We start from the raw sequence: 72,089 nt of genomic DNA on the forward strand, positions 1-72,089 counted from the left end.
TGTCAATGTAGAATTGGTGTTGAAAGTGCATGCCAAGGAGAAAGAATTGACTAGGTGATACAGGTAGAAGCCGAAAGGCTGATTTTATGTCAAATTTGGCCATGTATGCATTTTTACCTAAGGCTTGTACCATGGCGACTGCCTGGTCGAAGCTGTTATACTGTACTGTGCAGAATTCTTGTGGAATGAAATCATTGACTGACTGGCCTGATGGATAAGATAGGTGATGAATGAGGCGGAAGGCAGCCTCTGTGTTTGATGTGGATTGTGTTTTCTTGGGAACCAGGCCAAGTGGGGAAACTATAAGGGTCTGCAGAGGGGGTGACGAGAATGGTCCAGCAATACGACCTGCTTCTATTTCCTTTGTCAGCTTATGCAAGATGATATGAGGATTAGCGTTAGCAGAAGATAAATTTCTTGCATCCCGTGGACCGGGTGGGCCTGTATATTGTAAACTGAAGCCTTGGTTAAAACCTTCCTGAAGTATAGTACTGTCATTTGAATTAATGTGTTGATAAGAAATTAGCCATGGGGTGAGGTTGCAGACTTTGATTGCTGAGGGTGCTAGTTCAAGATTGGCGTGTGTTGCTGATGGGGTTATTGTTAGCATGCGCTGGAAATGTGCCATGTTTGGGCCTAGAGCCTTTATGCTGAAAGCAGCTACTAGCTCCGTGTCTCCTGCTGTCGCATGACTGGCACTTGTGCACATAGTTGCAGTTCTGCCTTCGGCAACCCTGCTTGTTGAAATCCCAACATACGGGTGCAGCAGTGTAGGCACGCTGGTTATGGTTATGATTATTGCTAGGGGGTCTGTTGGCAGATTGCGGGGTTGACGCTGGTTGGGGAGCATTAACTCAAGCCACAGCTGGCCGTCAATGGTGCCCCAAGGCCGTGTAGGGTTACGCTCCATGCGTTGTCTGAATTGAATGTCGTACTGTGCCCAACAATCCCCGAAGCGTGCCGCTGCCCCCGCACTGTCTCCATGTATGCAAGCAAATGCTGCACAGTGTTCGTATCCTGGTGCTTTTCAATATAAATACTTGTAAAGGTATTGAAAGCTGACGTCCACTGGCCTATTCATTTTGACTTGTCTTTGTCTGAGATTCGTATTTAAGTATTGATTATCAAACATGTCAATTTTGAAATCTTTCCGACAATTATTATGTTATTTACATGTGTTTGAATTAAAATGATTACCAATTTCCAAAAGGGAGTGACGTTTTTTTGGCGGTTCAGTACTATGTTTACAAATACCCTATTCAAACGTTCACTATCAGCAAATGTCCATGACTAGTTGACGTCTTGATTGTTTACGAGTCTGTGCTTATCGATGCCACGTTATTACACTGGCTAATACATAAAGCATATTTTCCAGTACGTGACAGTAGCAGCTGCTGTCCTGTTGTAAAATGCTGATTAATATATAATTTATACAGCAATGTTGCTCGCACTGGACACACTTTGAACTCGTTTGTTTGGGGTATTTGGCTGTGTTCCAAGGGAGATAGAGGGCTATTCTATAGGAATTAGTGCGTTGGGCTGTTCTATAGGGATAATTATGCTGGGCTATTCTATAGAGATAATTACGTTGTGCGACGACAAAAGGGCTGCGCAACCTATCAATCCCACGAAACGAGCACCTCGCAATATTTGCCAACAGTGCGCACAAGGCGTAACCGATACTGGTAGCAGGACAGAATACGTGTTAGCTTGCATAATACTGCTTTCTTGCGCCAGACTCCCCAGGTAATAATATTAATAAGGTCACATGATCGATTTCAAACGTATTGAAATATGTGAAAATGAAATAACATGAACCTAGTATTTCACGCGATGAAAACATGTGATCATTTGGTTTGCTCACCGGTAACATGGAAGTTTAAAATGCGTTCATATACATACCCTCGATATCCGGCACGATACATACATTTCTAAGATGTGTAAACATTTGAAACTTTGAAAATTTACATATGTTTCCCCACCAAAGGAAATTTCCTTCTTTCCAACCCAAGTAATCTTAGAACGACATCGGAAATTCCAGCACCTATTGCAATTAAGAAATGCATTGGAAATACTCTATGATCACGTGTTTCCTGAGGTATCTGTTTTGGAATGCATGATTGGAAACACGTGAAAATCTGGTCATAGCATACATGAAAGAGGTACTTGTGCATACGACAATATGCGATGAGCGTATGTTTCAAAGGAAAAGTGGCTCACTAGGGGAGGTAACCGCATTCAGCCTGAATAGGCTACAACGCTCATTTATTATCAGACAAGGTTTGTAATGGTGTAAACGCATAGTGATAAAAGGGTGTATGTGTTAACGAGGGAATGAATGGAAGCCAGCAGAATTGATCACATTTTCTTAAACATGCCTGTGCTGATAAAACATCGCAGGGAAGTTGTACATGCACTGTACATGTGTTTGCTATTGTTACGAAAATACTGAGTTTCCGCCGTGTGGATGTCTCGCATGTGTCTTGTATAATTCATGAAATATTGCAGAAATTGGTAACGTGTAACAAATCGAAAAGTAAAAACTACCTGCTAAGGGAAATAACTCACTTCCCTCTAGGGACGGTGGGTAGCCTAGTGGTTAAAGCGTCCGCTCGTCACGACGAAGACCCGGGTACATTTCCCCACATGGGTACAATGTGTGAAGCCCATGACTGGTGTCCCCCACCGTGATATTGTTGGAATGTTGCTGAGAATCGACGTAAAACCATACTCACTCACTCCTATAGTGTGAAACCGAAAGCAGGTGTGCGATGTGGCCTGCACATTGAACTAATAGAATAACGAACATTGTAAACCAAAAGTAACTGTGTTCTTTAATCTGACTGGTTGAAAACGTGATCAAATGGTATTCGATTCCCGGAAATTCGCTGCGTATTAATACATACAAACATCGCTCACACCATTGTATTGTTACGTCGTCAGCTGTGATGACGTCATTCAAATCATATTGTGCCGTAAAGTCCGAATGACGTCACAAGTGAGCAGTTCCAGATGCTACCATGGGAGGCAGCCGAAACGGCCGGCTGATGACATTTCACTGCTGTACCCGTACTCGATGTCAAAGAGAGCAGACACAAAAACGTGTGTGGACATTTTGGTTTACTTTTGTGTTTACAATGTCGATAAACATCATGTGTTGGCCAATTTCCGGGTGTTATTGAGTATTTGAAGCACGGGAATTCATTTGAATGACGCCGTCGGTTCCAAATGAATTCCCGTGCTTCAAATACTCAATAACACCCGGAAATTGGCCAACATAATATATGATGTTTATCTCCTAAGTAAACACTTTACTAACAAAAGGAAAATCGAATATAATTGGATGTTTGACATGTACATTTATCTGCCACAAGGCCCACTCGCACAAAGCGACCTCAGCGTTAAGGCCGTCTTCAGCCTGTGGGAGTATCGTCACGCAAAGATGTGGGTCCAGATGCACAGTTAGGGCATTTATCCACATGAGAATCAGTTCACCCTAATGAACAACATCACATTATGTGACTTGTGGACAGTTAAAGAGAGGTTACCGCTCTAATCCCGCAACGTTATATGCTTGAACGTTATGCGACTCTTGATCAAAAGGTGTTTCTTGAAGGTAACCACATCCAAAGCCTCAGTGAAACCTTTAAAAATCTTTATGATGGACATGTAGAGGAAAGTACCACATTAATGACAAATACGATGTCTGAGGCAGTTACTTATTTTGCCTCGTACCATATGATCATATGTTGTCAGGTGAACAGTTCACTTGCCATTGTACGTGTCTACTACAGTTGTCACCAGAGGGGCAGGGTTATTCTCTATAAGCGGTGTCCGTTATCATGCGTCGTTCCATTTCAATCTGCAAGCCAAATCACCCTCGGTCATGAGAAATATGGTTGAGTATGTTAAATCAGAATAAGCCTAATTTCGAATATTTTACCTGAATCATCATTGTAGAATACGTTTGACTGACTGCTGCGCGGTCGTCATTGAGAGTGAGGGTTGAATAGACATAATCAAAATTTAACAATAAATCTTTCAATTAATAGTCAAATTAAATAACAAACTCGGTATACTTTGCACCTTTATTTTCATTCCAGTGTGTGATACCATTGTGTTGCTGGTATGATAACAGACCCTTGTATTCCTGAACATATTTGTAGTTACGGATGAAGTTCTGTCTCAGTACATTACAGCACTGACATATCAACGCATTGAGAAAGTAACCTTTCAATACCTGCCTACTGCATGACAGACAGTTACATTTACAGTCTTCAATACTGTTTTGCATTGCCTTACTATTAGGTATCTATATTCTGGTAAGGACAACAGTTTGAGTAAATATTTAACGCATTTCTAATGATTTCTAATACATGTATAGATATATGCCATATTACCACAACACAGTAACATTTGTGAAAAGATTCCCAATTCCTAACCCAATTTAATTTGCTTTATGTACGTCCACCCGTGCACTCCGACCATATAAAACATATTTATTTAATCTACATTGCATTTTGTTAAAGCGGCAGTATTGCCTAATAATACATACCAACTGTCTGACAAACGGAGGAATACAGCCCATGTCTCCATTAACCGCAACATTTGGAGCGTATTTACCCACCCCTAAACAAAAACTCAAGGCAAGATGGTGGACGGAATTTACACATGAAATATCTCGATGACCCCACATGGAAGCTCCATAACTCAGAACCGACCAGACCATCGTATCGTACAATTTTGTATAAGTAGAGTACTGCATACCTCCGACTGCCTTATATTTGCAAATAAAAAGTTCTAATGCCCTACTAGCAGACTTAGCCGCTGCCTTCGCCATAGCGTTATAATCTAAATGTTCAGTGAGCAATAGGCCCAAATAATTATAACAATCCTCAACATCTCAAAAGGAACTACCGACATTAAAAACAGCACACGTTCTGTTGACACTTACGTTCGTAAAATGTACAATTTTAGAATTTTCATTATTTATACAAATGCCACTATCATTACACCGGACATTTAAAACCTCTAATAGACTGTTCAGATCATCTGTAGAATCTGCAAGTAAAACTAAATCATCAGCATACGCTAAAGCTGCAATCACTGTGTCCTTGACATGAATACCAATCCCCACTTCTCCAAGTTTATCAAGTAGATCATTAATGAAAAAGTTAAACAGAATTGGAGAAAGTAAACAACCTTGCTTCAGGCCCCGAATTACACCGAACCACGGGGTTAAAATACTATTAATACGAACACTACATTTTACATTCGTATACAAAGATTGAAGAGCTAAACACATTTTACCATTTACACCAATATGTCTCACTTTGTCCCATAGCACACCTCTATTAATACAATCATACGCCTTCTTAAAATCTATAAAAGCAGCAAAAGTTTCCTTTTTATTACATTTCTTGTTTCGATGATGAAACAAATAGAATGAATATGATCTGTAGTAGATCTCTGTTTACGAAACCCGTTTTGCATATCGTTAATAACACCAGTTGCATCAGCTCATGACTGCAATCGCTTATTTAACACATTGCAATATAGTTTATACATGGAATTGGTAATAGTTAACCCTCTATATGACATAGGATCCATAGGATCTAGAGTGGAACATTTGGGTATGGGGTAAATAATGCCCTTAGACCATGTTGCAGGGATGGTCCCTGTATTAAAACAAACATTGAAAATATAATGCATAGCAGTGACAATGCTTTTTGATTTAAGACATTCAACGGGAATGCCATCAAAACCCGAAGCCTTACCAACGTGGCTTCTATCCAGAGCTGCGGTTATTCCCAAAAGAGTAATGTTTGCGTCAAACAACACATGTACGTCACCAGGCATGTTCCCCCCTTCAACACACTCACTCTCCACAGTGACGTCACCATTCAGCAGTTCACAGTAATCAGTCTTCCATTTCTCTAACACATCACTCCAGTTATCAGACACACTTCCATCCATTAAGATCACTTTCATAGGAATCTGTTTTCGTCTGTCTCCCCCCACACCAATCTTACCGATCTTTTTCCAAAAGTCTGTGTCATTACTTTCACACATTTCATCCAAACGCTTACTTTCTTCTCGCACATACGCACGTTTAGCCATTTGCACAGCTTTATCAAACATCTTGCGCTTTCGCACAAAACAATGTTTTAGTATCACTCTCTCAGTACCCCGACGCTTACATTTACACCACTCTCTCTCAGCATCACATGTTTCATTCCACAACACACGCAATTCATCATTCCACCAAGGCTTACACACACGACGCTTTTTATTACTGTTACCACCACACACAGTATATGATCGAGTTTTCAACATAGCACGCATCTCCTGCTGAACTAGCTCCGTAAGATTGTCTGCGCACATATCTAGGTCACTGTACGACTTTTTTAACTGTGCAATAATGTCATTAATTCTGGAGATAAAAAGTCACATGGTATATCGGCGGTAGAGAAATGGGTAGCATACACGTCTAACTTTAAGGAGGAATCCACCTAAAGTATATTTCGTACCCAAAGATAACAACGAGTCACCGACATCATAAAGCTCTTGTTTGCATAGCTGGCGCCCCTCTAACCACTAAAGTAATGACGTCAATGGGAAACACCCAGCGATTCCGCCTCAATCACAGCGACAATGGTTGTCAGGTCACAATAACCGTAATCTCTCCCTGAAGACAAACTGAAATGTTTAGGAGCAAAATTCGTGCAGTGTCGTTGTTTAGTGGATTTCTTCATACGCTATACACTGCTGAACATATCAAACATGTTTAGGGTCTCAAACATGTTTAGGGTTCTTTGTACTGACTGAAAATTGTTACCATGAATGTTTGTTCTATAAATGTGTGTGTGTGTGTGTGTGTGTGTGTGTGTGTGTGCGTCTGCACATGAACCTGACCTGCAAATCATGTGGTGTATAAAATACGTTGTATGTGTTTTATTCATGTGCACAGCTATATTGTCTGAAAGATGCTATAAATTATTTCGGTGTGATGGGATGAGAGGAAATATCCTTCAGTGTTGTAATGTTGCGTTAAACTAAACACTAACTAAACACTAAAATACGCATGAAAAATGTTGCGTTTATAACAGTTAAAATGTCATCCGCGCAGTAATTATAGTTTGACATCAGTCACATATTCCCATATGACGTATACACGCCTACACGACCCAACCCACGCGAGATGTGTATTGACGAGATGTGTGAATATATGCACATCAACGGCCCCTTTAGAGCCTATGGACAAATCTGAGCGACGTGTCAAAGGGCAAGTCTTTTCGGACCCATTTAACAGCCCACAGTAACTCCCTGGGATACTTTCAAGGCCATCTGCACATCCGGAGTAGAAAAATATAATGTATTTCCAGACTGCCAATATAATTATTACATAGATATATAATATGTTGTTTACAGTATTTCACGTTTTTAACAAAACTTCACATGTAAAAGAAAAATTAAAATAACAATTGAAGTTACAAGTTTTGAGATACTGAGTTTGTAAAATGCATCAGTCGGTTTGTCTGAATCCCAGTATAAGCAGTGAAATCACACGTCTAAAACATTGGACAGTTACTACAGTTCACGAGTATGCTTATCAGCGATGTTCATACCGTAATGACATGAATGTCAACGAACTGATATTTTAGACAAATCTGTTGTATTACGATACCATGGGACGGAACCTGAGACGGCTCTACTCTCAGCCTTGATGTATTCTCAAAGTTGACGTAATAGCAATGACGTAACAACTACCAACAGTAACACTGACATTCTTAAAGCACTATTATAGCACTGCAAAACAGGAAAGGACACGAGAGTTGAAATCTAAAGTCATAAGTAATAAAATAGCTGCCTGGTTAAATGGGAGGTGTATGCCCTGATAAATTTTCCCTCCGACCTTGATATATTACGGTGCAACGGAATTACCAGATTCAGGTTGCTACGCTTCGGTACGTCATAATCCTGGTTCGAATCCATAAAGATGTCGGATTACTAACCTTGGTTTATCTGCAGCATCCATGTGCTACTGGGTTTTGGGTTTCAACACAGTTTAGGGTCGGCGGTTAGCCTAATGGTTAAAGCATTCGTTCGTCACGCAGAAGACCCGGGTTCGATTCCCCACATGGACGCAATGTGTAAAGCTCATTTCTGGTGTCCCCAGCCGCGTTATAGCTGGAATATTGCTCAAAACGGCGTAAAAACAAACACTCAACACAGTTATACATTTGCGGCATACTTCGGACATTTCACCAACATATACGCTGACTTGTGGGTATATGAACTGCTGCTCAAAGTCAAACACACTCACTCACACATAGCGATGGTCTAAACTACATAGCGGTAAACACCTGTTATTTAAAACCCAAGCATATTTAATCAAATTTAGCATAATGGGGGTCAGGATAGTTCTCTGTAACATGAAAACCCCAAATAGAACCAGCAATCACCGGCCGTGTTAGCTGAGTATTGCTGTATTGGTACCCGTCTTCTTACATAAGGCTTTTCTTTGATTGTGTTCATCGAGTAAATCACTTGTTGATCTGTGTTACTAAGAGACATATTCAGGTAATGTTCAACTGCGTGTCGATAGTCGGCTATGAATGTCGGGAGAGTGTACTTTGACCCAAAAAACATCCCTCCGCCAAGCCACACCCGATTCCCCTTAAAGATGCTCTCCACCTTCACGTCCATATTCACATTGTACACTTTGTTCATTGCGATTTGAGATTCGTTGAAATCAGTTGGTTTTACTATCACAAACTCCTTCTTCCGTCCAACGATGTATCTAAAATATCCCAAATCTATCCAGGCAAAATAGGTTGTGTTGAAGTAATTTTTCTCTACGGTTTCTTCAACAGTTGCATATTTAGCATGCTGGGCACATGAATACTCCGGTACAACTGTGTTAGGGTGGTGCTTTGGGTAACCCGGGATTGAATATATTTCTTTAATCCGTTCTACATAATTAAAGGCCCACACTGACTTTCTATCCACCAATAAAATCTTTGTAATGTTTTCATATCCTGCTCTCATCTTTCTGAATGTTTCAGCAGTATCCGATGAATCTGTATAAAACACAAAAGGACTTCTAATATATTGGTATACGTTCGCCCACTTCATGTAAAGATTTTTGTCAAAAAAGTTGCCAGATCCTTTTTGGAATCGTCCAAGGTTGAAATAAGCTGTGACAACTGTAACTTCCAGCGGCTGGGATGTGTTGTATAGTTCAAATTTATCTTTGGGAATTCTTCCTCCATAGCAAGGTGGCCGCTGAAATGAGAGAAAAGATGGATAATCTAAATAATATCTAAAATTATATATCTAAAAATCTAAAAAAAGAATAGTCACGAACTAAATTAAAGACATATCAAATTTATGTATTACGTTGACTGAAACAGGAGACATACAGCTTTATGTATTACGTTGAGTGAAACAAGAGACATGCAGCTTTATGTATTACGTTGACTGAAACAGGAGACATACAGCTTTATGTATTACGTTGACTGAAACAGGAGACATACGTCTTTATGTATTACGTTGACTGAAACAGGAAACATACAGCTTTATGTATTACGTTGACTGAAACAGGAGACATACAGCTTTATGTATTACGTTGACTGAAACAGGAGACATACAGCTTTATGTATTATGTTGACTGAAACAGGAGACATACAGCTTTATGTATTACGTTGACTGAAACAGGAGACATACAGCTTTATGTATTACATTGACTGAACAAGGTAACATACAGCTTTATGTATTACGTTGACTGAAACAGGAGACATACAGCTTTATGTATTACGTTGACTGAAACAGGAGACATACAGCTTTATGTATTACGTTGACTGAAACAGGAGACATACAGCTTTATGTATTACGTTGACTGAATCAGGAAACATCTTTATGTATTACGTTGACTGAACGAGAAAATATATAGCTTCATGTCGTACATTGATGGAACAAGGTAACATACAGCTTCATGTATTACATTGACTGAACAAGGAAACATACATGTTAATGTATTACTTTGACTGAATAAGGAAACATGTATTACGTTGACTGAACAAGGAAACATACAGCTTTATATCTTACGTTGACTGAACACAGAAACATACAGCTTTATGTATTGCATATGTACGTGCTGTGTTATCACTTATCAGGCTTCAGGCTTTAAGTACAGATTAACACCTTTGTTAGAAGGAAGGTCACGGTATATGTTTCATTAGGAAAACAAATATTGTTTGTATTTGGGACTTATTATAGCTGTGATAGCGATATCTGGAAACATAATTATTGATTTTCCATGAGTTACAATTCAATGTGCCATCCTAATAGACTTGCTGAATGAAACGCTCAACAGATAATTCGGAAAACATACATGTTTACAACTCATTCGTGAAACCTATAGAGTTATCGCCTTTTGAAAAGATGCTTTATGAAATGACTGACAACTTTTGAGATGCTTTTAGTGTCTGCCACCAAGAAAATTACATTTCCATTTTTCATCACCGAATGAGAAGCATATGAATGACTAAATAAACTGCTGGAGATTTAGTAGATAAACATACCCTATTTCCATATACACCCAGGGAGATTGATCAGATTCTTAAGAAAGGTAAGATACTTTAAGGATGCCAACTTCTCTATTATATTATGACGTTTCGGTATAGGTTCTTATCCCGTTGTCAAGCATAACAAAGAAGTTGGCATCCATAAAGTATCTTACCTTCCTTATTATTCATCATCTTCTAAAACGCCTATCAAACAGATGATCAGATTCTTTTTATTGTCTATGCATTTAATTGCTTTCACTCGAACGTGGAACGAATAAACAGCGTAAGGTTTCAAACGTTATATGTATTAGCGGGATTTTGTTTTAATTTTTTAATTTTTTTTATTGGTTCCCAAGATTACAATATTGCAGATATACCAAGCCGTGATACGTACGGCTTAAAGTAATATGGCTACATGATGTACAGGTGAGATATTTTTGTATTAATATATTTATAAACATGCATAATTCATTAAATTGATAATGTACAGATGTACAGGTGAGATATTTTTGTATTAATATATTTATAAACATGCATAATTCATTAAATAGATAATTTACAGATAATGTAAGGTACAAGTCAATACAGTTTGAGTCATCTAAGTACTGGGGAGAGAAGGCTCCATTTATGTTGGAAATTATATATTTTATTATTTTTTGCTGATATATGTTTTTCCACAAAGAATATGTCTTTTAGAGTTTTTATATAGAAAGTTAGATTTGGAAGCATATTTTAAAAACTGCATAAGTGAATATGTCTCTTTGCAGCAATGATGATGTGATTTACTAATCTATTTTCATGTTGAGTACCAAACCAAATAATGTTTTTTGATAATTTCAATGGATGTGGATAATAATTGTTAAGCCAAATTTGTAGGTTTATCCAAAATGTTTGAGTCTCCTGACATTCCCAGTACACATGACACACACTCTCATTTAAATCTTTGCAAAAACAACACAAACTGTTGTCAATTTTTTTCATTTTGACCAATTCCTTTTTGTGTAAATAATACCTTATAGAAATCTATATTGAAAGTCTATAAGCTTTGTATCTTGCAATCCCTTTCTATATACTGTAAATATATTTTTCCAATCAAAGTCAGTTTCAGGAAATAAAAGCTGCCATTTATTACAAATGTTTGGATATTTATCATTACAAATAAGTTTATCGTAAAAAGTTCTGCAGCCTTTGGATGTTTTTACTAAATGTATCTGGCATTGGTTAACATTCAAATTACTGATTGGAATAGAGGAACAGTGCTTTAAAGTATATTTCCAAGATTCAGGTAATATGTTCAGTAAATATCTGAAATCTAAAAAAGTGCCTTTGATATGATAGTTTTCTTTTAAAGATTCTATTGATAGTAATCCATTCTCATCACATATTTCCCTAATATTCATAATCCCTTTCTCTGCCCAATTCTTTATAAAATATGTAGAGTTTTTGAAGTTGTGATTGAACCATAGTGGTTGGGATAGAATTTCATTAATGTTATTTGGGTCAACATAATGTTGTTTGTGAAATAGTTTCCATGCTTTTAGCACCTCATGCCAAAAAGGGTTTTCAATTTCAAGAAAAGTTTCAAAATTAGCTCCAAAGTTAAATATGCCTTTGAAAGGTATATTGCATGGATTTTTATTTTCGCTTTTTTAAATATAATCTTAAGGTTGATAATTTCAAAGCATCAATAAATCTACTTGTATCAATCATTCTCAATCCTCCATCTTCATATCTACTTCATTACTTTATTAGCGGGATAAGTGGTTAGTTTCTGAGCAGCGTATTTGTGAATAAAGGTCAACAGAAGCTCAGTTTTGGAAGCTAAGAGATCTTTTGATTGCCCACGAACTTTCAGAAATTATTGCAAGTCGCTTATTTTGACCACTGACCCTTCAAGAGTAAGTGCCAGTGTCCCCAGCTGACTTCCGTCAAGTTTACAAATAATGATTTTTGACCTCGTAGTATGCAGTGCGAACATGTGTGTTGTCTGACCTTTGGAGGTTTAGGCACTGGCTTGGGCAGGGTAGGCTTTGGGGTTGTGAGGGTTACATTGGGCTTTGCTGACGAAGGCTTAGTAGGTTGAAGAGTTGTGGACGGAAGTTGAGTAGTGATGTTGACCTTGGCCTCTGATACTATTTTATTGGTAATCAGGTGTAGGGATGTATTCGCCAATGGTGATACAGCTCTGTTGGCATTCTGAAAATAAACACAGGAGCATTAATCAAAACATGTTAGACATCATCTCAATTTGAAATCGCCACAGAATATTTTATGGGACGCGAGAAAGAATTAATTCAGGACTGAAAGTACAAGTTCGAATGAATGAATTAGTGAATGGATGGATAGATGGAATGGCGAGTCCATGAAAACATGGCGTAGTAAACGAATAAATAGATATATACAAATCTGACTCATTACAGAAAGAAAAATCTCATTACTTTTGTCTATGAATCTGACAAGAATGTGTCCCTAACGAAAAAGAAAACGGTGTCCTTTTCCCTCCAAGGCTCACAAGTGATTGAAGAAATTACACCGTATGCTGATTATTGTATATCCTCCATATGCCTACAGTTTGTCCAGCTTGACCTGAGCAACTCTACATATGCATGACCCAGGAGGTCAAATGGCACAAACGGCAGGTCGAGTTATCCTCATTAAATAGGGGAGCAGAGAATGTTAAACGGCGACCTTGTCTCGGCTTTTCGGACATGTTGACAATCAACTGACAGAGGTGCACCCCTTCACAATAATAGACCCAACCAGTTTTGACATTGTCACGCAAAGCATTAGTATTCACTTGATCAGGTCAAGCTGAACAAGCTGTAAATTATGGATGTCTAGTCAATATTCATAGCAAAAAGGTACAAAAATATTTTAATTTGTTGTGAATGGTATAGGATGATATGATAATGCGTGTAGTGGTCATTGATGAAATAAGCCTCTTTTTGATCTATCAATATGAAACATTCTGCATCAAAGGAGACGTTCTGTTTCGTAGTCAGCAGTACCATTCTTACTCTTCTATAGTGGCTACAGAAAGGGGACACGTTCATGCTTCTAAACATGTTTGAATGTGGGAAAGTTAAATGACATGCACACGAAGAATAACTTGGAATCTGGTTTTAGACGTTAGGGCACCTTTTTGTTATATGCTCCACGTAGCCACCAAATTCTGAACATGGGTCGGTCGGTCGGGAAAAAAATTAATAAAGACAAAATTATCTGAATAATGTTCTTGGTTCTCATTTATTGTAATTCTTATTACAATTTCTCTCGTTCTTGGCCTTGTGGCAGCGACTTATTATAAGATAAAAACATTATATGACGAAGCGGTACGTTATAGGTTCGAGTCGGCGGGGTTTGAATGAAAACAAAAGAAGATTTGGGGGGGGGGGGGGTCGGCAATAAAATTAGAAATTACACTTTCTTAGCAAAGTACAGATTCTAGTACTTTCGCGGTGAAAGTCGCGGTGACTGAGCGGGTTAGGTGGCTGACTCAGAGGGTGTGGGTTCAAATCCTGCATGGGACTCAACCCAACAAAAGTACTAGAATCTGTACTTTACTGAAAAAGTGTAATCCCAAATATGACATATGTTAGAAATAGCTTAGACTTCACATATTGTACCCATGTGGGGAACCCTGGTCTTCGACGTGACGAGCAAACGCTTTAACCACTACTGGACAGTTTACCTCTTCAAATATACTGCCTCCGTGGTGTAGTGGTTACAGCGTCCGCCCGGAGAGCGGAAAGTCGCGGGTTCGATCCCCGACCGCGTCATACCAAAACACGTTAAAATGTGGTACTTGTTGGTCCCTGCCTGGCGCTCGGCATTAATGGGTACAACAAGGACTGGTCGGCTCGGAGTCAGTATAATGTGTCTGAGTGGGGTAATCATGCTTCACTGCGACATGGTATCTCAGTGGGCTAGCACTATAAAACCAGCTTAAGTCTGGGCTTGTACAAGCAGCCACACATACACGCACGCACGTTGTCATATGAGCGAAATATTCTCAAGCACGACGTTAAACCCAATTTCACCTCACTTCACCTCACCTCTTCAAATATAATCACCTTCAGGTCATGTCAATGAAAATGCAAAGATACACAGTAAATAGGTTTGACTAAACAGTTTGAAGTGTTTTTGTTAATCTTGGTTGATACAACTTACATATGTAGACGGATTAACAAAGAAGAGACACATGTACACAAACACACAGGCCACGACGATTCCGAGAAAATAGCGACTGTATTGCCTCATTGTCCTGAAGGGTAGCACCAACACCTGCAAAAAAAGCAAAATCAAATATACCGTATCCCATAAAAAGCGATTGTCCCTCGCTTACAAAGACATGTATATCAATCCCATAAAAATATAATTAACACTAGATTTAGGCAGAAAAAGTGGAGGCACATTAGTTCCATTTCTATTTATGGGAAGGACAACAGATCCACTACTGGTTGACTGGTTGACTGGTTGACTGGTTTGCGCTAAGAGATAAAAATCAGCATAACAGTTAAAAAGATTGTTTTTCAATATGTGTTTCCAATCAAGTCAGGTTTTACGCTTGCAGATTCCGAATAAACTTTATAGATGAAAACTGTATGGAAGAATTATATACTTGGTAGCCTTGTAATATAATGTTGCAATTGCAAGTGAAATACACGATGTCAATATGCCCAGCCACGTAGTGGTTGGATGTACGGAAACAAGGGCTGAGGTGAAATCGTGACTCTTGAACAACCATTACCCCAGATTATATCACAGAATTATACAAAGGAATAGATTTGTAAAGTTCATATAGTTTAAGTACATTTATTTCACGTTGTGTTCCTGGCAGCGTTTCCGGGTACTCTCGACGTGTCAGTCAAGACACTGGAAGGTGCCAAACCACAGACACCAAGAACAATATGAGTCGCAAAACTTTTAACATTTCGTAAGCGAGGTCCGCATATTTGCGATGGTTTTCCTGAATCTTGTCAATTACATTTGTGCCAAAAGACACAGAAAATAAATTCAATGACAGTTTCATTCATTCATAAACAAGACAAGGTCTGGTTTGTTGGCTTGGATACATCCGATGAAAGTGAACATATGGCATTGTAAATATATCGACAGTGGCAATTGTACATATCCAGGGTTCTGCCTGTCGATCAGCACTGATGACTGGTGATCTCACAGCGAGTAGTCTGAGTATGAGTAAAGTATCCATTATCTCAGGGTGATAGCAATCTAAAACTGGCAAAGTTCCTCACAGGTAGACTCAGACCCCCCTGCCGCATCGCCTCCCCACTCCACTCCCCGCTGATAAATATTACGTTTACAATGGAATTCCCGATAAGCGACCGGGAGAGCTACTAACTACTAACAGTTCAGGAAAAGACTTCAACTTAATTAAATCTCATCTTAGCCTATTTCGCGTAACTGCTTATGACGTAAACAAGTATTTGTGATCGATTGTCGTTTGTCGAGCAGATGTATTAAACAAAGTCCCATTTATACAAGCAGCTGAAACGATTGAATGTTGTTCTATACCAAGGCTTACAGAGTTTTATCTATTGCGTACCGGAATTTTCCATATTTAAGCCCACTCGTAATTACGCCCATGGGCTTAAAAACGGGATATTTTCCCGTTATTAAGTCCATGGGCCTAAATTAAGATTTCAAATGTTATTGTTTAGAGTGACGTCCCTTTGTAAATGCACATGGCAAACTTCAGCATATATAACGTTTGTCGTGCACGTTTGTGATGCAGTTACTGCATGAGTAGAGGTTTTCATTGTTACATAACCTTTTTCGAGCCACAAAAGAGGTCAGGTACTCTATACCCAATCTCAATCCATATGACTCACACGCAGTCGCAATAAAATATGATAATAACATATAGGACACGTTCCCAAAGAACAGTAAAGTATGTCAATATTTCATCCAAAGGGGGGCGTCATTCAAGTTCAGGTTTATGACAGTTCTTTAATGATTGTCTAAGGTTCAGGTTTCTGTATCATTCCGCTTATATTAAAGTTCATTCCATTTTATCGTGTCTTAGAATCATTGTCTTCAGTTACAAGCATTTCCCGAATTTAAGTCCTGGGCTTAATTATGGGCATATTATTTGTGAACGAGAAGGGTCATTTTCCGTTAATAAGCCGATTATAGGAAAAAAAGTCCTCGGTAAAAATGTCCCGGAAAAAAAGTCCTCCGGAAAAAAGTCCTATTATTGTGAAAACAGATTAAATGGATGTTGACAGCAAAGTTATTGTTGAGAAAAGTGATTGTGTATTAAAGACAAGAATTAAATAACCAAGAACAATGATATTTTAACTGGGCTTTCAAATCCAGGATTTAGCTTGAGTTCTGTTTGTCAAAATTTTAGATTTTAGCTGCTTGAATCAAAGAATACTTAGTGTTCACACCAAGACTGTTTTAATAAACTTTCTTGTGGAGTACTGTTTGAGTTCTGTTTGTCAAATAAAATGTGATTTTAGCTGCTTTCAGGGAGGAAATCAATCCCAGAGTTTCTCCATAGTGTGGCCACCAATATTAGACAGCGAAAAACTCAGTAAATGTCAGCAAAGTCTTGCAAATTGGGGACTTTTTTCCGAACACCAATAAGCCCAGGGCTTAAATACGGGAAATCCGGTATAGCGTCTTGCAGGCTATACCACCTCCCAAGTAGCTCCTCGAGCTCCGCACCCCAAGATACACCGATAAGCGCTGTTTGTTTAGGACACAAAAAGCAGTGACCTAACATTTGATAATGTCCGGAGTGGCTAGCCTTGCTACAGACTGACTGTTATAATGCTGAGAATAATTACTGTATACAGGTTCTAACAACGTTGAAACTTAACTTGATTGATGATGTAATGCATAAGGTAATAAAATATATTCTGAAACTGATAAAACCCTTGGAGCTTTTGACCACAAAAGCTTACAATTTTTTTTATTTTACTGTAAAGACAAACGTAACTTAAGTACAAATGCATACAATTAAATGCATAAAATGCCTTTAACAGAATGCATAAACAATATAATAATATGACAAAGGGTATGAACTGTTCAGACAGTCCACTTAAAATTCTTTTAACATGGAGGAATGATTAATAATTATGTATCTACCAGCATGAACCATTAGGATGTAGGAAGCAAAAGGCTTACGGAAAGTGCAAAAAGGAATTCGGGTCAGAGTGAGACGTTTTGGTCAACTGATTTGTCACCGTGAATACGGACCAGCTGACAGTAAGGGTAGGAAAGAAATATCCTGACTCAAAGCTGTTAAACCTTGTAAGGACATTTATTGTGACATTAGGTAGGACAGAAACTGAGAGTTAGAGCTGGAACAGTGACACATTCTGGACCAGTGGTGAGCTTAAGAAGAAGACCGTTGTGAGTCCGAGAATTGCGTTGGTAGATGAGAAGGAGAAGAGTGCACGAAAAAAACCCATCCAAATGAACAAAATAATGGTGAGAACTGAAGTAACCCAAGCAGCGATGACAATCATTAGTATCAGATCAAGAGCTTGGTAAAGTGATCTGACCGTCAAGCAGGGGTTGAAATACATTGAAATACAGTAATACGCTTTAGACTGAGATAAGAGTATTTTTTATCATTTGCCAAAACATTCACAATGTCATGACCATAGATACTGAACTTTTGAATGGTAACAGCTTTCCTGAAAGTTGTATCGCCAGCAATACTAGAGAGAGTAAAGTCATCAAAGAAGTACTGCAGAAGAGCAAGATTGACTGGGAGAAGGTGTGTGTGCCTTGGGCAGTGTCAGCATCAGTCGAAATGATTGCACATACTTGTATCAACTGGTGTCATTGTCTCCACTTGTTCCACCTTATTTGGAACAGTGTTCAGCCACCAGTAAGACCACAGGTTTCTCATGCCTGATCCCAGAGGTCTGAGAATCAGGTGCAAGTCCCTCCCTATTGCCTTGGGTATTCATTGTAGAATGGTGACCTGCTTTATGGCAGAAAGTACATTGTGTACTAAAGTGTGGGTAGTATGATCTGTCTAATACCACACAATGCATGTTTGCTGCAGAAAGGGGGCACTGGGGGTGGAGGTATGTGATGACTCTTGGTCTATGCAAATGATGCTTTTTAGCTGGGATTCTCAGTCATGCGTAACCTTATTTAGTATATGTTTTACCTATATGAAATTAACATAAGATAAGTGCCGTGTGTTTTGGATACAAGGAGCAGTGACCTAACATTAAATGATCTCCCACAGTTGCGTGCCCGGTTGCGACAGCGTGGATGTTAGAACGCCTGAGAATAAGTATGCAGGTTACAACAACGATGTAGCTGAACTGGATTGAGGATGTAAAAGTATAAGGTTATAGAATATATTTTAAAATTGATAAAACCTCAGGAGAAGTAAAATTAATCCTATCACTGTTATATAAACATCCATCCAACATTTTATAAGTTTTACATCTTATCAGATATGCACATATTCAGATACATGAAATGGAGGTCGTACAACAAGTTCATTATACTTAATCTATGACTACATACTCCTAGGCCAAATGTAGAGATAACATCATTATCAGGTAATGTGATACACCAGGCCTTATCACCCATACTGCATATCCTGATCATGTTGAACATCAGTGCTTGTCACCGTCCATTAAACCATGCGGTTCATGCTCATGCAGTTGGTCTATGAACATGTGGACACTGTTTCAACAACGGGGTAATCCTTGTTTGTTTTCAGCAACCTGATACATTCTGTGTCTAGTTCCACATTGACAAGAATCTCTGGAGGGTGGGAGTTGTCATACCAATTACTGGATAATGCTTTACTGCTGCTGAGAGATCCTAAAAGATAGGGACTTTTCTAACATTTGGCCTAGGACACTACACATTATCATGGCACTGATGTGCAAACATCTGTGCATAAACTGCATTAGTGTACAGCAAAATACACACACTGCCGATCTTTTTGATTTTTCGACAACATCATCTGTTGTTACACAATATGGAAGAGACTATAGTCTGTTTGCAGTGAAAACGTACCGATGAATTTCACTTTAAACAAAAAAGTAAATAAAATAAGTGAAATGGAGATTGCGAATCCTCATAATTTTACCTTGCCAATTGCACATTTAAATCTCAGAATTCTATTCAACTTATGATAACAGTTGTTTAACAAACGATCATAAATTCAAATCACTATTATTGGTTTGTATTACAAGGGGGTAAGCGCAGTAGTTGGAACAGTGAAACAAATGCACGTGCGGTATGTGATGAGCGTTAACATAGACCAACCCTACTTGTTCTCGGTGTTTCATTTAATATGCATACCCCTTTGTAATACAAACCAATAATAGCGATTTGAAACTATAATCGTTTGTTAACCAACTTTTATCCTAGGTTGAATAAAATTCTGAGATTTAAATGTTCAATTGGCAAGGTAAAATTATGAGGATTCGCAATCTCCATTTCACTTTATTCGAGTTTCTCTTTTGTTTAAAGTGAAATTCATCGGTACGTTTTCACTGCAAACAGACTATAAACGACTTTTGCCCGTTTAATACCATTTTTATTAAACGAGTTAATGATTTGGTATCAAACGAACGACAGGGAGTATGATACTAAATCTTTCACGAGTTTAATAAAAATGGTTTTTCACGGACGCGAGTTTAGTTTTCTGTTTATTACTCTCCAACATAAATTGATAGAAATTGTCTCAGGGTGATGACTCTCAGCTTTCCGCGAGTCAAGCAAGGTCTAATACCATGGTGACAGAGGTATTAGCATTGTGACGCCCGGGTGCTCAACCCAGTCACGTGAGGGCGTGTCTTGTGAACCGACATCGTGAAGCGATGTTTAAATCATCACGCACAAAGAACCATGTCTTGCCCTGACTCGATCATTCAATACACCCGTGGTGTATTGGCGGTATTGCAAATAAACACAGCTCTATGTAGGACACATCTCACAACAATACTCCTGAATAACCAGATTGAGAAATGAGGTGAGCTTGTCGTATGCGATAGTTCATAGTGATGTTTTGAGAGGTCAAAGTTAAATTAGTCAAAGAGTTTATGAGCTAATGTCGTGCCTGTACATCTATATACCGTGTGGTTTAGAATACGTGTAGTACTTTGTAGCACGAAACACGTTGTTCCACCTCGTCGTGGACACAGACCTTTAGCTATTTACAGTTTACTGAATTTCGCAATATAAACCCGAGCCGAAACGTTGCAATGTCGCCATACGACTGAAGGTATTCAGCACGATCGAACGTTGGTTTTCAAGAGCGGTTGAACTAGTCTTCAGCAACAAATCGTAAAAGACGACTGACGGGATCGGGTGGTCAGTCTCGCTGACACATGTCAATACAATTGGATAGATTGATGTGCATGATGCTATTGACTGGTGCAGCACGATTATCTTCAGACGGCTGTCATATAGCGGAACTATTGTGTTTGTTAAAAAAACCAAAACACTCGCTCGCTATATTCAAGCACAATGAACAAGGTTTGAACATGGAAACACCCTGCTCAACATGTCTATGGAAATACGTTTACCTTTTAGTAAAGTTATCGATCCAAATAGGCGGTTAATATTGTCAGGTATATCCACTTGGGAAGGTAGATATTGTTGTTCATCCAAATGGACAGGTAATACTGTTGTTCATCCGGTAACACTGTTGTTCATCCACTTGGACAGGTAACACTGTTGTTCATCCCCATGGACAGGTAACACTGTTGTTCATCCCCATCGACAGGTAACACTGTTGTTCATCCACTTGGACAGGTAACACTGTTGTTCATCCACTTGGACAGGTAACACTGTTGTTCATCTACTTGGACAGGTAACACTGTTGTTCATCCCCATGGACAGGTAACACTGTTGTTCATCCCCATCGACAGGTAACACTGTTGTTCATCCACTTGGACAGGTAACACTGTTGTTCATCCACTTGGACAGGTAACACTGTTGTTCATCTACTTGGACAGGTAATGCCATCCAGAGTGAACGGGTATTGTTGTTCACATGTGACCGCTATAGCCTGTTCTACATCCACATGTGACCGCTAAAGACTATTGTACGTTCTCATGTGAAGTGGACAGCTGAATGCTGTTTAACGTCCAGAGGCGACCACTAATGTGGTGTGTGCATCCACTGAGAACGACCAGGACAATTGGAAATCGAGGTTACATTCCACAGATCAGAGGCGGTCGTATGTCGCCACGCAAGAGGTCAGTCACTGAGGTGGTTAAATATGCTGGCGTTATATGGGATCCTTATCAGCCGTCTCCTAGAAATCTGTTATCTTTAAAGATTTTTCTGTCACGAATTGCGTGGTCTGTGTATTTATATCCACCCGACGTCAAGGTAAACCGTGTCGTTACTATCAGAATCATAAACAACCCGCTCCTTAAAGTGTCATGATTCAGGTGCGACAAAACTATTGAACGTTTAGAACGATGTGTGAAAAATGAGGCAAAAATATTGATCAGAGTTGCTTGTGACAAGAAAAGAACTGATGAAAGATCCATAGAAACGTGTGTAAAGTATTGATAAGAACATGTTAGCGCTATTAAGCCTGGAATTGATCCAGTGATGACTCGTCTGTAATTAAGGCCATTATTGCCAGGCATGCGGTACACCAGCTGTTTGTGTTACTAATGTAGTATCATGCATCAGATGCACCGGGTAAATGCATCCTGACGTCATCGTTACAGCGACCACCTGCGTGGTGTAGAGGGCTGAACGTACGCAGAGCTGAAGGTCTGTTCTGGCAGTGTCCGGCAGTGTCTTAATTACCTATTAACAATAAACTCATTCACTATTAACACCAATGACAGCACAAGATGTTGCCCTGCCTGGCACTCGGCATTAAAGGGGTAACCCAAGAATTGGTAGGCACGGAGTCAGTTTGATATGCCGTTGACTTGTTCCAATCGATATTCATGTTATGTTAATATGTCATGAATAAAATATGTTTATATCACAGTTTAATATGTGCGAGTGGAGTATCGATGTTAAAACTATCAGCTGGCACAACAAAACTGGTATGACCTCTCAGTGGGCCACCATTCAAGTCCTCACAAGTACAACCATGTGCATGCGAGCTACATAAACTTGCGACCACATTAAGGTTGAATAATATTGCTCAGGTGGTGACAACAGAACTTGTCGTGCATTAAACAGCCACAATGATGGTTGCGTGCGGTTGGTGGTTAGTGAATGGCAACATTTAATCTCGCGACCCCTTTTATCACTCACATGCTTTCACAGACGTATGTCAATAATATTACTCATCTTAGTCTGCAACAGATTCTGTAGATATCAAGGGCGGCCAAGTTGGGTAAGACACCGTAATATTTCACTTATCAGAGTTGCGTCCCTTAGTAGCGACATGTTCTGCTATGGATAACAAATTGGGTGTGGCTCAGAGATTTTACATAGCTCTCGTCGATTATCCAGTGTATTTTACCCCCATTCTATTACATACAATGGGCACTTTGGCGACTTTATGCACCTTTCAGGTTGGTGTGAATGGTGGCATGCTATGAGTAGACGTCCAGTCGAATTAAGAAGTGCACAAGAGAGGTATAACACACCAATGAGAACATTTTGAACTTGACCAGCGTGTTATTTAACACAGCCTGGCATCTGAAGTACAGTTCAAACGGCGTCAACCCTAACATCACAACTGTTTCCCGTCGCTGCAGACTCAGTAGCTGACTGAATAGCTGTGATGGGATGTTATGACTGATTGTGTAATGAATGAATGTCAACGGGGACACATTCTATGGTTTGTTGTCATCACACGCATGACAGACACGTTGATCAGGACGACTTGCTATTGTTGACGGCGGATCTCGGTCGCCATGTGCGTGTGTGACGAGTAGGGGTCGGGTTGGGGGATGGGGTGGTGGTGGAGGTGCGTGTTTGTGTGTGTGTGTGTGTGGGGGGGGGGAGAGTTGAGCGTATTCTCCACACAAATCCTAGTATTCTAACCATGGTCATGGCTACTCAGTGAAATACAACCCAAATTGTTGACCCGCTGAGGGTCAAGCAAAGGACATCTTTAAGTGTCAGTGAGTAGTCAGTGGGTAAGTCCACCTTCCTGAGTCTCTGTGAGATCAAACCGCACACCGATGGTCTGATGAAAGGTGAGAGGATCCCTACATGACTCAGCTATACAATGTGGGGCATAAGACAGGGATACCATATTGTATGAGTTTATTATTATCTCCACACATCGCCCAGGTCAAGGTTGGTACAGGCATGTCTATATCATATGTCTTCCCAGGAGCAGTAGAGTCAACTGGTGACTGGTAGCGTAAGACAGCAACGAAACAACCCCTCCCAACCCCCCCCCGATTATGTGACACCTGCTTTTACAGCATTCAAGTCGAAATAGGGTGATATTTTCCTGTCTAAGTTTGTTGATATTGAGTTAAGTTTGTTTACTCGTTGCTTCTAAATCTTAAACCATTTATACCAGTGTATATACCTATCTATGTAGACAAGCGTTCACTGATGATACAGGCACTAACAAACTACATATATTATCTAAGATATGTGTTACACGGATTGATCTGATGGAAATACTATTCAATGCGTAGTTGACTACGGGGCGTTGCGTGCTTGATGAAGTACATGATGCGATATACGTTGGCCAAATGCCTTCTCCGTCCTCTATGATTTTGTTTCTTGTCCCTGTCATACGAAGATGGAATTTTAATGCTGGTGTCTGGACCAGACGAACCTGTGATTGAGGTTATGGGCGACGTACCAGGCCGTCGAGAACAATGACACATGGTCATCGAAGTCTGACCACTTGATCTGTTTGACTCCTTCTCTAATAGGGCCTAGTGGTTAAAGCGTTCGCTCGTCATGTCGTAGACCCGGGTTCGATTCCCCACATGGGTACAATGTGTGAAGCCCATTTCTGGTATCCCCCGCCGCGATATTGCTGGAATATTGATAAAAGCGGCGTAAAACCATTCTCACTCACCCACTCCTTCTCTAATAGCTAACAGGAAGGTGGCCGAGAGAGAACATCGCCTTGTCGCCTTCAGCTAAGGTCGCGAGAAAGCGATAGCACGACGAGAAAGCGATAGCACGAGACGAGAAGACGATATTTCTCTCGTGCTATCGCTTTCTCGTGTCATATTATCGCTTTCTCAAGACCGTAAGGCGGGAAAGTGATGTCCCCACCCAGCCACCATACATTACTCACTGCTTTTCCTCTTATATACCCGAGCATGCTCGCATAGCGTTATGTGTACACAGCCCGATCAAGTCAATATGATAAGCGATACTGAACCCTTGAAACCTAAGCTGGATTTCGCAATGCATCTACACTGTGCTACTTTCTCCTTTGAATGCTGAAAGTCGTGCTGTCAGGCCAATCAACAGCGTTTATAACGTGGCTATATCCTATTTTACATCTGACACACCCGACCATACGTTTTGTTTTGTTTTATTTCTACGAGTCGAATAGGCGTGAATACAAGGCTAGTTATGTCATGAATTTATGAATATAAGGAAGGTTTTCTGACTTGTGACTCGTCAAGAAACCCCAGAATGTAGAATAACATTTAAATTACATGACGCAGAAGAATATTATTCAAAAGGTACAGGATCTTTCTGATGTATTTGAGGAATGCGACACAATCTTACCCATATTCTTAAGTAATCTCGGTTAACAACTGAACTGATATTACGATTCCGACAACTTTATGAGGAGGTGTTTTTGAATTACCATCAGAGAGTGATCATAATGATAATGTGAGCAATCCGTCATAAGCACATGCAAGAGCAAGTCAACAACAACTCGGGATCATATAGCACAAACACCGGACTCATTAGGGAATGCCTGTTTTCTTGCATAGGGGTGTGATTTAGCGGCATTTTAATCAGGAATACAGTTGTAACGCTACAGTTGCCGGCTTAAGCACTCGATATAGCAGAAACGTTATTATATTTATGAAATGCTTAACGCATATGAGGTATTTTAGTCACACAAGTCGTCTGTACACATTAGGAAGGTGCCCGTTATACATTGTATGTTACATTACGTACCCGGTACACACAAGAGGTATCTCAAGCCCATATTTATGACTTTGAATTAAGCCACATAAATCAACACTTAATCTAAATATTTTTATCAAACGTCAAGCAATCACCTTCTGAGTGTGTAAGAAAGATGTCACTTTTAGGAATTATTCAATACTTCAGGCAAATTTTACAGTAGGAACAGTATATTTGTACGATCAGATGACAATCGGTTTGCTTACCTTACCAGCTTTCCTACACGGCATTTTCGCAAGTATCTCTGCAGTCACATTCCTACTGTTACACGTCGATTTATTCGGGAAATGTAAGTGTAGCGTGATTGGATAATGTCTTGTTTCGTCAAGGTAGGCAGCTCACATAGAAACGCCCTTAACCAATATGAAATAGTGGAAGTGTCATGATAGTATATGCTACGTTTTGATAATGTATTCTACGTTTACGCTTAATCACGACTTACCTGTTTGGAATGTTTGTCAGGCAGCAAATGCATAATTTCCTATTTGTTTCATTAAAGCTGTCGACGTTGAATACTAGTATATACCTCTGGGCTTTACTTCATCTTCAAGGTTACGCGCCGTGATGTAACTGTACCACAGGTGGCACAGCACAGCACAGCACCCGACACGAGAGACATGAGACAGTGAATGATGTGGCAGCTACCACAAGGGTCTCTCAGTATAACGTTACAACATTATGCACATATTGCAAGGTGACCTTGACCTCTTAACTCACGGATATTTATCAAATAAAAAACTTCCACAGCTTGTCACGATCGATAAAAGCGCTTAAAACACAAATATATGGCAATATGAACCATTTCTACAAAATAGCACATTAAACCTCACACAAAATACATTTTTCAAGACCAGTTTAACAAACAGCTGGCATTGTTAAGTGCAATCAGAAGAGGACAGAAATATTACATGCTGCTGTGTGTGCTTAATTTGTATAATTGTATAATCAGTACTGCATCACAGTATAGTACACTCTATATGCATCAAGTCCACGTTGCTAATTTTAGGAAAGAGAGGCATATATATCGGAATGAGAAGTCTCTGTGTATGTCTGTCTGTTAAAAGTGACAACTACAAGTGAATTTTGTCTAGAGTAAAATGAAAAGTGAAACGTGCGATCGATAAATATATTTTCTTACTGCATGGAATAATGAAGTCTTGGGGCGTTCAGGACAAAATATACCTCTGTGAATAATCAGCTAACAGTGAAAGGTTCAGGAAAATAGCAAGAGTGAGAGTAGCTATAACAACATTATTTTCACGTTTTTGCTGGTGGAACCGATAGAGAAATACCTGTGCGGATATACCAATACACTGACGATATTTTATTTCATTGCAAGAGCTGAGGTGCGCAGATGTAAGTGCCGTTCACAATACTGGAGTTGTGTAGCCACGTGCATGAATCTGTGCGTGTGTATTTGAAGGGTAGGATATAATTGGAAATGCTGTTTTATCTTAAATCTAATGTTATATTTGATGTACTGCGTTATTGTTATGACAATAGTCAAATTTGGACAAACAATGCACTTGATCATCTGAATATTGTCTCTGTTTGCTTTAAAACAACTTCTAGAACGTTCTCAGTCAAGATATTTTAACAAAAAGAGTAGGATTCGAACATTTTAGGCATCAAAATGCGTATCGGACAAGGATTCAACACTTCTTATAGAGGACTTACCAGGGAGATAAAATGCTCGATTCTAAATATAGACAGACATGACATTATATTACTACACATGAGCTGTTATAAAGATAAAGATCAGGTCATGATAATGTCGAACTCACAATTATGAATTACCAAGTGATATGCTATCTGGGTTGCTGTCATCAATGGCTGCAGCATGCAGACACTCATTTTAGGTGAATTAGACAAGTCATGCTGTTTCATTTTGACTTTCATTTTCGAAACAGTAGTTCTTGAAATGCTTGAAGCAGTGGTTTCCTTCTTGTCGACATTTCACAGTCATGTGACCCGTTAAGATCTGGTTAGAATTGGTCTTCAGTAATCCGTGCTTGTCGTAAGAGGCGACTTACGGGATCGGGTGGTCAGGCTCGCTGATTTGGTTGACACATATCATCGTCTCCCAATTGTGTTGATCGATGCTCACGTTGTTGATCATTGCATTGTCTGGTCCAGATTCGATTATTTACAGACCGTCGCCATATTGCTCTAATATTGCTGAGTGTGGCGTTAAACAACATCGAAACCAAACCTGAAAAGATCATCGTTTTTACATCATATAGCGATGATGTAGTGCAGGATAAGAGAAGATCTTTTTCTGTGATTTTGAAGCAGGAATCAACTAGAATGAGACATAACCTTGAGAAATACAGGAAAACATTGAACAGAATTACGCCTATGTGCCATAGCAGGACTAAATACATTCTCGTAAATACTTTGAATTTAGCTGAGTTTGAAAGTGAACTTGGGAAAGACAATTGCTCTCCAGTAATTGTGATCTAGCAAGAATCACTTGTGATGTTCTTATGGCAAGGCGCAGCTTACAAATTCACGCATCATTCAGAATGAAATATGCTTCTGAAGAGAATACACGTTGCTGCCCCAAACCCCTTACAACATGGGTGTGGGTTCCAGAATCCTGGGCCTGGATTTTCGACGCTCTCTTAGCGCTAAGATAGTCGTAAGTTAATGTTAATGTATGGCACTTACGACTATCTTAGCGCTAAGGGAGCTTCGAAAATCTAGGGCCCAGAATCTCAGATAGCTGTTCTGTAGAAACTCGAGAACTGAGAATAAGAGTGAGTCAGTTTATTGCACTCAGCAATATTCCAGCTATATGACGGCTGTCTGCAAATAATCGAATCTGACCAGACAATCCAGTGATCAACAGCATGAGCATCAATCTACGCAAATGGGATACGATGACATGTGTCAACCAAGTCAGCGACCCTGACCACCCGATCCCGTTTGTCGCCTTGTACGACATGCATGGGTTGCTGAAGATCAATTCTAACCCGGATCTTCACGGGTACTGAGAATATGAGGACTGACTTTTACACATTAATTGTGTTATAACATCACCTAACCAGGAAAAAGCTTGCATCTGATTGTATCCCTCATGGCGAATCCCATATTCAGTTCCAGCAGATTGTGAATAACTATGACTTTACAATGTAAACAAAAAATAGAACAGAAGAACTATTTGTCCACCCGAAGTTTAAATTAAACCACTGAATTAACTTTGGAATTACCTTTGTTATTCTGGGGATGGTTGAGGTGGGGTTTGAATTATTTGTGTGTTGATGGATCATTTCCCGAAAACAATCATATTTGATAATAATACAATTGAACAGTCATCTGCTTATTTATGAAATGGACATAAGTGTGATGGGGAGTGTACCCAAATATTTAACATTTTTGGTCATGTGAAATACTTATATCGTTATTTCATATGAAATACTTATATTAATAGTAAGGCTGTAAGGCTTTGTTTAGTTAATTGTATCAATATCAATACCAATTCAATGCAATGCAGTGTCCCTCCTGGTTTAACAAATGCCTACACATGAAATGTCTGTGGAAATATGGATCTAAACGCCATATGCTACCAATTACCGTATAACGGCAATGTGCACTAACGACCCATTCCTGGTAATAGAATGCAGACACTGAGCCATTATACATGTTAATTTCTGTCAATATGGTAATAATCCATTTTCCTATGAACAAGCATTCAGGAGAGTATGAAAGAAAGGATAAATCTAAATTTGGTCAAACACGATTTCAAAGGTATTTAAATCTCATCAACGAACAACGTTTACAATTATTTCACGCGTTGTAAAATATATGAAATTGATGGTCACATGTACAACACCTTTGTCATATTTGTTCCCAAATGCTTTTTTTCATGACCTGCAAAAGAAATGCAAATTTGGCGACCAAATGATATGTACATTTCCTCCAATGACATCTCTATTTCTTAGCGTGGTTACATTTGGGAAATACTGTTCCTTCGTGTAGTGAGTACATCTCACCTGCCTTACCAAAGAGCTTTTTAAATTATCCTGTATGCAGTCAGTGTGTGTGTATCCGAATACTTTTTAATGACGGTATCGAATGTAACGTGTAATACGCAAAACGTTTCGGAAATCATTCTTCACTGCGTCAATGTATACCATTATAAAGGGAGAACGGATGATTTTAAACCCTCACAAGAAAATCAGAAATTCATGAATTTCTGTTATAAAATGATCGTATAGTTTATAGGTTACTTTGTTGAAAAGCCATTTACCTCTAAGTTCACTTATGTGGAGGCTATCGTAAAGTACTGACTCCAATGATAAAAATCGGGCATTTGAACGTTGGGCTCACGGTTCACGGCATATAAACTACCGATGTGAGGTGAGGTGAGGTGAAATTGGCTTTTACGTCGTACTTGAGAATATTTCGCTCATATGACGACGTTCATGCATGTGTATGTGTATGTGCCGCTGCCTGTACTAGCCCAGACTTAAGCTGGTTTTATTGTGCTGACTCAGTGAGATACCATTCCGCAGTTAAACATGAATACCCCACACAAACACATTATACTGACTCCGAACCGACCAGTCCTTGCTGTACCCATTAATGCCGAGCGCCAGGCAGGGACCAACAAGTACCAACCCGCGGCCTCTCCGGACGGATGCTCTAACAACTACACCACGGAGGCGGCTCACAAATTAAGTATACCCGACATATGGATAAAAAACACCGTTTAAAATGTTTAATTTAAATCACTCACTTTACTCTCTGGTTGAGGAAGATAGGACACTGACACCAGCGTGTTCCGTACCGTCATTGTACACACTCAGGAAAAACAATAATAATGAATTCGGTAGACAAACACATGCTGCCAAAACCCGTATTATAATTAAATTGTATTCAATTATGACAATGGACAACCGTTGTGAACCGCGAACATCAAGTGTAACAGGTGGTTCTTTCTCTGGTCTATCTAGGATCATATCCATAGTGAAGTATATCATGCAGTGCACATCATTTGTCCTTTAAATTGCCAGCTGTTGTGAACATTTCCAATCTGTATTGTCAACCGGTATATCGTGGACAGAATAACTAGAGAATTAACACAATTAATTGCCGCAGCAGCGATGCCAAATGTCCAATGTCGTCAGCAACAACACCACCACCATATAGAGCCGCATTCATAACATCTTACTTTTTATACGAATGAATTGACAGTAATACAGTTAATTCACTGCCTGAGTGGGGCGGGTGCTACCGCAGGAAGTGCTGAACTGACACATAGTGCTTCCTGTGCACCTCCCCGTATTGTGAGTGAGTGAGTGAGGTTTTATGCCGCTTTTAGCAATAATCTAGCATAATCACGCCATGTGAAACCAGGGCTTCGCACATTGTGCCTAAGTGGGGAAACGAACGCTGTACCCACTAGGCTACCCACCGCCCACTCACCGTATAGAGGAAGCACCAACTATATGAAATGGACTGAAAACAGTACCCCCTATCCCTTGGCTATAAAATGTCAACCGTATACAAGAGGTATATCTCTTACATACATACATACATACATACATACATACATACATACATACATACATACATACATACATACATACATACATACATACATACATACATACATACATACATACATACATACATACATACATACATACATACATACATACATACATACATACATACATACATACATACTACATACATACATACATACATACATACATACTTACTTACTTACTTACTTACTTACTTACTTACACACACACACACACACACACACTCACTCACTCACTCACTCACTCACTCACTCACTCACTCTCTCACACACACACATACACATACATACATACATACATACATACATACATACATACATACATACATACATACATACATACATACATACATACATACATACATACATACATACATACATACATACTTACATACATACATACATACATACATACATACATACATACATACATACATACATACATACATACATACATACATACATACATACATACATACATACATACATACATACATACATACATACATACATACATGCATGCATGCATGCATGCATACATACATACATGCATACATACATACATACATGCATGCATACATACATACATACACATACATACATACATACATGCATGCATGCATACATACATACATACATACATACATACATACATACATACATACATACACACACATACATACATACATACATACATACATACATACATACATACATACATACATACATACATACATACATACATACATACATACATACATACATACATACATACATACATACATACATACATACATACACACGCACTTACACAACATATACACGCACATACATACGTCATCAATTGTGTGAGCTGTAGTCACATACATACATATCTCCCTTGAGTCGACGTTAGTGTGACGAACATACGATTGTCTCAAAGTAATAACTATTCAATGATTAGTTATCATTATGCGCTTGTGTCGAATCTCAGATATGCTACACTGTTTGGGTATTTGACACTGCATGGATTTTACGTATACATTATTCGTACGGTGAAGATGAAACATGCCTACTGGTCATGAAATACAGTTTGCTCTCCCACCATGTACAGTGTAATAAAGCACACTTTCACCCTCAACTATTATAGTTAAAGCACGAGTACGCTTGCGTGTAATGTTTCCACCAGTGATGTTAGCCGAGTGACGCATCTGCAAACCAAGAAACGGGGTGCTACGGGTAGTTTACTGTAGGAGGCTTACGAGGCGTTGACAACAGACATGCATCGTGGCGTCGGTTACCATGGGTACGTTCTATTGCGAGGGGGCAGACAGGTATGACGCTCATACCTTGCGACGTAATGCAAAAGTGTACTTTATGGCCTGGTAAAGTACTGTCGGCGCGAAACATCTTAGAAGCATAAATGCAAAACTATACGTACATGTACATAAATGCAAGATAATATAACCTTACAAGCTTATCTTACAGTTAAGTAGACTTTCGTAGTTGGTTAGTGTAGATTTCCTTAAAAGTATATATCCCTGTAATATATACACTAGTTAAAGAGAAAATGCGATTCATCTTCAGCGCTATAGCTGTTTCACAGTTATTTATGTCTACTTTCACCATCTGCACATCTTACATTACAACGTTGAAGGCATATAAAGTAGTTTCCACCTATACCGTGCGCCGTCACTAAATAGAGAATACTACATACGAATTATACGAAACGTGTGTCCTTCCTGTGGTATCTGACCGAGCGAAAGCGAGGTCAGATAACATAGGAAGGCCACGAGTTTCGTATAATTCGTATGTAATGAGACCGAGTGTGGTATTTTATTTATTACCCACGTCTTACATGCATTAAACTGACAAAATAGCGTATTTTTGTTAATATTTTGGTTTCAAACCGAAACCGGTTTCATAAAGGGGGTTGCGGAAGAGTTTTGTACTGTAGTACAATATTTGCATGACGTCACACCAAAATGACGTCACTGCCTTGGTAACCGACATCACGATGCATGTCAGTTGTCATCGCCTCGAACAGCCTCATATAGTAAACTACTCCGTAGCACCCCGTTTCTTGGTTTGCAGTTGCTTCATTCGGCTAACATCACTGGTGGAAACATTGCGTTTATGTTTTTCGACGGATATAATGTCTCAGTTCGACTCACAATTAAACAGCGACACGGCAACGTTCCCGATGCTTACATTCCCACAGTGCATTTAAGTTGTAGAATGAATGAATTCACGTGTTTGTTATGAATGAAAATATAGTTACGTCAGAATGTGACCTAATTGAGAGGTCATCGGTTATCCAATCAAATCGTTAGAATCTCAGGTCAAGTCGTTACGACACAGGTCAACGCGATACGACACACGTGTGACGTACGAGATTAGTATGCAACTACCCATACGTTGACCACGTGGGTAATAAAGTCCCTTATTACACACGTGTTCGATTCTGAATATCTTTACGAGATAAGTTTGGTTATTTGAAACAGGTGTTGTGTAACCAGTTGAATGTTATCCAATGAGTGTTGTGTAACCAAACCAGGTTATTCAACGATAGTGACGCCATAATGCCGAACTTTCTGTTGCCACCTCGATATTTCAAATTAACATTATAACTCCATTCAAGAAGTTTTTGACTAAAAATGTCAAATAAATCAAAGCGTTTGAACATATCTCGATGGAATGTTTTCCATATTCAACAGCCACTTGTTCTGTAATATCAACATACATTCATATGCACCATACCATATTAACATACCGCACATACCTTGAAACAGGGCAAACAGTACTAGTTCCATTTAAAACTACACACAAATAAAAATAGTAAAAAGAGATGAGTGAGTGAGTTAATATTTAACGTCAAATCGGCAATATTTCAGCCGTATCGTGACGATAGTAAAAAAGAGTGTATACTTGTTTTGCCCTTGAGTCAATAATACCTACTTAACCTGTAAATAAATTGGTTTGCAATTTACTATTACCATAACACACATTAAGTTAACTTTTAGATTTAAACATAAAAACATGCAAATAATATAGTAATTAAGTGCATTATCCTGGGCAATAACGTGAAAATAGAACCGACAAAACCCTTTCCACATTAAGTGTCAATAACAGTTCGTGTATAGTTATTTGATTTTACGTTAAAAAGGGAATGTCACAAATATATCAGTATTTCGAATAGTTCATGATAAAAAGTCCTTGTCATTGTATCCTGTATACAAGTTCTCTTTTACTGATAATCGCGAGTATTTACTCTTTGTACATGCAATAACCGATTCCCCTATTCCCGCAACGTTCATAAACAGCAGTTACTTTCTGCCATACATGTCGAGGACCGATTAAAAAAGCGTAACAGTACAAAATACAATCCATGTTTCTGATGCAGAATAACGGTTAATGAAAGGTTTTATATATGATGCGTGTAAGCTCCAAATAATCCTAAAATTACATTTATATATACATCTAATATTGAGTGTTTAAGTCATGGGTTATGTCGCCAGAAATGCACATCCTACAACAATATGCTATTTAGTGGTCAATAGCATGAACACCCGTTCTCATCAGATAAATCAACTATACATGTTGGCACTATACAGTCACTACGTACTGAGCCCAACACCTTAAACTGGTATTTCCACTGTAAAATATAAAACGTGAATGACAGAGAACGAATAGACTCGGTTATCTGATTCCGTTTCGAGTAAAACCAAAATGCTGAGTTATCATAATTATGAAAATTTAATTTTATTTGGATTACTGAAAATCAGTAATGCCGCCACGTATCAGAGACAAGGGTAACCTTAGTTATTAATTTATAGCGTGGAACTATGGTATGTGACACATTGCACGACTGATAATGGCGAGGACGGTCCGTGGACTCGAATTACTTACAGGTAAATCAGCAACACCTCGAAATATACTACGTTTAATAAGCTTTTTGAACGTGATAGATATATGTGGATGTGACAGGGAGTTGGAAAACAACATTTCCTAAATTTACTTGTAAGAAGCAAAGATGGCTTAATACAAGAGTGGCATGTAAAACTCAATAATATTCCCTGTAGTTTTACTTATTTCCTGTTTAAAGAACATGACATGTCTGAACCATATATACGCTATACCAATATAAAGAAATCAAGAATTGCCTTATCCCAGTGTCGTTTAGTTTACTATGATTTAAGGTGTTATAAGGGGAAATTCCATAACAAACCTATGCGTGCAAAGGTATTGTAAATTAAATGTCCTGGAAGACGAATATAGTGTTATGCTAATTTGCGATCATCATGGTAACATAAGAAGCAAATATATACCCAGTTATTTTACGAAACAACCATGAAACCACATATATATCCAGTTAGTGTCCACTGCTTACCGTATATTAATTGGAAATATTGCTTTGATTCTTTATCATGCTATTATGATCGCTGAATGGCAACATCTTGTGATGACCGCTTCATTAATTTGTATATAATACTTGATATTACTTTGACCCTTTCGACAATAACCGACTCAAATATGCCAGTGGGTGTAGAGGTAAAAGCACAAAATAGTGTTTCTGTTATATATTGGACTGTTATATATGCACAGCCAAGAATCAGTACTATACCGCCAACAGGAATTTGATCTTGTCGTATGTCGATCAACGAATTAATAATCAAATATCCTAGCTTTATGTTTACTCATATGGAGCTGCTCCTGGTGAAACTTATCAATTTCACTCAACTACAGTTGACAATCTTTCGGTTTGGTGCACATGTATATGGTCGCCATGGTGATTCAGTTGATAGGCACAATTGACCATGTTCTGACAATGTTTAGGGCGGACTCTGATCTCTGGATGTAAATAGTATATGAGTTTATGAAGAGAATGTGGGTGATGTTGTTTAGTTTGGGTCAAAAGTATTTCTTCAAATATATTGAAATTCAATACTGATTTGTATGTGTGTAGACTCTCTATCCAGTGTAAACATTCATATCCCCTCTGAAGAAACGTGGGTGGTGAAGCTTTGAATCTGATAAACTCCCTTCTTACATCCTTATGTGAACTAACATCCGGGACTACTTCTCAGCATCTCGTATCATATCTACGCATGTGAGATGCGAGTATTTGTCTATTGTAAAAGACCGAGACGTGAACTTTCCATAACATATAGGCCAATGTTTGTGTCGCATTTCATTTTCATTTATTGAATAGCAATAGATAGGATCGCTACAATAGTCACCAAAAGTTACTCATAAGGAGTGTCTCTACTGCCCGTCAAGATCCAATGGTTTCATATGCTACACTTCAGGATTTATTGGAGATGACATCATGATAAGGTCATTTTTATAATCACTTAATTTGTATTTCTTATGACAAAACCTAGAAACATTTTTCTCTCATGTTCAGCCTTTTAAGGGCGGCATAACCTTCCCATGATAATATTAAAAACACTCGACTGCGCCCTGTGGACTCTCAAGAATGAACAGTAACAAACAAGTAATGAAACGGGTTGCTCGAGAAAAGTCTAGGTGACCTCGACCCACTGAGGGCATCAGTTTTTTGTGTTTCACGTAGCCACCAAATTCTGAACATGGGTCGGTCGGTCGAAGAAAACAAACAAAACGAAAAACAAACAAACAACTTAATAAAGAAAAAAATATCTGAATAATGTTCTTGATTCTAATTTATTGTAACTCTTATTACAATTTCTCGCGTTCTTTTGACTTGTAACAGCGTCTGATTTACAGATAACACGTCACAATTTAACACGTCACAATTTAATTCTGGACTCACAAAAGTCCAGAAACTCTCCGCACTGTGGGCAGTTTCTGACAAGGGATTCGACCAAATTAAACATGCAGTTGTTATGAATATATGCCAAGGATGAAAAAATATTTTTTCGACAACTTTAAATTTAAACTCGCTCGCCCATGGGCGAGAATGTATAATTTCGCTCAGAAGGAGGTTTTGGAGGTTGTAAATGAATGAGTGTATGTTTATAAGCATCATGACGCAAATTTCAACTCATTTTGACTTAATTCGGCTAATTTAGAGCGATATTAAAAAATCGCGCAGATGGGCGAGAAACATTTTGGCCCATGGGCGAGAATATTTACTTTTACTCAAAATACATGTTTTTCCATGTTTTGGAGGTTGTAAATGAATGAGTGTATACTTATGAGTATCATGAAACAAAATTCAACTCATTTTGACTTAATTCAGCTAATTAAGAGCGATGTTAAAAAATCTCGCCCATGGGCGAAAAACATTTTGGTCCATGGGCGAGGATATTTACTTTTACTCAAAATACATGTTTTTCCTTGTTTTGAAGGTTGTAAATGAATGATTGTATGTTTATAAGTATCATGACAAAGAAATTAAATTGTTAGGACTAATTTCGACTAATTTAGAGCGTTATTTCAACAATCTCGCCCATGGGCGAAAAGACATTTGGCCCATGGGCGAGAATCTTTACATTTGCTCAAAATACATGTTGTTTTTGTGTTTTGAAGGTAGCAAATGAATGAAAGTACGTTTGTAAGTATCATGATACAATCTTTTGACTTAATTCGGATAATTTAGAGCTCTATAACAAATATATCGGCCATGGGCTAAAATATTTCCTTTTACTCAAAACTCAGTAACAAATGTCAGTCCACAATGGGCGAAACAGTTTGACCCACTGGCAAGCTAACTTAATTTCACAATTAAGCGAAAAAAACACTTAACAAAATTATTTCTACTATTTATGAAAACTTTTGCGAATTGCTTCATTTTATCCTTTTTATCAGGGTTGGTTGAAAACAAATGTAATAAAAACATATTACTGATGAAAACGATTTGAGTGTGAGTGAGTTAATATACTCCAGTATATCGTCACATCGGCAATATTTCAGCCATATTTTGACTTGAACCAATAAAACATTGATGAGGAATAAATGTATAGTATAGAACCTGACGTCAAGGGACAGTGAAATATCCAGAATATCAATCAGAATTTAATATTTATATGATAGCACTATTTGGACAATACACAAAATGAAAACAGGTTATAGACAGCCAGCAACTGAATTTAGATCACCATGGGGACTTACGGTACTTTAGCTACCTGCGAGAACCCTAGAAGGGCTTACATGGTCCCTTCATACGTTGGCGATTGTACACAAATTTAGCCATCACTTAAAAACACAAGTATCCTACTATTATAAACCTGGTATATCTAAATTTACTTCAAATGTTTTGAGACTTACGTACCCTCCCAAGAAGACAAAACTGTGAAACCCGTGAAGGTGCGGGTTAGAATTGGCCTTCAGTAACCCATACTCATCGTAAGAGGCGAATAACGGGATCGGGTGGTCAGGCTCGCTGACTTGGTTGACACATGTCATCGCCTCCCAATTGCGCAGAACCCGTGAAGATCCGGGTTAGAATTGATCTTCAGTAACCCATGCTTGTTGTAAGAGGCGACTAACGGGATCGGGTGGTCAGGCTCGCTGGCTTGGTTGACACATGTCATCGGTTCCCAATTGCCCTTTCGGGGAATTCAGGATAAATGTGAAAAATTATATGTTGGCTGTTTTTTACAAAGAGAGCGGATTTCATTCAAAGCTGTAACCTGAAACGTATTCCGTACAAAGGTAGTACAGTCATTGTGAGCTGGTCCATGGTGATACACCAGCTCTATCGAACCTTGACAAAACACATTTTTAACGTGGTTAAGCAGAATTGCTTTCCCACAGAGAACGTGGATTATCTATTTTTGTTCCTGCCGTGTTTTGTGCAGAGTAGACAGACAGATTTTTCAACGTTGTTTAAAGCATTATATCTATATGAAAGCAAAGAGAAGAGAAAGGAAGAGCACAAATACGAAAGTAGATATTGTATGTATTCTACACATTGTTCATGTTTGCTATTTTTAATGATTGATGAGGGTAGAAAAACCGTTATTGTCCTTTATGTAACGTTGGAATAGAACTAGCAAAACAACCCCTGTATGCATTTATATCTATATAATCCCCCAAAAACCCAACAACACCCCCCAAAAACAAAACCAAAACCAAAACAAAACAACAACAACAACAAACAAACAGACATTGGTACAAATCCAGGGAGAGACATTCTACACATTCATTCAATTAAGCATCTTCTTGAGAAGTTTGTGGAACTCGGATGGGATTTATGCTTGAAATATACTGGACAAAATAAGTTAGGGATATTGGTATTTTTATGATTGATATTTTATCAGTGTGTCAATGAATATATAGATCGTTCTTCATAATTTCAAAATTTACATATATCCCTAACTATCGTTGTCCAGTATATTTAGTAACCGATGCAGTCAACCGCACTAAAACTCAGAACGTTTCAGCCCCCGTTTTACGTACATGGGCGACCACAATATTTATCTGTTGAAGTTTAATACATGAGACTTTCTCTCGCATAAAATGAAATATTGCGCAATCATTTAACAATTTTTTTACTCGATAACTAAAGATTTCACCGCGTTTAACATTGTGCTACTTTGACTGAACCCGTCAAGCGCAACATTCCACCTGCATGACTGAATGTTTATATTCAGTACATCATAAACTTACGACAACACAAATATGTGAGCTGTTATGCTCATGTAAGGAACAAATGCTTTTAGTATTCTTAAGAAATATAACTCTGAATAGACACGATACAGTTACAACACTCAGTAGACTTGGCGCAAACTGTTTGTATTGATACTTCTGATTGTGTAACACAGATTTCACGTCCAGATATGTGTCAACAGCTATGAACATTCCCTGTCGACACTCAAGACATACAGAGGGATGTTGTATGCATGCAGAAAGACTGCATACAGATCAACACTCTCAACTGTCTTAACGACATAGTTTCTAAAATACCAAGAGACCACAACCCATGGGCGAGCGAGTTTAAATTTTGAGTGTTCAAAAAAAACGTTTTTTCATTTTTTCATCCTAAGCATATATTCATAACAACTGCATGTTTAATTTGGTCGAATCCCTTGTCAGAAACTGCCCACAGTGCGGAGATTTTCTGGACTTTTGTGAGTCCAGAATTAAATTGTGACGTGTTAGATAAACGTTATATATGACGAGGCGGTACGTTTTAGGTTCGAGTCGGCGGTGTTGGAATGAATAAATGCTTTTTGGGAGGTCGGCAATAAAATAAGAAGGGTCCGTCGGGCGATGAGAAACACAAAAAATAAAAATGCTGCCCTAACAGGGCATACAACAAACTCTTTTAATGTCTACCATGGCAAACCATGTGTTTACCCGAAAAGATATTTACGGGACACTTGGGGGAAAAAGTCAATTGCATGGGACATCATGATTGTAACTGTAAGTGGTTTGCCCATCTGCACACGTCCAAAATGAAACCTTTGAAAACCCCAATGAGGTCCCGAATGCACACAACCGAACCGACGTAATCCACACTACAGTTTGGGCGCAAATGGTATTTACCCTTATGGATCGTCTTATGACATACAGGGGCGGTGGGGTAGTCTAGTGGTTAAAGCGTTGGCTCGTCACGCCGAAGGCCCGGGTTCGAATCCCCACATGGGTACAATGTGTGAAGCCCATTTCTGGTGTCCCCCGCCGTGATGTTGCTGGAATATTGCTAAAAGCGGCGTAAAACCAAAACTCAGTCAGTCAGTCTGATGACATACATTGCCAGCTCCCGATAAAGTGTGTTTAAAGGTGAACCAACCGGGACCAATTGCACTCCACTAATTGTGATCTGGCGGAATCGATTTAAGCATCACCTGTGATATTCGTATTGTGAGGCACGGCTTACACATCACTTCCTTAATTTGCATTTAGAAGCTGGTATGATGAAGTGGAACACTTTTTATGGATAGACAGCTTCTTTGTTGCAGTAGTTGCGACGTTTCGGTAGAGATCCATTTGCTTAATAACCTTGTTAGGATCTACACCGAAACGTCGCAGCTACTGCAACAAAGAAGCTGTCTATCCATAAAAAGTGTTCCGCTTCATGGCTTACACATATAACGAAAAGTATCCTTCTTTTAAGAATACATACAGTTCGACCAAATATCACCATATCATGTGTGGATTTAAGGTTTTTGAATCTCAGAAAACTCTTCTGTGGAAACCCGAGCAAATCACCGTACCGTACATTGAAATAGTCAATTAAATATGAGAAGGGTCGTTTGGACGCGTATATATTGTGTCGTGACATCACTTAACGTTTAAGAAAGCTTGCATCTCTTTGTATCCTTCATAGAGACTTATTCAATTCCAAAACACAGAGTAGCACTAAAACCTATTTAAGTTATAATACCTAAGTTTACATAAAATCCCCGAATTTACGTTGGAAAATACTCACATGGATCATAATGCAACTCTACAGTCGTTCGATTATTTAAGAAGAGTCTCCAGATATACCTCGTGGACCCAAGCTTGTGGGGAGCGTTCCTTCGCGTTTATCAGTCTTTAGTCATATGAAATACTTTCCATATCAAATACACACACACACACACACACACACACACACACACACACACACACACACACACACACACACACACACACACACACACACACACACACACACACACACACACTCACTCACTCACTCACACCTCACACACACACACACCACACGCACGCACACACACCACACGCACGTACGCGCGCTCACACACACATATACTGAAAGAGTTTCCAAGAGTATATAACAATATAGTGTTTCCACGCCATATGTTACTCATTACCTCATTTCGTCAAGGACGTGGATACTGGCGAGACATGTCAGTGAATATGGTTATAAACCAAGACCGAGAATTTAGGAGCGTATGACATTTCACGACAACATTCATGACATTTTCCCAACATGGTAATTCACGATTTCAAGGGTATTTAAACCTGTGTCATCAATGAATAGCATTAGCAATTATTTCAGATGTTAGAAATATATGAAACACATATTTTCACGCCTTTGTCATATTTGTTCCACATGCTCTTTAAATATGTCAGGGCCTGCGACACAAATGGAAATTAGGCTCCCAAATGATACGTACGTTTCAGAAGTTGGTCATATGGGTCTCGGATGATACCTTATTTCCTCACATAGGTTAAATTTGGGAGTTTCTGTTCATTCGTGCGGTGTTCGTGGTTTGCTATCTACATTTCAAATCTTCTGACGTGCAGTCGTGCAGTCTCTTTCCTCGAAGATTTCAAAGAGATTTTTACGATGTTTGCTCAACAGGGGTACAATAATAAAGACCTCAGCAATCAACTTTTTCTGTCGACATGTGGAGAGCTTTTAATAATTTCATACGTGAGCAACATTTATGCCTTTGGCAACTTCATATCTTGAATACGAAAGGTTATCGTAACTTTGCAGGTGGACAAATGACATGTCTTTACATATGCTTATTACTCGTGAAGGTCCGGGTTAGAATTGATATTCAGTAACCCATGCTTGTCGTAAGAGGCGACTAACGGGATCGGGTGGTCAGGCTCGCTGGCTTGGTTGACACATGTTATTTGCGCAGATCGATGCTAATGCTGTTGATCACTGAGTTGTCTGGTCCAGACTCGATTATTTACAGACCGCCGCCATATAGATGGAATATTGCAGCGTAAAACTAAACTCACTCACTCACTTTACATATGCTTGTCTCGAGAACGACTGGTCGGACAGAACACACTTACAGTTATGTCACTTATAAACAGTATGCTTATGATACACTCGGAATCGTCCAGGGGCGTCTTGTACATGTATGGAAATAGTGCAATTCATTTTATGCATTATATAATGCTTGAGTTTGAACATGAACTCTATTAAGACATTGATACTATTTATAATGACATTCTTGAGAGGCATTTAGATGTTGGTGAATATATAAGACGAGTATATGGATGGCAACTTCTTGTTTATTGTATATCACAACGTTTCTGGGCTACTTCTTGCCCATTCTTCCTGTAAATCTGGGTTATACAGCTTATTTTCTACATCTGTCTTTAATCACCTGAAGAAGGGGCAAGAAGTAGCCCAGAAACGTTGTGAAGATATACAATAAACAAGAAGTTGCCATTCATATTCTCGTCTTATAACTATTATAATGCCAAAACATATGCAGAAGAAATCTTTGTCATACGTTGTATCCAAGCAGCATACGTCAATGCAATAGCACAATTGTTATATAGGTCGGGATTTACTGCTTAAAACGTCCAGGATTGCACTATTTAACAAAAACCTTCAGTTTACATCTGAAAATCTTTAAACAAAAGGGTGTTATTAACGTAATCATCGCTTCTATTTGATTGGTTGCACTGGTGAATCCTGATGAATATAGCATATACATGGCGTCTTTAGTAACCAATGTCCAATGCGAAAATACTCTTGGCGAGGTAGTAACGGAGGTATTTCCCGGTATTGTCCCGAGATCCCACCGTTATCGAGGAATATTTTTGTTTGTTATAATTCAAAAATTCTTTTTACAATTTTCTGACTGCGTAAACAGTGAAAATAGAAAAGAAATAGTAGGGCGGATATTAAGGAATCGTACAGTTACCCAAATGAAGAAGTCATTCGTTTTTTCTCAGTGCATACTCTGGGCGTTATCGACGCGAGTATAATTTTACACCGCTTTTACTGAGTGATATTCCAGCAATATCACGGCGGGAGACACCAGCAATATCACGGCGGGAGACACCAGCAATATCACGGCGGGAGACACCAGAAATGGGATTCACACATTGCACCCTTGTAGGGGATCGAACCCGGGCCTTCGTCGAGACTCGAACGGTTTAACCACTAGACTACCCCACCGCCCCTCTGGCGTTATGAGGAGTTGAAAAAGAACTATTTACTGGTGGCTAGTCAAGTGAGAGATAAAACATCCTGTGTCTTCAACGCGAAACTGCATGACTGTAAAATTAGGCTTGTCGCACATCTACTGCTGACGTTGAAGTGCTAGGTCACGGTGCCCGCAAACATGGCGACCTTGCACATCGTTCAGAACAGTTGGAGGTACAGCCACCTTGGTTCTCCTAGATTAAACACATGGATAGTATTAGATCGATGCCTCTTTGACGACCCCTTCTCCGGTTGTTGTACCATCACAACTTAAAATCCCAGAGTAAGCCGGCTGTATTGGAAGATGTATATGTATATCCAGGTAAAATGTCCTACACTGGTAACAGCTTCGATTGAAACGAATGACAGTTGAGTAGTCCATGCGCGAACCAACCGTTGTAGCTACCGGCTGCTGTCGTTTGGTGTTTGTATAAGCATCGACTGCATGATAACAAGTGTAAATGGTAAAGCACTTTTTCTGTGTGTGCTGAAAATATCATTTGCACAGCCACACTATAACAGCCATTACGATATGCCATGATCCAAATCGCTCCGTATTAGAGGATCGATTTGTCAAATATAGGACAGGTCTGTTTGTAAATAGAGGCAGAAAACTGTCCATCCCAAAATCTGAAAGATCTTGTCCTTTATGTAATTCTTCAGTAGAAGATGAACTACATTTTACCCTTGACTGTCCATTTTATGAAGATTTACGTTACATGTATATCCCAGAACGTTATCTGTCGGAACCACCACTGATAGCTTTTACCAGTTTATTAACAACTAATAATGAATCCACCCTACCCAATCTAGCTCTCTATGTTAAATATGCATTTATTCGTCGTAACGAGCACTTACAGTTAACCATGTCTTAATGTATGTAACTCGCTTGTATAAGGGCCGGTGGCCTAAAATACAATAAACGATTGTCTTGTCTTGTCTAGAGGATCGATGACAGAATTCCGAGCTACAAAGGCACAACTGAAGCGTCATACAGTCTATACAGGCTACCGTTGGCAGAGCGTCACGACGCTCACGTGGGTGTCTTGACAACGAAGCGTGATTGTTGTTGTTGAAGGTGCCTTGAAGACATTATATATGAACCCTCCACTATGAAACAATCCACTATACCTCTATCAATCCATTCTACACGTCGGACAAGTATTAATTGCAAGCCGCCACGACTCCCTTCACTATATAAACTGATATATTTTTACTGACTATTTCACTGGTTCTCTTATGACGGCCTATAAAACTGATGGTTTGGGAGTCTTAGGTTCTCCGGTATTCCTGACCTTATTGAATATATATTTTACCTACACCAAATTTTACATCTTTACACCCCAATCACTGACTGACTGAGTATGGTTTTACGCCGTTTTTAAGCAATATTCCAGCGATATCACGGCGGGGGACACCAGAAATGGGCTTCACAAATTGTACCCATGTGGGGAATCGAACACGGGCCTTCGGCGTACACCCCAATCAATCTATTTAACTCAAGAAGTTGCCCTAAAACGTTCATTAAACGCACATTGTCCTCCGTAAAGAGTTTCTTCATGATCATTCGTCTAGGTGTCATGGGGCTGGAAAGCGATATGTGATTCATGTTACAGGCAATCAACACTTGAAACCCACCAGGAGCGTTGGGTGATGACAAACTGAAAAATATACTTAATCGGTTAGTGAGTGAATATGGTTTTACGTCGCTTTAAGCTATATTCCAATGGGCTTCACACTAGAGCTGTGTATCGTGGCCTAAGTGGCGAGACGATACATCCCGATACAAGTTTAATGAGGCGAGACGATATATCATGAAAGTATTGGCAAGGAACCTGCGAGACGATTATCATCACGATACAGTGATGGCGATACGATACTTATCCCGATACTTTACAATCCTAAAAAACAGGACATATATGATAGATAAAATGACTGAATCTTTATTTGTTATTCAGCAGAACATGTGTTACATTCACACACACTTAAAAGGCTGTTCATGTAATAAAGTTTCAGCATTTAATGTTTAAGAAAGTACAATCAAACATATTCAGTATATCTTGCTCTAGGTTTCCCTTGGAAAGTTGTGTTTCTGCACCAATGCTTGCACAGACAATTTATACAGTAATTTATACCAGAATCACTGCAAAAAACTCATAAGTATGCTTTCTAAATTTTATCTTCTCTTTCTTAACAAAGCTAAGACATCGTTCATAGTTGTTAATAAATGGTTCACAGAGATTGTTCACATTCTTTCACTGATACACTAACTCCTTTGTTCATGTAACAAAGATGGCAGACACAAACAAATTCCTTTTAGGTTCAGTTTGTTTTTAAAATTCAGAAAAATTTCAAAGAGACTCCCTTCCTATTACTTATGCAATACTCCCTACAACTTTAAGTAATATTTAAGTTGTATCGGGATATATCGTCTCTTGTGGCGATACATCGATGTATCATGGACCCTCGCGATATAAATATCCTAATATATTGCCTAAACGTGTTTTGTATCGATGCACTCGTATCGCGTAGTTGACGATGCAAACATCGATACTATCGATGAATCGTTACACCACTACTTCACACGGTGTTACCCATATGGTGATTCGAACCGGGTCTTCTGTGTGTCTTCTGTGGTCTTCTGTGGTGTCTTCTGTGTGGCGGGGCGGTGGGGTAGCCTAATGGTTAAAGCGTCCGCTCGTCACGCCGAAGAACCGGGTTCGATTCCTCACATAGGTACAATGTGTGAAGCCCATTGCTGGTGTCTCCCGCCGTGATATTGCTGGAATATTACTAAAAGCGGCATAAAAACCATATGAGCGAATACTTTAACCATTAAGCTACTCATACGCCCCCTAATTCAATCGGATCAGCGATTCAAACCCAGGATAAATTCTTTCTGGTTTGGATGAGGAGCGCCTTGACGTCAGAGGTAATGGCCTGTGCATGGGAGACTAATTCTGTTGCTGAATAAACACAGTGAAGTCATCATGAATATTTGTTGCATGGTGCGCTTGGCTTAACGCTTGTAACTCAACTTCATTATGTGAGTATAATGCGAATTATACCCTAATAAATTAGTGACGTAATCAATACTACTAGATAATGCATTTTCCATTTAGCTCTTTGAGAATAATTCCATCGATTTCAACCAGGAAATAGCCAATAATGCCCTTACATTCACTGGTTGGATGTTCACTTGTGGCTGTACCCGACTAAGCGGAAGAAAACGTGTTTTCAGCCACGATAGCCATGTGTGATCGGCCTGGTTACCAACTTGACAGCGTGACACTGACAGCATGAACCGTCGCTCATAATATCAGTCATTAGTTTGTGTGGTCCAAACTGTATTCTTAGAGGCCGGAACACGGCATATTCCGGAGTTAGATCCCAAACAGAGGACAAAATAGAAACGTTAGTAACAGTAAAAGCAAACGCTCTCCTGTTAGTAGTCGAAGCCTTCAAAAGTTGACATTAACTTGATAAATATGAAAGAGCTTAATAATATGTTTATTTACATAAGTAGATGTTTTTCTCACATAAATGTTGCAATAATTTTCCTATCGCATATATTCAATTGGGATAATCCCATACCTTGCATACGTTTCAAACTACTCACAAACTGGCTTCATTAAAGCACTTCAGGTGAGCCCCCCAATTTCGAAATATCAAAGTACTACATGTATTTGTAGAGTGCTGCAGGTTTGATGAATATGCCACAGTTTCTTTAGTAAACAATTGACGCGTGTGTAGTCCCGTACGTTTGTATGCCAACTGGCTCTGAACACTAAACGGTGATGATGTTGGTACGGTTACCATGGCAATGCTGAACAACAGCATCTAAAAATCCATAATCGGATCATTCTTATCTACAATGAAGACGAAGCAGCCACCATCAATGACAAACATCCACGTGTAATTATAGTTCCATGTCGTGTATAATCGTTGCAGTAAGACATCTTAGCAGTATATAACCCATACCTTACTGGGAGTGGTCTGTCACACCGAACACACATATATCAAACACAGCTCATGCATGTCTCTGATACTAAGTCTCAATTTGTGCAGTTTACAGACATTCTGTTGCTAAATCATCTAAATTCAAATGAATAAAAGCAACGCAGTAACTCGTCATTCACAGACAGATTTCTGGACATTTTAGGTCCTGTAAATTGCCCCCAGCTCTCCGTGGGAGGGTGTGTGACTGGGGAAAGGTGCTTGGGGTAATAAATATACCTGTTACTCACAAAAGTAGTAAAAGATTTACACGTGTTTTAAAGCATTCCAAGCATTTAAAGCTATGCAGGTTTGTTCAGTCTACGAAAGGAATCTCTGCGCTGCATTTTCCCATTATTTTTCTATTTATATGATTCCACAACTGTTGTTGTTCTTTAACATATTTTCAGTTCAGGAACTAGATGTTTATCTATACGTGGAGCTGCACAGAATGTTGACAACATAGCACGTATTCCATGAGAAATTCAACCTCTTTAATACAGAAATCAAGCTGAGTACCAGACGAGTACATATCTGGTACGAAATAACTATGCCAGTATATTTCATGAATGAATGTGTTTTATACATAGAACTTAGTTTTCATTCATTAATGGGTTTGTTTAAAATGTGAAATATCAATACCTGCAAAAGTATTTTAGATCGTCACACTTCCATTTTATATCAATTTAACTTGTGATAATATCTTATCATAATTCTTTGCATCTTTTGTGCTTTTTAATCTTTAGGTATATATAAAATGTATAATTTCATGTATTTTATGTATAAGTACACACGTCTTGACAACTAATCACGTTCTTAGTTTCTTCTTTAATCTTGTATATAGTCTCTCATAGCCCTGTACAGGGTGGCTGATAATTTTTATCATGTATTATCTTAATTCATGTACCTATATGCAATGTAATGTTGAGGTGAGACTGAAATAAATAATCTGTCTGTCTATCAACGAGTGGCAGTTAATCGGTAATAACAGGATTCCTTTTCCTCGTTTCATCTATCCTCTACTACTATGTATTGTGTTGATCAATGATTAACAGCCTGTATAACCTGATTTTAATCCATTACTTCCGGCTTTTCTTCCGAATCAAACGGAAAGATAACTAAACTACAGTAACAGTTATTAACATTATATTAACTCACTGGAACAGATTGCTTTATGTTGACGTACAATATAGAAAGGAGAAGTGCGAGTAATGTACACAGAGGTGTACACTGTTAAAGTCCAAATATTTCCGTGGGTACAGTATGGCGGATTCACGCATTGATCCAGTTTCGCATTGAACCCGGGTGTGTCTATGTCGGTCGCCCATTTACTGACAACGAAAGCATTCCCACTGCTGAAAACCAACCCATATTATTTCAATGAGTTTTGTCCATACGGACTTTGGAACGGGAAGGGTACTTTCGGGTACGAGTCCCACACAAAGGACTCACATTCATGCACTGACACACCCATGCCCGGGTGTATTTGATATTGAGGTATTGAGCTTCCCAGTGTTGAGCTCCTTTTGATCGCATGCTGGTGTATCTTGACACTAACCAAACAAGTCGGTTACAACACACGAAGATGAAACTAAACATAACGAAGTATGAAACTTACCTTAGCCATATATTCCGAGTTTTACACCTCCAATATTCCAACTGAAAACCACCATAACAGTTCTTCCCTCCGTAACGGTTCGCTGAGTTCTGTATTCTCCTTGTATCACATGACACCGGGGTAGTTGGATGTTATATTTAAACACAATAGTGGCAATTGTGATGTTGTCAACTGCGGTGATACTGTTTCATGCTTGCCGGTACAGCTGCATGGCAATATCGATTGAACCATTAAACCATACTGGCGTGGTGTTCCTAGTCTGAGGAAGGAGCCTGTAAATAACGATTTACCTGTGGATGACTACCTGGGTTACACAGGTAGATCTACCGGGCCTACCATGCAAAGGAGGAAGCGCATTCATGTTCAAACGTAGACCAGGACCCCAACAGGTACATGTAACCCGTCGATGGAAACGCCTTTTCCTAATCGTGTTACACATATAATAGTAATGGGAAATGAGAAAAAGTCACAGGCGTTACTATGACAACGTGGTTGTCAGGGAAATCATAAAAGCTTCTCGTACCATATGATTAGGAGAAAGACGTGATTTTCGTAAATTGAACAATTTGTTCCTTTTATCTGACTGGTGAGGTTGGAGGATGAGGAGAGAGTTATATATATATATGGAGAGAGGTCGTTTCGAACAACGTATCAGCCAGTCTCTGAACGACATACTAAATACCGCATGCAACCGATATAACAGCGAGTGGTTGTCATTAGATTCTGTGCTCTAGTTGCCGTGGAAGTGTCACCTAGTTGCAACGAGGCTTGACGCTACGTCAGCCACAAGCAGGAAGTAGGAGGCTAAAATGTTTGTTTTTCTCTGACACTACTATGTTACATGCAAAAGTTCGTTTAGTGAGTGAGTGAGTTTAGTTGTACGCCGCACTCAGCAATATTGCATTCAGCACCGACATGGCTACGCCCTTACCTCGTCTTTGTAAAACAGGGTTGCTTTATCAATATTAAAGGTTACAATACCAAAAGACTATTACACGTCGTTGTGAGGCCCTGTGATGGTGTACGATACGCGTATCCACAGTTGCGCAAGGTAATGTCACTATACCAATTCCTTTGGTTGAATGACGTAGGGGGAATCCTTGCAACGTCATGGGTGTTACTGTGGATACAAGTGATGCTGACCTCTACTGGAGTCCGTGCCGGTGTGCTGAAGGGACGTTATAGCTGCAATCAGTTCGATTCTGTGCACCAAAACTGTACACAATGGAAGACGTCTCTCGTGAATAGGAAATTGGCTGTTCAAGGGGAATCAAAACGTGGGGGCAGGGTTGCACCAAATGCAACTGTTCTAAGAGTGACAAGCAGAGTGCAACCAACACATGCAAGTGCTTTAAAACTGGAGTCAAATGCAACAACAGGTGCCACGAAATCCTCACAAACAAAATGTGAGCAAACAATGTCACCCACTGCTTTTGTTATCAGTATTTGTTGTCAATAAAGATGTCCCATGAGTGTGTCTTAGGTTTTTCTCTTAAAGAACCACTAAACTTTGTTTTTTGTTACTCTTTTAACCATTACATATGAAAGATTTGTGGTTAGTCTTATGCGGAACACCAAATTTATTCTTTAAAAACTTGTGGTTAATTAATACCGAGCGATTAAAAGTGGCCTAAAAGTCGCCTGCTTCCCTCTCGCCCGCCAACGAAACCACAGACAGGTTATGTAACTCTGTCGCCAGAGCACTGCAGTGACGTCATATGAGGAACGATTTTCAGTTAGTTGTATAGAAAATGTGTAGCACGCTCATCATTTTGATGATTTCTCGACATCAACGACGACATGCCGAATCGTTGCTTTGTCGTCAATTGCTCCTTGGGGTCGGGCGATGGTGTCCCCATGCACAGATTTCCACAGGACCCCGCAGTTCGTGCTAAATAAGTTATGTTTGTGAGTGCGAAGCGAGCGTTGTGGAAGCCTGAAACCATATCTTACTTGGGTTCAGATCGCTTCACGGAAGTTAAAGAATCAAAACTACTTACTAGTTGTAGTAAAATATGCATATGATTGATGACCATAAAGATTTTCTATGACACAACTTGTAACATAACGGTTTCTTCCTCGGAAGTGAGGTTGTGGTCGAAGTAACAATAATATTGTAAGTAGTATTATATTGACACCCACCTCGCTGCCAGGAGAGAAATTGTTATGATATACGCTATGTCATGCAAAATCCTATTGGCCATCAATCAAATACATATTTTACTACCAGTAGAAAGTAGTTTTGATTTTGTAACTCGGTGAAAACAAACCTAAATAGCATTTATCCTCAGACTGGCGGATGTTCCCGACAGGGCGCCGCCATTTTTAAATATAAAAAAATCTGTTAGAATTCATGAGATTATAGTTTGTTTTCATCAAGTTAGAAAATCAAGACTACTTTCTACTCGTTGTTAAATATGTATTGGAATCATAACCAAACGGATTTTGCATGACACAACTTATAACATAACGATTTCTTCCACGGAAGCGAGGTGGGGTCGAAGTCACAATACTGCGCGATAAATTTCTTGCTACATTCCCATGGTTAATGTCCACTCACCAGTATGTAGATACTAGTCAATGTGCGTCTTTATATTTGGTCTTATAATCCTAATTAGTTTATTATCACACTTGTATGCATTTTGAAACTAAATAAAAAGCAGACGATTTGCTGATACTTATAGTGAATTTATAACAGAACTGTAATATCTAGACATTTTATAGTTTGCCAATGTGAATCATAATTCGCACACACACCCTAGTGCATGTTGTCTGTCTCATTACACATCACGGCGAAAACAATGATTCTGTTGAATGCTACGACAAATGAATAAAAACAAAATGCAAATATTAAAATTAAAACAGATTAAAGTTATAGGAACAATATCAGGCCATTACCTTGTTCGAGAAATGTATCCATCAATATCCACAAAACTGTTCCAAATGATGTGTCTTTTAACAGTTTAATATACGAAAAAGTGATAAATCTTTTCAGGTATTGGTGTATAGTCTCATTGGTCACCCAAGATAGCACAACTGGCAACTAATTGCATAATGTCCGCCTTTCTTTAAAAACAGTAATTTAGTTAGCCAATAATGGGCAATCAATCAATGTATTGCCGGTTAATCCTTTGAAAGAATGACGTTGTTTTTACGCAGACACCGACACGACAGAGTGTATTCAGTATAGATTAGTAAATCTACATACATAAACACTATCTTTTGACAATTCCGCTGTGTAAGATAAAAGTAATTAATCAATCAGCGTGTTATCGGTTAATCCTTTGATCGATGTTTATAATGTTGAATATTTACTCCAGACACAAGAAATGCCAAATGGGAACCTTTGTCGGGTAATCTAAGTGTGTTACCACAAATTATACCTGTTATAAATTCATTAACTGACCATCAAGTGAATGATGACAAATAACATGTGTAGGTTTATACCCCCTAACACGGGTTACAACGAGGGAGTATTAATTGCTGTATTGCATGTGAAAACTTATGGGCCGACACTGTTTTGAGAATACAAACAGATTTTTACATGACATGATTAAATATCGAGGTAAAACAACACAGAAATGGGATCAATTTGGATCAGTCATTATACAAATAGGGCCTAACGACACCAATCGATTTTGACAGAATCGTCTATGAAAACAAGTTGTAACTCGGAAACTAGGCAAAGCAGGAGACAAAATTAAATGACAGAAGATTGTGAGAACATATAGCTTTCATTTTCCACAACAATTGTCACGATTTCAGGTTTATTCAAGCCTGTAAACACGATAATTTACCCCCTAAAATGTAGATGAATTCTGCATCGGCCCTCAAAGCTATTCCTCATATGACGTCACAGAGGCGCGCCGCTCTGATTGGTTGAAATTTCGTTCGCGGGTGAGAATTGTGCACTGTTGTCAAAAAGGTCGATTTAATATTATCCTTTAAAAAATCTTCCCAAACTGGCAAATTAAACACCAAAATTCAAATTCAAAGCTAAACAATCTATTACATATTCTCAACAAAGACACTGTATCACAAGCGTTCGGTCCGGTTGGCCTGGACTCTCAAAAACACCTTAAAACCCACACATGTATCCTGATTTGTGTTTAAATCCACAGATTAGTATTATATCTACCTAAATATCAATGTGTGATGTTACAAAATGCCACATGTAAAGATGACTGGTTCGTTAAAGTGAAGCCCTTTCCTCTCTCCATTCACAATATAGTCTCTATCAAGATGTTTAGTCTCTGTTCGGCCGGTGGTAGGACCTATAGGCCCACAAGGACATAACACCCTCAGACAAAACACCCCTAGGCTAAATGCCCCCATGACAAAAAGCCCTCAATGGGTTGGACAAAAGGTCCTCAATGAAGAGATGTAATAGAATACCAACAAATCTTTTTTTCATTGCCACATGAATACAATATAATATAACATTAAATAGCATATGTAACCATGCCGTCATATGATTCCGTGGTACTTACGTTTCCGTGGTATTTTCTAATGACATAATTTCTCACGAGCCACTCGCCAAATCGCGCCACCTATCGATTGTTTACGTTCATCAGTTGATCGGCACAGCTCTGAGCAAAATATGTTCAGACTTTCATCAATTTGCGTACATACCGTCATCTACTATTAAAACCTAATGCAACTTTATGTCTATTAATGCTGAAGAAATGTGACTGTTGTGTTAAATCTACAAAATCGTTTACTGTATTACAATTTAACAACATTGATATTACTGTAAACCTACATTGACACTCCCGGATTGGCTGTTGACAATGTGTAAGATTGTGACATGTGCTGTGCGACCGTAATTTGATCTAAAGTAAATACCACGTAAACATATGACGTCACCAAGTTGTGCACAATGGCCGCCTGTCGTCCGATATGGACAACAATGAACTTCAGAATGACAAAAGTGTATTATTGACATAGTCGTAAATTTCTAGCACATACTTCACAAATGTAAATCACCAAGCACATAATGCAGTTGTGCAGTTGATACTTGTACTACAGTTCATACCAGTCTAATATTGTGTCCAATACCAGTCAAAAGCGAATGCTGGGAACACCGTCACCAATAGCCGGCCGCTGGATTCCAAACTTTAAAGAAGGTAGCAGGAAATCAGCAATTTATTTAAATAATAATAGCGCTGACCATCTTAATAGACCATCTTAATAAACACCATGTTCATTGACATACCACAATGAGTACCTGCCCAACAAAATCAAACATAAGAGGAAGTGACCAATTTAAGCCAGTTCTCTAAAACAACATTTAGCAGACTTCATTCCATTGTTAAAATAACAACATCGTCACTGAGGAGCCTGTAACAACTATCAGCAGTGAGAGGAATTGTTTAGAAAACATCATATTATCACCTGTCAACTCAAAATATACACCGAGGGTGTTTTGTCCTATGGGTTGAAATTTGCAAGGGCTTTTTGTCCTGGGGGCATTTAGCCTAGGGTTTTTTTGTCCGAGGGCTTTTTAGTGTAAACATATTTTATTCAAAATATATTGAACAAGGATTGGTAAACAAGCCGTAATGGCTTATTTGAATACCTCTCCATTTCATTGATACATGAATAAAACAAATATTAAATAATATGCAGCATGATAGGAAAGCAAGCAACCTGCGTATTAAACATTATTAATCATTTATCAAACCTATGCGATTTTATTATAAAAGAATGGACAGATTGTAGTATGAAAGAATTTACAAGTACATTTTTGTTTGGATTACCATTTAGGACAGAATTTAAATTATATCCATGTTCGTAAAAATAAATGCGATGTCTGATGTTAGAATAATTAGGACAAGTAAAGAAGTAATGTAAAGTATCCTCATAGGGGTGACCACAGGAACAGAATGGATCAACTGAAATGTGCCGTTCAAACATGTGCGCTTTCAAATTACTGCACCCAAGTCTGAGTCTTTTTATCCCGGTGAGCTTATTGTCTGCCCACCGTTCAGCCAGACATGGCCCGTGTTGTCAAAAACACCTTAAACCTCACACAAGAATCCTGATTTCTGTTTATATCTCTAGAATAGAGTTATATCTACCTAAATACGTCTTTTTAGAGTCTCAAAACGTTGTATTTGAAGCAAACACGTTGCTTAAAGTGAAGCCCTATTTGCTATACATTCTCAACAACCACACAGTATCACAGTCATGCTTTCGGTCCGGCTTGGCCCGGGCTCTCAAAAACAACTTAAACCCCACACATATGTCCTGATTTGTGTTTAATTCCATAGATTAGTATTATATCTACTTAAATATCACCGTGTGAAGTTACAAAATGTCACATGTAAAGATAACTGGTTCGTTAAAGTGAAGCTCTTTCCTCTCTCAATTCACAATATTGTCTCAATCAAAAGTGTTTAGTCTCTGTTCAGCCCGGCTAGGCCCGTGCTGTCAAAAACAACTTAAACCTCACACATCTATCCTGTTTCGTGTTTAAATCCATAGACTAGTATTATATCTACCTAAATATCACTTTACAGAGTCTCAAAGCGTAGTATTTGAAGCAAACACCTTGCTGAAAGTGAAGCTATCTTTTCTACATATTCTCAACAAAGACACTGTATCACAAGCGTTCGGTCCGGTTGGCCCGGGCTCTCAAAAACAACTTAAACCCCACACATATGTCCTGATTCGTGTTTAATTCCATAGATTCGTATTATATCTACCTAAATATCACCGTCTGATGGTACAAAATGCCACATGTAAAGATAACTGGTTCGTTAAAGTGAAGCCCTTTCCTCTCTCCATTCACAATATAGCCTATTTATACGTTTTTAATCCCGTTTCGTTTAACGATTCCACTTTTAGACGTAACCACGGCCAGCCAGTTCACAGGCTTCTCGTTTTCCTGGATTTTAGCCGATTTACTCGTAATAAAGTTGTTATGGTACGCGTTTGTGGCTTCCGATTGACCATTATTGTCATGAGTGTATGTTGCATTGATTAATTGTAGGCATGGTTTTCGTTAATGGGTTTATTAGCCAATAATAGATTTGGCCCGCCTTGGCCCGGCCCGGCCCGACTTTTAGGCCATCCGGCTTCTCGTCTTCCTGGGTTTTAGCCGATTTACTCGTAATAAACTTATCATGGTATGCGTTTGTGGCTTCCGATTGATCATTATTATCATGAGTGTATGTTGCATTGATTAATTGTAGGCATGGTTTTTGTTAATGGGTTTATTAGCCAATAATAGATTTGGCCCGGCCCGGCCCGACTTTTAGGCCATCCCGGTAAGACCTTCATGACTTGCAGCTTGTGGGGCGGTGCAGCAACAAGACCTATCATTTTAAGATTTGAGTGAAGCGTTTTTCCTAGTTTTACAACGATCTATTTTATCAATTCCAGAGATTTTGAAAATTACATTTCACTGGGTTTATAGAGCCAGAGAAGAGGTTGTTAATGTTTAGTTAAAACTCGGTTCGGATCACACTTTGCTTTAGTCAGGATATCGCTCAAATATTGCTGATGTGACCTCAAATTTTAATTTACTCTTTCACTTTGGTTTATGAGGCTATTGGGGGACCCGGGTAGAGGTAGGGATAGACTAATCCATATTTGGAAAAAGGTAAGGGGGTACCATAGGGGAGAGGAGTAGATGGTGTTTGGATGTCTGTCGGGACAGAAAGAACCTCCAAAAAGATGTCCACCACTACTGTCGAGAAACAAACAACTGTTAAACATTGACCCAATTATTAAAAAATGGATTAAATCATTCATACAGACTGTTGGAAAGCTTACGACTGTTTAGAATCTCTATAGGGGATGAGGTGCTACCGTATATCACATACAATGTGTGCAAGGCAGTAATAACATACACCGTATTTATTCGCATTAAACCTCAACGACCTGAAATAGTTTTATGTGACACCCAGGTACAAGATCTAAACACTATACAGTGTCAGTATACTTATTAAAAAATGGAATAGTGTAAAATTACTATTAACTGATAAGTTCAGACAATCCCGGCATAGCTCAATTCGCAATTCTTCAATAGGGAAATATCAGTGTAACGAAAATGTGAATGTTACGTTTGATGAATTTATCCCATCCGATGGTAGTTAACAAATATTAGAACTACAAATCATAGACTCCATTAGAAACTGGTCTTTGGCAAACTATTCCGATTGAAAATAGACTCTGTCCTCCATGCAACGTATATGCTGTGTGTGACGGATATAAATTCCCGCACTCTCCTTTTGTAAACGAAGTTCTTGTTCTGTAATTTACAAACTTTCATATTTATGTATCCAAGTATTGAGACGTTCCTAAAGGTACTACTGTCCATTTACGTTCTCTCATTATGTAAACTTCAAATATCTATAAATGTCTTACCCTCTTTCAACTGTCCCAACAAATGTATCTGTACATAGAAAACGTAAACAGCTGAATGTTCACACTATATCAGTGTGTGTGTATTGTGAATAAACCTTCTTTTCTGTTCTGATTTCAGGGACTACTGCTGTATTCTCTTGTCTTATGAGGTCAAAGGTAAGGTCATTTTGACAGACAGACAGACAGACAGACAGACAGATAGACAGACACACAGACACACACACACAGACGGACACTTTCTTCAAATCACACCTCAACATGTCTTACAATAAATATACGTTTACATCCATAAAAACATGAGCAATTCCAAGTGAAATTATGAGAGTCAATAAAAACAATAAGATATACAAATGTAAGAAAGAGTACTAAGTAACTGCCTTCAGCAATAAATATAAATAGCCACGACGTCGCCTGAAAACGTATTACGGCAGATTTTGACACATTAGGATTTGACATTAAAAAAATCAACTTTCTCACTGTCATTAAGAGACATAACAACTCCTTTACATGTACTAAAGAGGAGATTCTTTTCAAAGAGCATAAATGACTGTGCAGTGAAAAATGATATTCACCCTCAATATAATCGTTTCAACCAAAATAATTCTATGTCTTAAAAGACAACCACCATACCTTCCAATTCTCACTCTTAGAGGAACAACACCACATATAAAAAGTGCTAATGCTTGTCTGAGCGGACGATACATGGGACCAAGTACATACAATTCTTGGCGAAATACATTTGAAAAAGATAAGAGTCAGTTCTTAACATATTACAGCCCTTGCCAGTGTTGCTATTAGCTTGTACTGTTGCTTCTGTCCATTGGGAATTATAGCAATTGAATAAAATCCGAGTGACTTCAAATACATCAAATGGAATGTCATAATTAGCATTAATATCTTTAAATTGGTTTAAACCAAGATTAGAAATTCCACATGTTTACCAAACTTCCGTTTTCGGTTTTTTTTTCGAACAGCCCACTTATTATTCCAACCTGATAATTTACTTGTTGTAGGGATAGGGTTTAAACTGCACAAACGTTTACAGAGTGGGGACACCTTTCTCCACTGGTTTTGGCTCTCAACGGTTGGTCAACACCAACAGTGTATATGCAGTATATAGTATCACATGCAGTGTATAGTATATCAAGTGCGATATACAGTATATCAAGCGCAATATATTGTATATCAAGTCAAAGATGCAGTATATTAAGTGCAAAATACTACGTATCACATGCAGTATACAGTGCATCAAGTGCAATATGCAGACTGAGTATATTATATGCAATATACTGCGTATCACATGCAGTATATTGTATATCAAGTGCAATATACAGTATATCAAGTGCAATATGCCGTATATGAAATGCAATATCCTACGTGTGAGAAGCAGTAATAATATATTTAATACAATATACTGCATATCAAGTGCAATATATAGTATATCAAGTGCAATAAGCAGTATATTAATTATCACATGCAGTATATACTATATCAAGTGCAATATGCAGACTGAGTATATTATATGCAATATACTGCGTATCACATGCAGTATATTGTATATCAAGTGCAATATACAGTATATCAAGTGCAATATGCCGTATATGAAATGCAATATCCTACGTGTGAGAAGCAGTAATAGTATATTTAATACAATATACAGCATATCAAGTGCAATATATAGTATATCAAGTGTAATAAGCAGTATATTAATTATCACATGCAGTATATTGTATATCAAGTGCAATGTACAGCATATAAGTACACTATACAGTAAATTAAGTGCACTATGCAGTATATCAGTGCAATATGCTATGTATCACATGCAGTATACAGTATATCAAGTGCAATAAACAGTATATCAATTGCACTATACAGTATATCAAGTGCAATATGCAGTATATTAAGTGCAATATACTATGTATCACACGCCGTATATAGTATATCAAGTGAAATATACAGTATATCAAGTGCAATATGCTGTATATTAAATACAATATACTACATATCACATGCCGTATATAGTATATCAAGTGCAATATACAGTATATAAAGTGCCATATGTAGTACCTCAAGTGCACAATAAAGGATGTCAAATGCAATATGCAGTGTATTGAATTCAATATACTATGTATCACATGCAGTATATAGTATTTCAAGTGCAATATACTATGTATTACATGCAGTATTTAGTATATCAGGGGCGGTGGGGTAGCCTAGTGGTTAAAGCATTCGCTCGTCATCCCGAAGACCCGGTTTCGATTCTCTACATGGGCACAATGTGTAAAGCCCACTTCTGGTGTCCCCTGCCGTGATATTGCTGGAATATTCCTAAAAGCGGCGTGAAACTTAACTCACTCGCTCTACAGTATATATCAAGTGCGATATACTATATATTACATGCAGTACACAGTATATCAGGTTTAATGTACAGTAACTGTATATCACATGCCATGCTTATCACAATAGCCGAACATATCTCGCTTAAAACTGTAATGGGATTAACCAATGATATCAGTTATAGTTGTAACTTTTCAGTATATATGCTTGTACGAGAACACGTCCCAGACACGTCACAAATGAAAGTGGGATAGCCTAGTGGTTAAAGTGTCATTCAGTTTCATTCTGAAGGCCCGTGTTCAATTCCCTACATGGGTGCAATGTATGGAGTCCATTAGACTAAGGCTTAGTCTCTGAATATATATAATTTTGATAGTAACAAACAAGCCCATTTATATTGAAAAGGAGCCCTAGGGAGACCAGAGATTCAAACCTGAGGAAATCTAGACTTGCTTTATTTAGGGCTCTAGCATTGCAGAGAGGGCTAGGCAGTAGGGAAATTAATGTGGATCAGGGACTGTGAGACAGACTAGGAGTCCATGTGTGGTCCTCCTGCTGGAAAAGCACTAATACCTGCGTAAAGTACAACTCAGTGTAGTCCAATATCGCCATATCGACATCCGCGATATTCGTTGGAGCAGACAATGCAAGGTAGACAATTGAGGGCAATGTTTCTTTTGGTTGTCATAGCTAACGCACATCAATTCGTCTGTCGATAATCAATTGGAAGCTAGGAGACGTTGTTTATACACAGCTCAACAATATACGCATTGTATCAGGGTGTTCACGCCGGCTATGCCTCATTCTGCTCATTCTACAACATGTTTCTGAGAATGGATAGGCCTTGGTATTCCTTGTGCACTGACATCCCATGTTGCGTGTTTTGGCTGTCGTTCAATGCTACAGAAGAAAAAGGGGAAGAGATGTATTGTCAAGCATTGAACAACATAAGCCGGTATGGCAGATGAGTGCATACAATGAACACCTAATGATCTCAGCGAACATCAAACGTTTACGAAGCATAAAGTATGCATAGTGGAAACATTACAAATAAAAAAGACAAGAATCAATAAAAGCCCACTCATATAACCGCACGTCCTCTTTTGTGTTACAGGGATATTAATAATTTATTTCTTCTTTAGAAATATGGCATTGTAAAGGAAATTAAAGCCACGACAGATGATTACAGTCGGAAAAACGTCAACGTTTTGTAGATTTGTAACTATCGAGGTTTGGAAGAAAAGGATAATTTTATGAGCTTTATTTTGATTTATTGTTTATGTTTGTAAAGTATCGCTTGAGAAAACAAACCATCAATGCAAGTCAACGGTTACGGGTTTCATGTCGTTGTTCGAATGTATGTGATGCCATTTCAGTAGGTGACTCATGTTACGTAGCTGTCCTTAAGGACGAATAACGAACAACATTTACTGGCATTGTGAAAACAAATTGGCCGGTAAACTAAATATGTTACTCTTACAACATGCCAAAATCACACAAACCGTAGAAATCAAACTGAAACGAGGTTACCAAGAATAAACTGGTCTTTGTAAAGGGGGTCTATCATAGGAATCATTTGGTTTATAGAAACCAAGGCCCCAATGGTGAAGCTAAATTTCACTGGGTGATAGTCTATTTCCCGCCCGTCCGGTCGCGCAATTATGAATCAGAACTGGTTCTTGAATATACGAAATCTGGTACAGGAAGTAAGCTGGGTCTCGTCTTGGATATCGCAAGTTGGCGCGCAATGGGAGACGGGAACCAGCTTAGTACCGGATGTAGCGCCTCGCGAGACTTACAGGCCCTATTCGTTATGTAGTGGAGCGCAACCCCTGTCAGCTGTTACAAAGTACTTCCCGTTGCGAAAAGCACGATATTATACATGTTATGTGGAGAACTAGGAAGAGTACGCATAATGAACTCAAATGTCGTATGGTATGTTTTGGGGCTAACCCCTCCCTGACAAAGAACAAAAGTTGTCAAGATCTATATCAAATGTTATATAGTGACGCCTGTGCGAACGATAGCAATACAAAATGGATATAATTTGTGGACACTGTCTATAGGTTTTATTGGCTAAGGCAACAAGATGCCAATGTACTTAAATCTATTATCTCCTCCCAGTTACATGATATAGCAACTCAGACATGGCGGGCAGAGATTTCGAATTCTTGTAAAGGTACCACTTATTGCATATTCATGAGTGAGTGAGTTGGGTTTTACGCCACCTTTAGCAATATTCCTGCAATATCACTGCAGGGGACACCGCTACCTTGCCAATTCTAACGTTTTTGGCTTGCCTGGCCTTCCCGATCACCAGATCTAAACCCGATAGAACAGCTATGGGATGACCTCGATCGACGTGTACGTCAACGTCAAAACACGCCTCAGACACTTCCACAGCTGGCCATCGCATTGCAGGAAGAGTGGGGAAGAAATCCACAAGAGCGACTTCGTCGACTTTTCCAGTCTGTGACGAGACGGTGCCGAGCAGTAATTGCTGACAATGGTGGCCATACAAAGTACTGACTTTGACGCCATCTTGTGGACTCAAGTAAACAGAAACACAACAACAAAGGATTCTGTTGTGTTGGCAAACCCTTTGACTATAGACGTGTGAATTTTCACCTTTGTACCATTGCAGTTACATGAAATAATTGCTCTTAAACTACGCAATCTATTATTCTAAAATGACTTATGCGTCTCTTTGTTTGAAGAGTATACAAAGGGAACAAATAAAACAACAAGGTATTGACAGCACAGACAGCCAGCTGAGTCGGCTGCGACTAGTTAACACGAGGGGCGTTTCCACCAACAACCTCATCACCACCTACAGTGTACAGTGTTGGTCCCAGCCAATACCGAGCCAGATCAAAGACGCTTCCACTTCTACCAGAGACCATATAATAGATTATATAGAATATTATATGGTCTCTGCTTCTACCCAAGCAGCGCCAGAACATCAACATGCCCGAGATGTACCAGAAGCCCTCCAGAGGCCACAGTTTCCTCCTACATGCTAAAGATGACTACAAGATCCTCGTCTTTTCTACCCCAGACAACATCCGCCATCATGCCACGTAGGAAGTTTACTTCTGTGATGGTGCCCGAGTTTATATTACCAGATCAGTTGCAGGGTAGTTGTTGTTGTGAGATGATGATGATGATGATGATGATGATGATGATGATGATGATGATGATGATGATGATGGTGTTTTTTGTTGTCTCATGTTTATATCATGTATACAGAAATATTTCAAGATATTGATGCAACTGTTATTTCCTCATGTTATTAAAACATATGTTAAAATATACATGTATAAATGACAGAAGTCACGGTGTCCAAATTTTTCGTGTAGCCTAATTACCCCGGACCTTATTACACAGGGAACAACTTGCCCTGCACGCTCCCCCCATGTGTCCGCTAATCCCATTTAATCCCCCTCTGGCTGCTGGCAAACTGGGGGCCAAACTCTATGATTGAATAACCTCAGCTGGGTTAAGAAGCGAGAAATAAACACTGAGGGCTTATCCTTTAAATAAACTTCATGGCCTGATCTTTGAATGGCGTTGAGAAGTGATAAACATAAGGCAGAGAGTTTTTATGGAGGAATTTCTTTATGAGGAACACAACGTTTCGGAGTATATTCTTACACCTTCTTCATTCACCTGATGAAGGAGTAAGGAGAAACCCCGAAATCAGGAGTTATTTATTATAATGCAGTTGACATCCATAAATCTCTTCTCTTCATAGGCCTGGCTTGCATACTAGTCTCGTAGACAAAGGACTAAATCACTTTTACTGGGCAAGGCAATGCTAAAGCTTCCAAACAATACAAGTTACTGGGCCTATGGAGTCTATATATGCACAACCGTTAAGAAAGATACTTGACAAAAAGAGTAACGTAACTCTCTATAGTGAACAGGTATTTCAGCTAAAGAGTAACTTGACTCCCCATAGCAAATAGATACTGGAAGGCCAGCTATCCACGGAATACCACCAGAGTAACTCAATACCCAGAATCGTGCTGGCCCATCAATAGCCTAGCGATGCGTGAAGCACTGCGTACACGGTCCCGCGTACACTAACGATAAGTATCTATAAGACCAGATAATCAAGCCAATGCGGGAAATCTAAAGTCACGAAAACCTTTCCAACACATGAATAAGATAGTAAAAGTAAACACATCAACATGTATCATAAAAATTTATGCGATTATTCAGCATTAGATTTTGGGGTTACCTATACAATTATAAGGAATATAAATAGACAGGACTACAACAACCGGTTGAACGGCGAGGTGAGATGAACAATAACAGGAGTGGCAACGGAGTAGTCACAACTCGGGTGGATGAAGCACCCAGTGACACGCTCATCGACGAGAAGCGAGAGATTCAAAATAAGAGATGTGAATGGACTAGCTAGAGCAAGTGTTGCGCGGAAGGTCGGTTCCTATGGAGATGAAACAAAGTCCTGTCATCTCAGTACAAGTCTGAAGGGCTATTCATGCTAAAATACGGTATTGTATGTAAGTGGGCCATGCAACACAGATTCAGAGGGTTAGGTCCCGTAAGTCCGACCTTTGGATGGGTGTAAAACTAACTGGTCGGCTTGCAGGTGTATTTCGTTATGGCCGACTTGTTCCGACTGTTTACCTGCTGAGACCTAACGATTACAATCTGGTTCGTCTAATTGTTAGGCCCTGACTATACCTGGATTGTATAACCACGCATGAGTGATTTCTCCATGGTCAGTGTGAGCCGTGGAGCCACTGACCCGTAAAATCTGTTTGGGAGAGGCTATTGGAGATCTTGGGGGTCTCAAGATGCTTACTAATGAGATTAGATTAAATAAGATGTCTCTCATAAGTCGCTGAGCGACTGGTCGTAGCATATTTTATTTATAATGTATATATATATGAAGTTATATATGTTTTATATGTACTACGAGTGAGACTTTAATAAACCTGTCTGTCTGTCTTCTGTCTACGAGGTAGCAGATTACATTAACACGTTATATTAGATAATAATAAATAATACTAATAAGTCATCTTCTATAGCGCACAGTCTCCAAACACCAAGTGATTGCTCGCGGCGCTGATTCTTATTACCCCGGATAACCCAAGCTGCCTGTTAGGCACTAGAAGGTTATAGTCACATGACTTCATACAACCGAGACCACATGTATCACATGTGCTTCGTTGTGGGGCAGAACTGGAGTCCTAAAACCTCTCAGGAGTAAAGCTGCCAAACACTGTCACCCATCCGAGCTCGACGTTGCCTAACTTCAACTGATTCGTGACCTGAGCTCTGTGCACAGGGCCACGCGCCGCTACGCATGAGATACAATAATTACAAACTAGAAAATACATAATTTACATGTATATACAATTTTCTTCCGATGCTGTCTGTACATGGGCGACCGGGTAGTCCAGCAGCCTCGCTTTGAATGTGTCGATGGAAAGTCGGACAATGGTCGTGGTCTGGGCCAATCTTCATCAGTCGAGCTGAAGGGGTCGTTGTCGTCACAGGTACTACAGATATGTACCCCAGGTACGTTTCTGTATGTATACACATATGTACCCTAAACAAAGTCAAAATACAGAAACGTACCCGGTACCCTTGTATGTCATACAGACCCTGAAGCAAATGTATCCAAGAAAGCACACGCTAGTCTAGAAAATGTGGCAAGTCTAGATCTCAAAATGAAGAAAGTCTCAGGGCTCCTTTTCATTATATTATAATTTTTTTTACTATGAACTTTTTTCAGTAACATATGTTCATTTCAGAGATTAGTTGTTAGTCTACCGGTACCCTAAAAGGCGGACGAGTCCATATTCCGCAATCCAAAACCAAAACCGTATGTAGTTAAGGCCGGGTGGGACAACTTAGGAATGGCCAGCGAGTCCTAACTTGACACATAGAAGGAAGCGAGCTACAAAGACATATTTTATATCATTGGAAAGATCTCGAGGAGATGAACTCAAAAAGTTCATGTGCCAGTGCGCGCAGGTGTTCATAAGCTCACAAATGGGCTCTGAAAATGCATTTCTGCAGAAATTACTGGCAGAATTAATTTTTTCCGCAGAAATTTCTGGCAGATTTTTTTTTTTTTCCGCAGAAATTTCTGGCAGAATTTTTTGTCCCGCAGAAATTTCTGGCAGAATTTTTTTATTTCACTACCAGAATTATCTTAATTGAAAATATTAGACACCATTTTAGGATAATTCAATATGGACTTTATTTAAATGATGTTACTTTCTCCTGTAAACAACTTCAAGTTGGAGGGATAATGGTTCCCAGAAGTAGATCGCCGCACAAATCTTACAAGGCATATTTTAACATCTTATCAAGACGAAATGAAAATAAAAATAATATGGTGATTTTTTTATACATCTTTTATTCACGTTCTGTATAACATGAGTTTCACTGGACGAAGTTACAGTCATTTCATGTTAGACATGAGCCCTGTTGCCAAATGTTTCAGAGATAGATCCTCTCGGAGAAATATGTGTCCTATATATATATATATATATAAATATTTGTCAGGGTTGAGATTGCGATCTGATCGGAGATTCTACCAGTAGAGACTTCGCAGTCTTTACCAGTATCCTACTAGTAGAGATTGAAATCGGATCCTACCTGTCAGATCCGATTCTACCAGTACAATTTCCAATTTCCAAATTCAACTGGTAGAAACCCTGATTGTTCTGTAGGCAAACAACACTTTATTTGCTGAACAATAATATTCATTTGTTATGCATGTTATTTTAATATGTGAAAAATGTAAAGAAATTCAAATAATTCCATATCAATGTATCTCACTTTAATACAAATTGCATTAATTGATAATGTCCTAATCATGACCATTTTGTTGATACAAACTATGGTTTCACATATGAAAAAATCATATGTAGGATCAGAATGGAGCTTCCACTGGTAGAGATTGCAATTGCATAGGTTATTCTATATAATAAGTTTCTACCAGTACAGACTCCGCTTGCAATCTCTACCCTGGCATATATATCATCTCTCTATATATACATTGTATATAGTTTAGGTGAATTAATTCATGTATTCAAATCATTGAACGCTTATTATTAGCATATATTCTGAACAACATGAAAACCCTCAGTCTTTTCCTATAAATATAAATGCATTCAATATGTTTGGACACATACTAGATACATAATAACAATATTTGATCATTTACATATTCCTAGAAATGCCTCCATCAACACGCTCAACATGACCAGCGTACCGAACTGAGATGATAAACAATACCTAAGCGACAATGTATCACTGTTCAAAGTGACAATACCCGAGAAAATCTAATTGTTTTCACACCTGATAATTTGTTGTTTATGGGGCTGTCCCTACAAGCGGCCACCGTCCGAGCCTGGTTGTCCCTGGTGGCCACAGCAATTAACAATTGCGTAATCCAGAGAGCGGCCACTCAGGGGAAAACACCAAAACAATGTCGGGTGGTGTTGCATGGACAATACACGTCTTTTGGGTTCTATCCAGTAGGTTTTATCGGTTCAGTTAAACACCAGATGATGATATTTTGTTGATTGTAGGAAGACATTAACAGAGAACTTTGTAATGAAACATACATTGGATCCGCACAATTAAATTTCACAAGATATAACTTTATAAATATTCTCTTTCATGTATTCAAAATACTTTTTTTCTAAACGATGCATAGTTTGATAGTTTATGCATGTATATTGTGGTATTACACAAATATGATATTAAGCAGCATGCGCAAACATATTTAAGTCATATGTCTGCACCCCCAAGTACTTACAATGTCGTATCGGAAATATTCATTGTCCTGCAGCAACAACAGGTGTGCATTGTCTGCCGATTTCAAATAACAATATCAACCGGCATACCATGCAGATTTTATGTGGTACAGGAAAAGGTAGGCAACGGCTCAGTGTCCAAGCAAACGTATGTTGCTGGGTAATCTACGATAAGGGTTACTATAATTCATTGCAAATGACAAAACTCTATTAGAGAGGGGGTAATCATAACTATCAAAAGGAGCAGGTGCCCACTCTTTGCACAGATCAGACTTTACAGGGAATAAGTAAAACAACATGTAGGCGTGCATCAAAGGGATTAACAGCAACAACTATAGGATAGGGTAATAAAGCAGTGACAACAGGGGGAAGTCAAATGTCCAAGTGGTAAAAAATATACATGGCTGGAATGCTCTGCTAAGTTGTTGCTATCAGTTCATTGTATGCAGATGGGATGAGATATCCTTCATCTCTGTTGATGGAGGGCTTGTGTCCGCGGATTTGAACTGCTTAATCCATGTTGATGTATATGTAAGTCTGCTACTCTGCTACAGCACCTCTGTCTCGCTTGACAACGGTATAATAATCTATACTGAAACGCCGCATCCTATATAATATAGACGTTGTCATCCATGAAGCGAAAATGTGTTGAAGGAACGATATGAATGTAAGTCACTAACGTGAGGCTCTAAAATCATATGGTGGTGTGCAAATCATATGCGTTTAATTCGTGATTGGTATATTTTCTCATGATATTATTGTATGAATAATCGTTTCCTTTCACACTCGTATTACAACACAAATCATAAAATAGATAAGATCTATATATTATGATCTCGGTAGCAACAGCATGGAGCGTGTTGTTCAGTGACAAAACAATGTGAAAATTCATCGAGGAGATACTTTGTCCTTAACCACCTCAGCATATATACTATACTTCACGGCAATGACGATTTATCTCCTTTAGACAATGAAAACCTTATAAAATCCGTTCAGAATTATATAACTGAAACTAACCGCTTTACGGAATTCAAGTAACAACCTATAAACATAAAATGCACTTGGTGTCTTGTTCTTTATTTTTTTTCTTTATTTTCTTTTGTTTTGATTCATTCATTAATGTCCTAATGTCTGCTCCATAGAATTAAGTCAAGATAATAACGAACTATATGCGGAGAAGCATTGACATAGGCCATATGGCCTGTTTGCTAATCCTATTTTCATTTTGTTATGTCGTGTATTATGAAAAATGTAAACATTAATGGAAATGTTTAAAAATATTGTTTAAATCACAATACTGTATAAATCTCGAACAACCTCTGCGTTTTGCAGGTATATATCGTAGCTCTTTCCAAACGTATTCATCAAGTTTCATTCACCATTTTATCCAAGAAAATTTTGATACCTTTTCGATAGAACGTAGACATTATAGTTTGTTGGACCACTGACTTCAAAATACTGACTTTTTGCATTTCATTTGTGCAATGGTACATTATGTTTAGCACTATCTATGTGCACAAACCGGCTGTTTCAACACATTACCTGAAGAGATATTTTCATAAGCAAGTTTTGCTCTTTTACTGATCCAATGTATAGGTTGTTTATTGCAACGGCAGTGTTAGGTAAACAAGAGATGTGGATGAATGAATCATTAGGACTGGTATATTTTCAAACAATTTAACATGATATTTTGTAGGAATCCTGGGTGACTAACATCATTTAAAAAAATCAGTGGTGACTCGACATTCACAATTGTCTCTAATTTCCCAGGAATGCGACAGCAAAATTTCTAATAAAAAGCATACGGTCTTTTTGATAGCAACTTCTTGTTAATTGCATAGAGCAACGTTTCTGTGTAGCTTCTCACAGCATGTTCAAGCTAACGGTGACAAAAACCAAGTGATTAGAATGATCGAATGCTGTGACAAACATCGTGTACTTGAATAACAAGGGGTAGATAATTGGACGAGGCCAGGTGGGAAGTAAGAACAATAAATAGCACAGTCATGAAGCCGATAAGCAGGACGGATTAAGTTGTAAAAACAGTCATAAAAAACGGGTGCTGATTGAAGTCTATAGCTTGGTCAGCTCTTCGTAGGCTATGGTATGTAGTACCCTTCGTCAGTCACTACATTCACAGCGCTCGTCACACGTTGCTTTATGCAAAGAACAAGAAGTTGCTATTAAGAAGCCGCATGCTAGAATGCCAATGAAACATACAATCATAATTGCTGATCATGACGTTGTTGTATAATTTGTATATATATATACAACCTACTTTATCTGACCTCGTACACCTGAAACATAGTGTATCGAATAGGTCCAACACAGAACTGAACCAAAACATCTAATGTCATGATGATATGAATTGCTTAAATTCCTAAAACCGGTCTTTGAGGTAATAACAGAAATGTATATAGTTTTAGTTTCCTGATCATGAATCAGTTATTGTCATTCTGATGCAAATACCCCAAACCCAACAAGATCAGATCCAGATCAGTTGATCACACTGATTGCTAATTACCTAGAATAAACAAGAAGTGGCCCACTCGCAGGTGTCTCATAAATTATCTGATACAGGTGAAAGGCCGGTCAAATACACACTCTCCCAAATAATTAGCCTTTACGAGTATTTACTTCTGGGAACCATTTCCCCTCCCACTTGAAGTTGTTTACAGGAGAAAACAACATCATTTGAAGAAAGTCCATATTGAATTATCCAAAGATAGTGTCTAATCATTTTCAATTAAGACATTTCTGGTAGTGAAATGAAAATTTCTGCCAGAAATTTCTGTGGGAAAACAAAAATCTGCCAGAAATTTCTGCGGAAAAAATTAATTCTGCCAGTAATTTCTGCAGAAATGCATTTTCAGAGCCCATTTGTGAGCTTATGAACACGTGAGCGCACTGGCACATGAACTTTTTTGGGTTCATCTCCTCGAGATCTTTCCAATGATATAAATTATGTCTTTGTAGCTCGCTTCCTTCTGTGTGTCAAGTTAGGACTCGCTGGCCATTCCTAAGTTATCCCACCCGGCCTTAGTTGTTCCCGTAGACTAAGGCTTAGTCTCTGAATATATATAATTTGGATAGTAACAAACAAGCCCATTTATATTGAAAAGGAGTCCTAGGGAGACCAGAGATTCCTGAACCTGAGGAAATCTAGACTTGCTTTATTTAGGGCTTTAGCACTGCAGAGAGGGCTAGGCAGTAGGGAAAATAATGTTGTTCAGGGACTGTGAGACAGACTATTGTTCCCGTTCAACTGATTCCGAGTGGTATTCATGTGCATCGCGAAATATCCGTTACTGTGTATTCTCATTACTTAACGCAATCAAATGAATCTAATACAACAGTATGACAGTTCCGGTCAAGAATACGACACAATGGGAATGGAATCGTCCTAGGGTACGTTACTGTATTCTCATTATGCCCAAGGTACGTTTCTGTATACAGAAACGTACCTGGGGTACATATCTGTAGTACCCGTGCCGACAACGACCCCTTCAGCATCAGTCGATTGTAACGCTGTGATTCCCACGCTGAAATTAATATGTTAAACTGGAATCAATTCGTAAAAGAAACCTGGTGTGAAACCCACAAACAACGGACAAGAATGTGCTGTAATTAACAATAGCATTTTGAAAGTAAATAACTTAACAAATAATTACAAATTCAGTACAAAGGTATCACTATCACAGCCTGAATTAACACAGGACCAAAAGCCGGATAGTACACCATTGAAATAAACTTTAATGCAGTAGGAAATACGTATGTTTCCAGATATTTCCAAACTTCGGGCAGAAATTTCATACAAATCTATACCTTTGAAACATATGCTCATCGTGCATTTTCGTATGCACAAGTACCTCGTTCATGTGTGCGGTGACCGTATTGACAGGTATTTCCAAACATGAATAGCAAAACAGATACCCCAGTAAATACATGA

The 72,089-nt window shown here is 38.8% G+C and overlaps 1 protein-coding gene across 2 annotated transcripts; it reads right to left on the reverse strand.

Moving 5' to 3' along the window:
- Nucleotides 1–6,552: 6,552 nt before the first annotated feature.
- Nucleotides 6,553–50,068, reverse strand: LOC124275559. 2 transcript variants are annotated; one of them, XM_046711136.1, is made up of 4 exons: nt 49,623–50,068; nt 14,742–14,855; nt 12,564–12,767; nt 6,553–9,288 (listed from the first exon to the last, which is right to left on the reverse strand). In XM_046711136.1, exons 1-4 carry the CDS (start codon nt 49,629–49,631, stop codon nt 8,416–8,418), a joined length of 1,200 nt encoding a protein of 399 aa, XP_046567092.1. In that variant the 5' UTR covers nt 49,632–50,068; the 3' UTR covers nt 6,553–8,415. The 2 variants fall into 2 exon arrangements, with proteins under 2 accessions (XP_046567092.1, XP_046567093.1); XM_046711137.1 differs by lacking the exon at nt 49,623–50,068 and adding an exon at nt 21,113–21,645.
- Between the last annotated feature and the right edge of the window lie 22,021 nt (nt 50,069–72,089).

The sequence above is a fragment of the Haliotis rubra genome, unplaced genomic scaffold (genome assembly GCF_003918875.1).
Source record: "Haliotis rubra isolate DU_JTF1 unplaced genomic scaffold, ASM391887v1 Scf20, whole genome shotgun sequence".
Taxonomy (NCBI): Eukaryota; Metazoa; Mollusca; class Gastropoda; order Lepetellida; family Haliotidae; genus Haliotis; species Haliotis rubra.

What these genes read in the sequence shown, in the direction of transcription:
- LOC124275559 (XM_046711136.1), bottom strand. An exon ending in TTGTTAATCCGTCTACATAT is followed by an intron (nt 12,768 to 14,741) that starts GTAAGTTGTATC and finishes GTTTATTTTCAG; the next exon opens with AATGCCAACAGAGCTGTATC. An exon ending in CAGTGCCTAAACCTCCAAAG is followed by an intron (nt 9,289 to 12,563) that starts GTCAGACAACAC and finishes CTCTCATTTCAG; the next exon opens with CGGCCACCTTGCTATGGAGG.